This window comes from Panthera onca, chromosome X, assembly GCF_046562875.1.
Source record: "Panthera onca isolate mPanOnc1 chromosome X, mPanOnc1 haplotype 2, whole genome shotgun sequence".
NCBI lineage: Eukaryota > Metazoa > Chordata > Mammalia > Carnivora > Felidae > Panthera > Panthera onca.
In genome coordinates this window covers 117,179,686-117,251,592 of record NC_138357.1, presented here as the reverse complement: position 1 = coordinate 117,251,592, position 71,907 = coordinate 117,179,686, and the positions used below count along the sequence as shown (strand labels likewise).

The 71,907-nt window shown below is 42.4% G+C and overlaps 2 protein-coding genes across 3 annotated transcripts; both read left to right on the top strand.

Moving 5' to 3' along the window:
• Nucleotides 1-21,814: 21,814 nt before the first annotated feature.
• GRPR (gastrin releasing peptide receptor) lies at nt 21,815-59,030 on the top strand. 2 transcript variants are annotated; one of them, XM_081793859.1, is made up of 4 exons: nt 21,815-22,635; nt 49,524-49,875; nt 51,470-51,849; nt 54,190-59,030. In XM_081793859.1, exons 1-4 carry the CDS (start codon nt 22,223-22,225, stop codon nt 54,191-54,193), a joined length of 1,149 nt encoding a protein of 382 aa, XP_081649985.1. In that variant the 5' UTR covers nt 21,815-22,222; the 3' UTR covers nt 54,194-59,030. The 2 variants fall into 2 exon arrangements, with proteins under 2 accessions (XP_081649985.1, XP_081649984.1); XM_081793858.1 differs by having other exon boundaries at nt 51,470-59,030.
• A 7,719-nt stretch (nt 59,031-66,749) lies between these two features.
• Nucleotides 66,750-70,617, top strand: MAGEB17 (MAGE family member B17). The gene is made up of 2 exons (XM_081793826.1): nt 66,750-67,098; nt 69,165-70,617. The coding sequence occupies exon 2, from the start codon at nt 69,221-69,223 to the stop codon at nt 70,226-70,228; it is 1,008 nt and encodes a 335-aa protein (XP_081649952.1). The 5' UTR covers nt 66,750-67,098; nt 69,165-69,220; the 3' UTR covers nt 70,229-70,617.
• Nucleotides 70,618-71,907: the final 1,290 nt, after the last annotated feature.

Sequence of the window (71,907 nt, the reverse complement as noted above, 5' to 3'; positions counted from 1 at the left end):
ACCATCTTTGACTCTTCTCTAGGTGATAGAGCAACTTCTTCTTCCTTCAGCCAAGTGTGTTTATGCAAATCAGTTTATAGATATATAAATTCACCAGACATATCTGAGCCACAGTTAAGGCCTAAAATAAGATTGTTTTCATATATTTTCTTTGAAGAATGAGCTCTCAGATTAGCATAAAAAATATTGTTGCCCAAAATGGAATTCAGCAAAGGTGTGAGTCAGTCATTTCCATTAGGAAAAGGAAATTAATGATAAATAGCTGATTTTAGTGACATGCTTTGTAGTTCTCTTCCCCCTTAGAGATTATTACTTGACATTTTTAAATGGTTTCTAAAATGCAATTTATAGAAAACTTCTTAGTTTCACAGGGCATAGCTAAGTTGAATTGGAACATGGCAAACCCATTTAATTTTGCTGAAAATGCATTTAGAAACTGAGTCTTTCTGCTAAATGCTTGTGCATAGTCCCAAAGGTCATTTTTTCTCTGTTGAGATAAACTCTCAACGTGGCCCTAACGATGTAGATGAAATGGGGATTTAAATCTCAGTTTTCCATTTCAGTTGAGATCTGTACCTTGTTTCCCTTTGACTAGAAAGACAAAATGGAAAGCCCATATTAGCAAATGCTTTCCTCCTTAGGTACCGCTTTGCCATGAGGGATCTGGCTTAGCCCTTTTCAAACATTTTAAACACTTCTGAGACTCATCTGTCTCAATGCTGTACTTTTATGCTGAACTCTCTTGAAAATTACTATCTTCTGTATATATTCACCAACCAAAGAGATAAAAGCAAAAAAAAATTTTCTTTTCTAAATATAAAATCATACTCTATTAAGTATGGTTTTACAAACTGTGCATGCCTCCCAGGTATTGTGATTCACCCATGTGGAAAAGCACTCCCCTTCCTCAGTCATTTTTTAAGCCCTGTCCCAGACTACCACTGAAGCGGTCACTGTCTGTGCCTCACCCATGTCTAGTTGGGTCTAAGCATTTTAGTGGATGGATCTGATTTCTAGCTGACAAGATCTCATCTCTTTTCCTGAGAACTGTCTCTGGCCACTGCAGCCCTCTCTAACAAATTCACAAGGCAGGCCAAGAAATTATCACCCCTCCAGCTCCCCTAGCAGTCTTCAAGCAATGTCACATGGGAATTGGTGTGTAAATAACACAGCTCCCTTGCCCCTCCAGTAGGATAATTCTGAGCCATGTGTTCTACACTGGCTCCCAGACTTCCCAGTGTGATTGAGCTCGTCACCCACGGTGGAAAGTTGCTTGGTAGTGTACCCTTTATTCATTCCTTCCCTTCCCTGACACACTTCTCCACTCACCTGCCAGAACTTGCTTAATTATCTCACAAATAAATTATGTGCACTAAAATTCACGTCTCAGGGCCTGCTCCTGGGGAAATTAAACCAATCAAGTAAGATCAAGAAACACATTACATCCTGATAACAGCATCGAGTAGGATAGTCTGGACACTGGGAGTACAAAGATATATATGATATGGTCCCTACTCTTATGTTGCTTAGAGTCAAGTTGGGGAAAGATTTGATATATATTAATAGAGATGTTATATAGGGTCTAGGGACAGTTTCATTACTTTTCAGCTCTGTGACCTCAGTTTTGCCATCTGAAAAATGGGGCATTGTGAGGATTAAATGAAACAGTATATATAAAATGCCTAGGATGGTACCTGTCAAATGGTAATGATTAAATATTGAATTCCTAAGTCATGCACTGAGGTACCCTGGCACACTGCAGTAAATTCACGAGAGTACAGCAGGATATTTTGTCTATTTGTTTCCAAGTTTATTGAGGATTCATTGACAAATATAATTGTATATATTTAAAGTGCACAATGTGATGATTTGATATACATATACATTGTAGCATGATTACCAAGATCGAGAGAACAGATTCATCACCTCACATAGTTAACTCTTTCACGTATGCTTGTGTGTGAGTGGTGAGAATGCCTTATATCTCTTTTCCACAACTTTCAAGTATACAATACCATTTATTAACTGTGGCCACCATGCTGTACATTAGATCCTCCGAACTTACTCATCTTATAACTGGAAGTTTGTACCCTTTGACCAACATCTCTCCATTTGCCCCTTTCCTCGGCCCCTGACAACCACCACTCTATTATGTTTCTATGAAATTAGCCTCTTTTTTTTTTTTTTTTTTGGTTCTACATATAAGTGATACAGTATTTGTCTTTCACTGTCTGCCTTATTTCACTTAGCATAATGCCTCCCAGTTTCATCCATGTTGTCACAAATAGCAGGCTTTCCTTCTGTTTGATGGCTGAATAATACTTTCAAGTGTGTGTGTGTGTGTGTGTGTGTGTGTGTGTGTGTGTAGTATGTGTATACATTATATATAACCACATTTTGTTTATCCATTTATCTGCAAAAGGACTTTTAGATTGTTTCCAGAGCTTGACTGTTGTGAATGATGCTGCAGTGAACATGTGACTGCAGATATCTCTTTGAGATACTGATTTCTTTTCCATTGGATATATACCCAACAGTGAGATTAGTAGGATATTTTAAATTTTTGAGGGAAACTCAGGGCTGTGCAACATCTTTTGGACACTATGCAAACTAGTACGTTGAGTTAGTTCACAGTTTCAACATTAGATCTGGTGACATCACTGTTGAAAACATGATGTCTTTGCAAACCTGGGTGTTCAACAGTTGTTGTGGTAAAAACCAAATAAATACCAAGTGAAAATCAATGTAGAGGGTGGTGATAGCCAATCCAATTTCAAAGTCTGAGAAATTGTACAGTGCCCAGCAGGTGCACATATCCCATTTGGAAGTAATTGTGGTTACTTAAGACTGAAATTTTCAAAAAATTATTTATATGCATTATTTTTTTCCAAACAGCTGCTAAATTGTTAGGATACAAGTATTTAATAAGTTATTTGGACTTAACTACTTAACAAATGGAATTGTTAGGTGTTTCTTTTGGCCTAGAAATCCCATGAAAAAATTACAGAGACACAGAGTACTGTGAACTGAAAATATTTTGGAACGTCCAGTGTATTATATTTTAGCTATTTAAATACCTAATTGAAAACTGAAGTGAATTAAAAATATTTGGCACATGTAACTCTAACTGTATCAGTCTACTACTTAAAAATCTCAGTGTCTTTGCATGCTTACCAAGAAAACACCAAATTTCTCAGACCATTATTGTAGACCTCCCATGTTCCCCACCCCCCAATGTACCTTTTAGGTTTAATCTTCCATCAGTATCCTCTGGCTAAACCAAAATATTCATCATTCCTGGAGTTATGACTTGCCCTCTCTACTACCTTCTTTGCCCAAAATGCACTCTCTTTTCTGCTTATGGTATTCTGCCAATTATTCAAGAATCTTCAAACCCAAAATAAATTCTGTCTCTTCCACTGAAGAAATTCATCTTTCTCTTCTGTCAGATATAATTTCTCATGCTTAGAACATCTATAGTCATATTATACAGCTCTTGGGAACATTTATTTCATATTCCCTCTTATTTTCTTTTCTCCCTATTAAATGGAAAGTTCCCATATGGTAAGGACCATTTATTCCATGTGTTTCTATGCACTGTAATATTACTACCTCTCAAGGTATCATTGGAATGTATTGGTGAATGGAAGGATGGATGCATGGGTAGATAAATGGCTGGATAATAAACTGATGATGGATAAAAATATCGATGCATAGATGGAGGATGGTGACTAGTAGATGGGTAGATGAACAGGTAGACAGATGAATGACTGGATATGTGAATACATGTTACAGCAGTTTGAAAATCCATTTTTCCTAGTATTTTAGTCCCTCATAGCCATAAATTACTGAGGGATTATAGTCAATTAACAATCCTTTTACCATTCCATGCCTTATTAGAACTCTAACATCTCTTCTCATCATATCATGAATTAGAATAAATCTCTCCTACTCACCAATAAGATTTACTTCTCCCAGTCGGATTTACACATCTCCCAGTCAGTTCCTTTATCAAATCATTTGATTTGTCTGTCCAAAAAATAAGTATATAGATTATACATATAATTTTTATTATATATAATGTATTTTGTATTATAGCCACATAAAGGCAGGGTGATTATAGAGAAAAATCAAGTCTCCCCCTAAAATGTGGGAATTAGCTAATTTCATACAAATATGGTTCAAGAGACTATAATGGCGTGGACGATAAATATCAAACACAAAATTTGACAATGATCTTGGGAAAGGGAACCACTGCTTATTGAGCCTCACTATGTGTCATTTCATTCTCACAACTATCTTGTGAATTAGAGGTTATTATTCCTATTTTCTAAATGATAAAATAGAAATATAGGGAAGTTGTGAATCTAGCGCAATGTCACACATTTTACATATGGGGGAAACAGTTTTGAGAGTTGCACAGTTATTACCAATTTAACATGGCTTAGACCCATGCTTCTGACCCCTCGCCATGTCGGGGTGCATACATGGATACCCAACAGTGAGAACTAGGAAGAAAGCTTTAAACAGAGAAAAATTGGTATAGATTTGTCCTCTATTCCCCAGTCTGTACACCCTAATAACATCGACAGCTTGAACCCAGGAGCCGTAACAATTATAGTTTTCCACTTTGCATTTCAGAGAATCAAGGAGTAGAAAGGGGAGCAAACTGAGGAGAGAGGAAAATGAAGAGAATGGAAGACAAGAGGGTCCTGGGAAATCTGCAGAATTAATGTTACCAATGGCAGAAGCAAAGAATCATTCCCTGTGACCTTTCCCCCACCAGGCCTGTTGAGTATATTGATCAGACTTTATTCCATGGCCTCAGCTCAAAAGTTAAAGTGGATCTTGAAGGCACTTAACAGCTGGAGGTTCTCGGCTAACCATACTCCTTGTAGCTGAACAACACATCTGAGAAGTTCATTTCCATGGATACCATGGTTCTTCTGATGAAATGTCTCCTAGGAAAATGTCATGGTTGGGAAATGGAAGAAGAGAAATAGGTAAGCTCATAGGAGACCTGATTTCTGACTGAACCCCAGTCAACATTAGTTTACTGTGGCCATCTCTTAACCTCTCTGGGTCTCAGTTTTCTCAGCTAAAAAAGGGCGGGATTCTATTTTAAATCTAAGAAATATTTGATTCCAGGTAGCACGAATTCTCATCTGGAAATCCCATGGAACTAACATGGTTATTAAGAGCCTGGACTCTAAGGCAGATTGCCTGTGTTTGAAATCTGGTCGTAGCACTAATCTTGGGTGAATTATGAAAATCCCTCTGGGCTTTGGTTTCCTCCTCTTTAAAATGGGACTAATAATAGTACATACCTACCTAATAGGAGTGAAAATCAAGAGAAGGAAGCATTTAGAATAGTGCCTGGCACATAGTGACTACTCAGCAAATGCTAGTTATAACTCCCATCCCCTAGCTGCACATGTACCCACATACAAAATCCTCGTAAAAGGACCCGAAGCTTAGGGACGCCTGGGTGGTTCAGTTGGTTGAGTGTCTGACTTCGGCTCAGGTCATGGTCTCATGGTTGATGGGTTCGAGCCCTGCATCGGGCTCTGTGCTGACAGCTCAGAGCCTGGAGCCTGTTTCAGATTCTGTGTCTCCCTCTCTCTGACTCTCCCCAGCTCGCACTCTGTCTCTCTCCGTCTCAAAAATAAAATAAACATTAAAAAAAAAAAAAAGGACCCAAAGCTTAGAGTGAGAATTTAAGGAGCAAATGGTTCCAGGTTAGGCCCAGCAGCAGCTGTGTCCAAGGAAGAACTTTAACCCTGCTTTTTGTATATCTTTGTTTCTGAGAAAGGATAGAAAGCATTTTTCTCCCAGAGTACAGTTGGTGTTGCTTCTGGATTGCCTAGTAACAAAAGCTTCTCCTCATTCGTTCTCTGATCTGATTGTTTTCACCTCAGTGATTTTTTTTAATTGAAGGTTTTTAAAAATTGTTAATTGAGTTCTGCTCCTCTAACCATCTGAAGTCACTGAATCTCAAAGAAAATGCTTCAGAAGCCCGTAAACGTCATCATCTGCTACAACCTGCTCAGAGTTATTAAATTTCTATTCTTTTATTTTTTGGATGCATGACAAACAGGCTTTCTTTGCTGTGGCCATAATGAGGTATCACCAGTAAGTCAGCCTCACAACCTGGCGGGGGGGGAGGGGGGGGAGCGGGGAATCTGGCCAATCTTTTATCAAAGGTGAGTCCCCATATTTTTAGGCCTTTGATTAACGAAAGAGAATGTGCTTCGGAAATTGAGTCCCATGATCCAGACCCCAAAGAGCAAGTCTATTGTCCATCATAATCATCGAACGTGGAGTTTACAAGTGAATGAATAGTAGTGCATGTTTGGATGACTGGAGTGAGGTCTTTCTAATCCCAATAGAACAGTGGAGCTGTTCCTTTTGAAAGGTGGCATCCCCCCTGTTGGCAAAGGGATGCAGAAGTGGAATTAGGACAGGAAGGAGGATGTGTGAGGAGGAAATAGAAAACAACACATCAAGCCTTGCTCTGAGCCTACAAGTAGCCTCTTTGCCATGATCAGAAATGGGGAATGTTTGTTGTTGTTAAGAGTCAAATAGAAGGCACCTGACTGGCTCAGTCAGTAGAGCTTGTGACTCTGGATCTCAGGGTTATTAGTTTGAGCCACACATTGAGTATAGAGCTTACTTAAAAATACAACCTTTAAAAAGAGAAAGAGAGTCACCAGGAAGCATGACAGTGCTTTCAGCAAAATGGTGCATAATTTGCTTTCTGTTTCCATGAAGATGTTTCATCTTGCTTATTGAAAGAGGAAGCACAGTTGAGGTCCTGATATTAAAGAAATGTGACTGTAGACATGAGACAGGAACTGAGCATCCTGTTTGTTTCCCTAGAGGCAAAAAATTAAAAACCCCAAAACAGAAAAACAAAATACAGGATGCCATTGCTGAGGAAGAAATAGAAACCATAGCTGCTGGACACCGTGTTTTTTCCCCTTCATGTTTCAGCTCCCTAATTATTTATCCCTGGTTTCTACTGAGTGGTGTTTCAGCACACTTTTCCCCCTTCCTATCTGTCCTTTCACCTCCCAGGAGAACTCTGAGGTCTCTTTGGTTCTATCCTTTGTCCCCCCAAATGCATGCAGTCTTGTGAAGTACCCAGTTACCAGAACACACTTCCTAGCCATGTAAGTTCAGGCAAACTGTTCCCCCTCCTTGTTTCCTCATCTGTAAAAAGGATGTAAACAGCCCTATATCATAGGGTGGTTGTAAGCACTTCTTGGGGGCACACACACATAAGGCATCTTAATGACTATTAGCTCTTTCTATTAGATATCCCCTGTCCTCACTCCCTGATGAATGAAATCTGGAATCATTCATTAAGCAGCAATTTAGAGGAAAAGGAAGGGAAAACTGGAACAGAACAGAACAGAAAATTGAGTGCTGGTAGTAGTTTTCAAGCAGGGGGGACATGGGAGTGTTTAGCTGTCACTGAAGTATGAGAAAGCCCTCTGTAGAATTTTTGCATAACGGTGTAGAGCAATCATTTGAGCCTATATATGTCATATAAGAAAAGAGGGATATAGGCAAAGCCATTTCTAGGTTCTCTGAGCCCATGATAGAGAGCCCTGTTTAACACACCTCGTCTTAGAATTTGGATGAAACATTGATCTCACTCTTTTGGCTTCTGTAGGACACAAGCAGAATTTAAAATACACTAATACAGCTTCAGGGAGGAATGGTAAAGGATGAGACAGAGAGGATAGTAAACAAAGCAAATCGGTCCATCTCCCCACCACATCTAAGAGACATTCTCCTAGGCTGACAATCCACTGAAATCAATTCCAACCCAAATCATGCGTGCCCCTTGGCACTTCAATCTTGGGCCTCCAGATTGATGCAGAACAGAAAAAAGGCATATGTGAATGGCCAGAATCATGCTGCCAGCCTCCCAGGAAGCTCCAGTTTGTGCCACACAACCGAGGCCTTAAAGATACGTGCAGAGTTACTTGCTTGGCATCACGAATCCTGTTAATACTAGATTCAATTGTACACATTGTACAAGCTTTTAATAGTGGAAGATTTAAGACATACAAAATAGACACATGCAAAAGATGAACAGCCACATACCCTTTCTCTGTCTTCTGCAATTATCAGCTCAGGACCGATTCTGTTCCATTTTTACCCCTACCCACTTCTCCACATTCCATAGGATTTTGAAGCAAATCCTGGCTATCATATCGTTTCATCAACTTATTTCAGTAATTTTCTCTGAAACAGAATTTGGCAAACTCTGGCCCATGGATCGGCCTCCTGTTTTATCAATAAGGTTTATTGGAATGCAGCCATGCCCACTGATTTGCCTATTGTCCACTGCCTGCTTTCCCAGAGACCCGATGGGCCATGAAGCCTAAAATATTTACTATTTGGCTCTTTAAGAAAAAGTTTGATGACCCCCCCCCCCCACCCTCCCACTCTAAAACATAAAGACTTTCGGGAGAGCCAGGGTGGCTCAGTCGGTTGAGCGGCCGACTTCAGCTCAGGTCATGATCTCGCAGTCCGTGAGTTCAAGACCTGCGTCAGGCTCTGTGCTGACAGCTCAGAGCCTGGAGCCTGTTTTGGATTCTGCGTCTCCCTCTCTCTGACCCTCCCCCGTTCATGCTCTCTCTCTGTCTCAAAAATAAATAAACGTTAAAAAAATTTTTTTAAATATAAAGACTTCCAAAAACATAACTAGGATACTGTTATCACACCTCAAATAGTAATAGTAATTTACAACACAGTGACTTAAAATTATTTAGAACTTTATACCTTTTGAGATGCCTTCATATTTGCTATCTCATTTGAATCTGCAACAACTCTGTAAGATAAAGATGGCAAACTTTAATGTCATTTAACCTTTTATATATGAAGAAAAATGTAAGCATAGAGAATTTTAAAGTGATCTCATCGAGGGGCACCTGGGTGGCTCAGTCAATTAAGCATCTAACTCGGTTTCGGCTCAGGTCATGATCTCACGGCTTCGTGGGTTCAAGCCCCACATCGGGCTCTGAGCTGGCAGTATGGAGCCTGCTTGGGATTCTCCCTCTCTCCCTCTCTCTGCCTCCCCCCCAATCACGCTGTCTCTGTCTCTCTCTCAAAATAAATAAATAAGCTTTAAAAAAGTGATTTCATCGAAGGCAGGCAGCTAATAAGCAGTTTGAAGAGGATTCTGCCTCTGATACATTGGAGTAGACACAAGGGGAAGTGTGATTTGTACAATACGTGAATGATAAATCCCCTGTGTATTTCTCAGTTGTTCTATTTGAGCAAGCATATACTTGAAGAACCTGCTGTGGAATATATATTTCAGACGTGACTTGGAGTTAATTTAAGGTGAACCTCCTTCCAGCAGTAGAAATAACAGAGTTTTTATGCCGAGTGTGAGTTCCCATGGAACCACTCTGAGTTTGAAGTGCTCCAGTGGCGTCTGGAGAAAAATCTACAGGTAATACTGTTTCCTAGCATCTTCCTTAGAGAAGAACATGGTGTATTATTTTACAGGCCAAAGAAAAAGGGCGAAATGTGAGGTGTGGAAATCCACTTTCGTTACACGAGCACCCAGCGTCTGGGGGTGCTTCTCAGCTTCTTCTGTCCCATAAAACTAGCTGGAAACAAAATAAAAGCCAGACTTTCTCATGAGAAACCTGATGCTGTATTTATTGATTTGCCCGTGAGATAATACTCCACCTTTGGGAAGAAAATCCAAGAGAGCGTATAATAGTGGAAAATAGTCACAGAAAAGTCCAATTATACTTCAAATTATTTTCCATTTTCACATGACCTGAAACTCTCTATATAATCAAAGGTCATCACTCAAGCACTGTCCAGATTATTTAAAATGAAAGCTGGTTTATGTTTATAAACTCACTTTATTTAAGAAATCAAAAATGTTGTCCTAGTTAGGCAATTAGGTCCTTAAGAGTAGGGACCATTACACTGCCTAGAACTGGGTCTGGCACCTAATGTAAGTGCTGTTGAATGACTACACAATGTCAACATCATTACATTATGAGCACTTCTGCTCATACTTCTGGTCGTTAAAAGGAACCTATTCCCCCAAATAATAACTTTACGATGGAGACTCCTGGTAGATACCACCTTAACCAAGCAATCAAGGTTAACATCACCACTGATAAATCATGTGGATATCATATAGCCTGTGGTAGGCCAAATAATGGCCCCCAGTGATATCTAGGTCTTGATCCCTGGATCCTGTGACGATGTTCTATGGCAAACCTTATGTGACAAAAGGGACTTTGCAGTTGCAATTGAGATGGGGAAATTATCCTGGATTACCTGGGTGAGGCCAGTGTAATCATAAAAGTCCTTATAAGAGGAAGGCAGAGAGAGGTTTGACTATGGAAGAAGACAAGGCAATGTGATGACAGAAGCAGAGATTGGAGTGCTGTAGCCGACTGCCAAGGAATGCTGGGAGCCTCCAGAAGCTGGAAAAAGCAAGGAACAATTCTCCCTGGAGCTTCCCAAAGGAACCAGACCTGTCGACTTTGATTTTAGCCCTGTAAGACTCATTTCAGACTCCTGGCCTTCAGAATCATAAGAGAATAAATTTCTGTCATTTTAAGCCACTAAATTCATGGTAATTTATTACAGCAGCAACTAAGACATACTCTTAGATATGATGCGATGAGAAGAGCACCTCACCTACGTAAGTTTCTCTCCCCTGCCTTATAATGAAAAGACATCGGACAAACCAGAATGGAGGGATGCTCTATAAAATGCCTGACTAGTACCCTTCAAAAGTGTCAAGGTCATGAAAAACAGGAAAGTCTGAGAAACTGTCACAGATAAGAGGAAACTAAGGGATCATAATGACTGAATGGAGTGTGGTATCTTGGACTGGAGCCTGGAACAGAGAATGACAGTAATGAAAGACTGGTGATATCTGAATAAAGTCTGTAGTTCAAATAGTAGAATTGTATCCATGCTAATTGTCTTCATTTTATAGATGCTGACAATAGAGGAAGCTAGGGGAAGGGTATATGAGAACTGTTTTTTTTTAATATTTTTTTAAGTTTATTTATTTATTATTGAGAGAGAGAGAACATGAGCTGGGGAGAGGCAGAGAGAGAGAGACAGAATTCGAATCAGGCTCCAAGTTCTGAGCTGTCAGCACAGAGCCTGATGCAGGGCTCAAACCCACAGACCCACAGACCACGAGACCATGACCTGAGCCAAAGTCAGACACTCAACCGACCGAGCCACCCAGGTGTCCCATGAGAACTCTTTGTACTATTGCTGCAAATGTCTGTAAACCTAAAGTTATTTCAGAATAAAATGTTTAAAAAGGAATCCATCCCAGTAACATTTATCATGTCAGATCTGCTATTGGAGGGATAGTACAGGGATGTGTTTTAAGGAGTCTAGGGTTATGCTGATTGGATTCTCCTGAAAGAAAGGAAGAAATAACAGGAAAGAGAGATGACTGAGGGTAGCACAAAGCTGCCACTCTCCATTGCATTAGGTGCCACTGGGTGGTACTAATACCTCAGGTTTTCCTGGAGCACAGGCAAGGGGAAAGTGCCCCTGTATTTTACGGAGGGAGAGTTAATGACACAGAACAGTTCAGTGGCATATAATGTTCATTGAATTAACTTGACTTGCCCAAGCTCACTGAGCAAATAGGAAATGGAATATAAACTGTCTGATTTCCAGGTATATGGTGGCTAGATAAGAAAGTACAGTTCATTTACAACATTTAAAAAATACATATATTTTATCCAGATAAGAAGCTTTGGTGTTACCAAATAACAAATGGATTTTAGTCTCCATAACTTTTTTAGATTTGACCATAATTTCTTTTTCCCTCATACCCTGTCTGACCACTCAAGGTTCAATTCAGGTTTATAGCACTTGCCTTTTCTGGTATTTCTTTTCTGTTTTATTTTGTCTTTTTGGTGGTTTTCTTTTCTCACCTTCTCTATCCATTCTGCTTACCAGGTGTTTCCTATTGCTACATAACAAATTACCATGAAACAGTGGATTAAAATGAAAAAAATTATTAATTCACTGTCTGCATAGGTCAGGAATTTGGGTGTGGCTTGACTGGGCGGTTCTGGCTCAGTGTCTCATGAGGTTGCAATCAAGATGTCGGCCAGGGCTGCAGTCATCTGAAGGCTCGACTGAGGCTGGAGGATCCACTTCCAAGAGAGTACACTCACCTAGCCCTAGACAGGAGGCCTCAGTTCCTCACCATATGCACCTATCCATAGGGCCACTTGACACATCCTCACGACATGGTGGCTTCCTTCAGAGCAAGTGATTAAAAGAGAGTGAACAGAGGAAGCTGCAACATCCTTTGTCATCTAATTTTGGAAGTTACACACTATGACTGCTGTTTCCTTCTGTTTCCTAGAAGCTAGTCACTAAGTACAGCTCACACTCAAGGGGAGGGAAATTGATCTTCACCTCTTGAGGGAAAGAGTACCAAGAACCAAGGATATATTTTCAAACCACCACACCAGGTATTGCCTTGGCTCTGAGTTGGAGTTTGATATTCTCTGCTAGGCTTTCTCTGGGTAACTGTGTTTCCTTCTGCAGCTTTGTGTGGCTCAAAATGAAATTTGACTCCTTTCAGTAGACTCCCCCCATCTCCTAGGTTTCCAAGCCCCATGAAAAGTCACAGAATGCTAAGAAAAGAGAAGGGAACTTGAAATGATCCCAACCTTTCAGGATCTGGATATAGTCATCTGTCTCTCTGGTCCTTGCTGCAGCACTAAAATGTGACATCTCTGATTCTTCTCAAGCAAGGGTTGCTGCAGCCTTCATCAGCTTCTCAGTGGTGCTGCCACTGCGTAACATTGAAGTTGTGTTCAGTACCCACTGACTTTCACCATGTGACCTTGTCCTTGAAGCCTAAGTTCACTTGATTCTTGGCAAGTCTTTTTCTATACACTTGTACTATTTGGCATTCAGCGTGTTAGTTCTCAGGAAATCCTCTTAATTATTTAACTCTTTGACTTCAACCTTCAGCTCTCATTTCTGTTGACGTCCTTACTTTCCCTTGTTCAAATAGTGAATTCAGTATACCTAAAACCAGATTCAGCATTTCTCTCCACAGTGGCTTCTCCCTGACCCTTGCTCTTTATTCCCAGAGTCACAAGACTAAAAAGAAAAATTCACCATCTTGGGCTTCTCCATTGCCTATATTCCCTGTATTTGTGATGAGATTCTTGCCCCTGTATTGTGGCAAAAAGAGCTTATCTGCCATGAAGTCTGGGACAGTTCCTAGCCATCCTCAGTGATATCAGAAAGCCTCAATTCAGTGGTTCTTCATTCAGCTTCAGATTGGTCTAATTGCTGGTTCCATTCTGAACTTGAGATTCCAGTTTCCTATCTGTTACCACCTCCTGCCCTGATTTCTTAACCTTTTCTGCCAGATCTCCCTAACACCTTCTCAGACTATTATAATGTGCACGTGAATCCCTTGGGTTCTTGTTAAAATTTAGATTATGATTCATGAGGTCTGGAGTGGTGCCTGAGATTCTGTATTTCTTTTTTTTTTATTTTTTAATATTTATTTTTAAGAGAGACAGAGAGAGAGAGCACAAGCAGGAGAACGGCAGAGAGAGAGGGAAACACAGAATCCAAAGCAGGCTTCAGGCTCTGGGCTGTCAGCAGAGAGCCTGATGTGGGGCTCAAACTCACCAGCCATGAGATCATGACCTGAGCTGAAGTCGGACACTTAACCGACTGAGCCACCCAGGTGCCCCTGAGATTCTGTATTTCTAACAAACTCTTGGGTGATACTCATGCTGCTGGCTCAAGGACCACACTTGGTAGCAAGGGCTCATGGCAAAAATCTCCTGAATGTGCTTCCTCACTCACCTTCTCCCTCCACAAAGTGGAAAACACAAGTGTTGTCATGTTGCCAACCTTTCTGGATCTCACACTACCAGCATCATTGGTCCCCAGCATAGGAGAGTGTTCAGATCCCCTGGAGACCTCATACTGACTCTTAATTTTTCCCCCTGGAGATTCTTACTCAGTAGGTCTAGGGTAGGGGCTCAGAATCTCTATTTTTTGAGAAGTGCCCCAGGTAGTCCTGATGAGGACCAGTGTCTTATAGGCTAAAGTCCAATCTGCAGCCTTAAATACAAAGTCTTCCCCAACAGATCCAGCTCCTTTATTTCTCATTTATTACTCCCCTCCAAACCTTTGTTCCAGGCAGGCTGTCTCTTAAAAAGACTCAAAGCATTCCCTTCTCTTTACTCTGACTCACCTACAAATTCTACCCACTCTATAATTACTTTATCTTGTCTGTGTATGTTCATTGTCACTCCACCAAGAATACCAGCTACTGGAAGACAAAGTGCCATGCACATAGCTGGTAGGAAGACTTTGTCTCCACTCTCTTTAGCCCTGTCAAGTCCATCCATCCTCCCGAATTCTACCAAGTCACTACTCCTACTCCCACTTGACATAGTCAAGTCCCATGGGAAACCCACTTTTCTGGAAGAATGGAAAATATGACTCTCTTGACTTAAATGGAAGTGACACCCTGCCCTGACACATACAAAGGATGCTGAGTCACACTCCAATTCTATCTGGAAACAAGTGTCTGAGGACAGGGACTTTGTATTATATTTGTTCTGTGTCCTTTTCCTAAGTCAAAAGCATCTCATGTTTGCCATTAAATGAAATGCTAAGTAAATGTCTGAGTATGTTTGGTAATCTGCCAGAAGGTGACACATAATGGTAGGGATGGAAAGAGTCATTATGGATAATTAGTTGAAATGACATAAAAATTCTCTAATTAGCTTTTTAAAAATCCTTGCTCCCAGAGAATATTATGTGTTGAACCTCAATATATCTTTACTCCTATAATATCATTAGAACAGCCTGTAGTGCCATGGAACACATAAGACTACCATCAGCCATGCGAAATTGTATCTATCAACATCAGCTTAACTTATATGGGAAGAAACACTAACAGCTCAGTTGGAATCAAGAAGTGAGGCTAACTCAGCACCCAGGGGTGTCTAAAGAAAGAAAGAGAAACAACACCCAGGAGTCCTCCTTGTGAACCAAAAATATGTTCTCTGTACCAAACTTATCAAGAATATACAATTTATCATGTTGCCACCCAAACTTGCCTCTAGCTCATTCCCCAGCCCCTCTCTTCTGATCCAGGAGACATTTCTGGACCTAAAGCTGTCTCCTGCTCATTGCCGTGCTCCTTCTTTTATACCTTTATTCTAGGCACATTGTAATTTCTTTGTTCAAAAGACCCTGCCACACACTCACTCCACCTTTAAGATCAGATGTCACCTCCGGAGGAAAGGTAGTTGCTTCATTCTAGGGAGGGAATGGGGTCTAAATGGATGCGACTTTTTTTTTTTTTTTTAAGAAGGCAGAGTTTATTTCTATTTAAACAATACTCAAGCAATTTTCAGAAGGTAAAAGACCCCAAAGATAAGGTTTAGTATAATATTATAGTCAGGCACTGACTGTTGCTGCCTGTTTAGAAATCTTCAGGACAACTCTGAGCACTAAGGTCTGACTAATTCTCCCAGTCAAAAAGTGGTGAATTCCTCTGAATTTTGGCATAGTTCATACAAGGCTATCCCTCCAGTAATGATGACCAAAACCAATGCCAAAAGTAATCATTGGCATTGAGAGAAAGAAAGGTAAAGGATGAGAAAAGAAACCCACCATAGCAATTTCAAGAAGAAACGTTATTTTTTATAGTATAATTTATTGTCAAATTGGCTTCCATAAAACACCCAGTGCTCATCCCAACAGGTGCCCTCCTCAATGCCCATCTCCCATTTCCTCATCTTCCCCATCCCCCATCAACCCTCAGTTTGTTCTCAGTACCCAAAAGTCTCTTATGGTTTGCCTCCCTCCCTCTCTGTAACTTATTTTCCCCCTTCCCCTCCCCCATGGTCTTCTGTTAAGTTTCTCAAGATCCACATATGAGTGAAAACATATGGTATCTTTCTCTGCCTGACTTATTTCATTTAGCATAATAGCCTCTAGTTCTATCCACATTGCTGCAAATGGCCAGGTTTCATTCTCTCTGATTGCCAAGTAGTATTCCATTGTATATATAAACCACATTTTCTTTATCCATTTATCAGTTGATGGACATTTAGACTCTTCCCATAATTTGGCTATTGTTGAAAGTGCTGATCTAAACATTGGGGTACAAGTGCCCCTATGCATTAGCACTCCTGTATCCCTTGGGTAAATTCCTAGCAGTGCTATTGCTGGGTCATAGGGTAGTTCTATTTTCATTTTTTGAGGAACCTCCATACTATTTTCCAAGGTGGCTGCAGCAGTTTGCATTCCCACCAACAATGCAAAAGAGCCCCCTTTCTCTGCGTCTTTGCCAACATCTGTTGTTGTCTGAGTTGTTAATTTTAGCCATTCTGACAGGTGTGAGGCGGTATCTCATTGTGATTTTGGTTTGTATTTCCCTGATGATGAGTGACATTGAGCATCTTTTCATGTGTCAGTTGGCCATCTGGATGTCTTCTTTGGAAAAGTGTCTATTCATGTCTTCTGCCCATTTCTTCACTGGATTATTTGTTTTTTGGGTGTGGAGTTTGGTGAGCTCTTTATAGATTTTGGATACTAGCCCTTTGTCCGATGTGTCATTTGCAAATATCTTTTCCCATTCCATCGGTTGCCTTTTAGTTTTGTTGATTGTTTCCTTTGCAGTGCAGAAGCTTTTTATCTTGATGAGATCCCAATAGTTCATTCTTGCTTTTAATTCCCTTGCCTTTGGAGATGTGTTGAGTAAGAAATTGCTGCGGCTGAGGTCAGAGAGGTTTTTTCCTGCTTTGTCCTCTAGGGTTTTGATGGTTTCCTGTCTCACATTCAAGTCCTTTATCCATTTTGAGTTTGTTTTTGTAAATGGTGTAAGAAAGTGGTCTAGTTTCAATCTTCTGCGTGTTGCTGTCCAGTTCTCCCAGCACCATTTGTTAAAGAGACTGTCTTTCTTCCATTGGATATTCTTTCATGCTTTGTCAAAGATTAGTTGACCATACTTCTGTGGGTTTAATTCTGGGGTTTCTATTCTATTCCATTGGTCTATGTGTCTGTTTTTGTGCCAATACCATGCTGTCTTGATGATGACAGCTTTGTAGTAGAGGCTAAAGTCTGGGATTGTGATGCCTCCTGCTTTGGTCTTCTTCTTCAAAATTACTTTGGCTATTCAGGGCCTTTTGTGGTTCCATACAAATTTTAGGGTTGCTTATTCTAGCTTCAAGAAGAATGCTGGTGCAATTCTGATTGGGATTGCATTGAATGTGTAGATTGCTTTGGGTAATATTGACATTTTAACAATATTTATTCTTCCAATCCATGAGCATGGAATGTTTTTCCATTTCTTTGTGTCTTCTTCAATTTCCTTCATAAGCTTTCTATAGTTTTTCAGCATACAGATCTTTGACATCTTTGGTTAGGTTTATTCCTAGGTATTTTATGATTCTTGGTGCAATTGTGAATAGGATCAGTTTATTTCTCTTTCTGTCGCTTCATTATTGGTGTATAAAAATACAACCGATTTGTGTACATTGATTTTGTACTGCAACTTTGTTGAATTCATGTATCAGTTCTAGCAGGCTTTTGGTGGAGTCTGTCGGGTCTTCCATGTAGAGTATAATGTTGTCTGTGAAAAGTGAAAGTTTGACTTCATCTTTACCAATTTTGATGCCTTTTATTTCATTTTGCTGTCTTATTGCTGATGCTGGGACTTCCAACACTATGTTGAACAACAGCGGTGAGAGTGAACATCTCTGTCGTGTTCCTGATCTCAGGGAGAAAGCTCTCAGTTTTTCCCCATTGAGGATGATATTAGCTGTGGGCTTTTCATAAATGGCTTTTATGATGTTTAAGTATGTTCCTTCTATCCCGACTTTCTTGAGGGTTTTTATTAAGAAAGGATGCTGAATTTTGCGAAATGCTTTTTCTGCATCGATTGACAGGATCATATGGTTCTTATCTTTTCTTTTATTAATGTGATGTATCACATTGATTGATTTGTGAATGTTGAACCTGCCCTGAAGCCCAGGAATGAATCCCACTTGATCGCGGTGAATAATTTTTATATGCTGTTGAATTCGATTTGCTAGTATCTTATTGAGGATTTTTGCATCCATATTCATCAGGGTTATTGGCCTATAGTTCTCTTTTTTTTTTTTGCTGGGTGTCTGTCTGGTTTGGAAATCAAAGTAATGCTGGCTTCATAGAATGAGTCCGAAAGTTTTCCTTCCATTTCTATTTTTTGGAACAGCTTGAGAAGGATAGATATTAACTCTGCTTTAAATGTCTGGTAGAATTCCCCAGGGAAGCCATCTGGTCCTGGACTCTTATTTGTTGGGAGATTTTTGATAACTGATTCAATTTCTTCACTAGTTATGGGTCTGCTCAAATTTTCTATTTCTTCCCATTTGAGTTTTGGTAGTGTGTGGGTGGTTAGGAATTTGTCCATTTCTTCCAGGTTTTCCAGTTTGTTGGCATACAATTTTTCATAGTATTCCCTGATAATTGCTTGTATTTCTGAGAGATTGGTTGTAATAAATCCATTTTCATTCATTTTTTTATCTATTTGGGTCCTCTCTCTTTTCTTTTTAAGAAGCCTGGCTAGAGGTTTATCAATTTTGTTTATTTTTTCAAAAATCCAACTCTTGGTTTCATTGATCTGTTCTACTGGGTTTTTTTATTCTATATTGTTTATTTCTGCTCTGATCTTTATTATTTCTCTTCTTGTGCTGGGTTTGGGGTGTCTTTGCTGTTCTGCTTCTAGTTCCTTTAGGTATGCTGCTAGATTTTGTACTTGGGATGTTTCTTGTTTCTTAATATAGGCCTGGATTACAATATATTTTCCTCTCAGGACTGCCTTTGCTGCATCCCAAAGGGTTTGGATTATTGTATTTTCATTTTCATTTGTTTCCATATATTTTTAAATTTCTTCTCTAATTGCCTGGTTGACCCATTCATTTTTTAGTAGGATGTTCTTTAACCTCCATGCTTTTGGAGGTTTTCCAGACTTTTTCCTGTGGTTGATTTCAAGCTTCATAGCATTGTGATCTGAAAGTGTGCGTGGTATGATCTCAGTTCTTTTATATTTATCAAGGGCTGTTCTGTGACCCAGTATGTGATCTGTCTTGGAGAATGTTCCATGTGCACTCAAGAAGAAAGTATATTCTGCTGCTTTGGGATGCAGAGTTCTAAACATATCTGTCAAATCCATCTGGTCCAATGTATCATTCAGGGCCCTTGTTTCTTTATTCATTCTCTGTCTAGATGATCTGTCCATTGTTGTAAGTGGAGTATTAAGGTCCCCTGCAGTTACCACATTCTTGTCAATAAGATTGCTTATGTTTGTGATTAATTGTTTTATATATTTGGGTGCTCCTGAATTCAGTGCATAGACATTTATAATTGTTAGCTCTTCCTGATGGATAGACCCTGTAATTGTTATATAATGCTCTTCATCATCTCTTGTTACAGCCTTTAATTTAAAGTCTAGTTTGTCTAATATAAGTATGGCCACTCCAGCTTTCTTTTGACTTCCAGTAGCATGATAGATAGTTCTCCATCCCCTCACTTTCAATCTGAAGGTGTCCTCAGGTCTAAAATGAGTCTCTTGTTGACAGCAAATAGACAGGTATTGTTTTTTTATCCATTCTGATACCCTATGTCTTTTGATTGGCGCATTCAGTCCATTTACATCCAGTGTTATTATTGAAAGATATGGGTTTAGAGTCATTGTGATGTCTGTAGGTTTCATGCTTGTAGTGGTGTCTCTGGTACTTTGTGGTCCTTGCAACATTTCACTCACAGAGTCCCCCTTTGGATCTCTTGTAGGGCTGGTTTAGTGGTGATGAATTCCAAGAAGAAAAATGATTAATCAGGATAAAACAAACAGAAGCATTTGCAGAATATATATGAAAACCCTTCTTGCATTATTCTTTGAAACCAGGTGCTCTGACTATGAGCTAGAGTACCTGGGATCGTGAAGGATCTTGTAATAACATGTATCTTCATATTCTTTTTCTCAGGCTCTTGCACAATGCCTGAAAACTGGCAGATGTATGATCAATGTCTTTCAAGTAAATGGAAGGGTTGCTGATTCACCTGTATGAATAGGACCTTTTGCCAGTTGATCCAAGGTCGATCACTCTTCTGACTTTATTGGGCTTTTCCAAAGGAAAACCACAACAATCATCTCTCTCAATCACCACAGTAATAACAGTTATAGTACTAGCAGCTGGTATTAATTGAGCACTTACTGTGTGCCAAATACTATGGAATCTTAACATGGATAATTTCAGTTAACTTCACAAATTATCCCCACTTTACAGATTAGGAACTTGAAGTTTAAGACACCCAGTAACTTGCCTACATAACTTGTTAAAGCATTACCTGAGGGCGCCAAAATGGAAGCACAGAAACCATATACTACATAAGGTATACTGCTAGCAACTTAAATCAACACCACTAGGCTCATGGTCATTGACTCATTACTGGTGACACTGATGTCCACCGAGTAGCTCTTCCTACTCCAGGCACGCAGCAGCAGATTCCGACTGCTGGCTGAGAGGAACGCCAGCCCTTTGGATTGTGGAGGAGCATGGCAGGCATCTCAATGTTGTCACCTGCCCCTGGAAGTCACCATGACAACGTGCTTGGAGTCTTTCTTGGTGCACTCCGGCCTGGTGTTAAGTGCAAGCTTCTTTACTCCTTATGGATCCCAAAAAACCAAACCTTCAACGACAGTGCCTGTTGGTAACTGGCTTCCTGTAATGTACCTGGAGAGCAGGCTCCACCTAAGTCTTAAAGATAAACCCTTGTGATGGATTTGTAAGTTGTTGGCTAAAGGTCTAAACTCAAATCTAGTTGTACCTCCTCAGTAAAGCCTTTTCTGGCCCCCCACCAAGTCTCAGTTATTTCTTTCCAGTCCCCAATTCCTTGGTACTCTATCTGTAAGTCCTTTTCTGTTAATTTCCTACTCAGGACTTAAGAGGAAAGTTGCTATTAAACATGGCAAGCATTCAAATAAAAAAAACTTCAAATAACTGCATCAAAATGCCAGTTCATGTAATTTTTAGATCCAATGATCTGGAAAAGGCTACTGATATTTAAGAATGCAGCTGGCTCCTGATCTTATTTCCCCCTGGTAAAGGGAACAATAACGGCTTGCGAAAGCTATGGGAAAGGGCGCGTGTGTATTCTGCTTCTGCTTTTCCCAGATGTCAGTTACTAAAGGTTTAAGGCACAAATCCTATGCCGACTGTTCCTCAGTGGCAGTCCCCATTCAAAGAGGCATTGGGAAGGCTGGTGGGACAGCTCACACGGGGACATCCTGTGCATCTGTGTGCATTTAATTCAGATACCGACCTCATTTTATAGCAACCCTAACATGTCATTCTAATGTATTGGTAAAGATGAGAAAATGGGATGTGAGTTTTATCTAGATTCACGGGCATGGATAGTATCAGCAAGACTTGCGGGGCCCTGCAGAGGGCTAGCAATGCTTATTAAATAACTGCCGTAGGTGCTGTATCATAAATGAGAAGCCAAGGGTGTCCGTTAAAGTCTGCAGGTGGATTCTCATCTGGGGAGCACAGGCTACTGGGCAGTGATTGAAGTGTCCAGCAGGGGGCTGGCATTCTCTGTCTGTACTTAGCCCTGGTTCCTCTTCAGAGCCTCAGCTCAGCAGAGCTGCTGTTTGCTGGTTAAGTCAGTGACGTGCACAGCATCCTGCCTATAGGATTTGAGGCTTTCTCTGTGCAGTTTTTTTTCTACCCACTTTAAACCTTCAGGTTCTAAATATCAGGAAAGATAGGAAATGCCGTATGAAAATAGCCGGCCAAAAGTTCTTTGTAAACTGCAGCCAGGGAGACTCAGACTAGAATGGAGGTAGAAAGGGTTGGTACAGAGTGGGTTTAATTCTGAGCCCTTTCTGGCCGAATTTTTGTTGTTGTTTTGTTGTTAACTTACTGAATAGAGACATGTAGTACATTGGTCAAGTGAAGACCACGGCAGCACCAGCGTCAAAATAGTGCCAGACAGTTCTGAATGCTATAGTGTATATGTACTCTATTTTTATTAAAGAAGATAAAGAGCCCAGCATAGATTTTTATCCTCATCTTCACCCAACTGCAAAATCAAAGTTAAGCAACAGCATCTAAGAGCACTTTTCAGGTGGGAAAGAATCTAGAGGATGGCTCTAAGTGATTGTTTGCTTTTGAACTTGGAAGTGGACCACTTCTTGCACTGCAACATCTCCAGTCACAGTGCAGATGTCCCCATGAACGACGACTGGTTCCACCCGGGGATCCTGTATGTCATCCCTGCAATCTATGGGGTCATCATTCTGATAGGCCTCATCGGCAACATCACGCTGATCAAGATCTTCTGTACTGTGAAGGCCATGCGAAATGTGCCGAACCTGTTCATCTCCAGTCTGGCGTTGGGAGATCTGCTCCTCTTGGTAACATGTGCTCCCGTGGATGCCAGCAGGTACCTGGCCGACAGATGGCTGTTTGGCAGGATTGGCTGCAAGCTGATCCCCTTTATACAGCTCACCTCGGTGGGGGTGTCTGTCTTCACCCTCACGGCTCTCTCGGCGGACAGGTAAGTTCCGGAGGAAAGTCACATTCTCTCTGAGGGTGATAGATGCCTTGGTAAATGAGCCACCACCCTGGGGCAGACAGAGCTGCTTGCACAAAGGGAAGTTCTACTCACACTCCGATTCCCTCCCAGGAATGTTTTTCTTCTGGAGATTACTTCTTGAGTTTGACATACTGGTTTAAGAAAGAAAAGTGAGTGAGTGGTGGGACAGAAGGGGACAAATGAGAAAAAAAATATTCTGAGCATAAGATTGACGTTCATTTTCAGGAGACAAATCGATTTAGTGTTGCTTTTTCCTAATTTCTCCCTCCTTGCAAAATTAATTGAGTGGTGAGAAGAAAAAAAAAAAAGTCACACCTAATAGAGTTTACACCCGAGGCAAATGTTTCTTAGAAACAATTCAACGTCATCAGAGAACAGAAAAGTCTCACTGAATTTCTTCCTCAAAATAGGCTTTCAGAAATAAACAAGAGGAGAAAATAAGCAGCATTTCCTTGAAATTTATTTTCCTCAGACTATTTAACTTTTCTCACAGCTGATTTTGTATTTGGCTCTCTTTGTAAGCAGAGAGCTGGTTTTTCTAAGTATCTCTTTAGTGAAATAAGCATGATGTGGATTTTTTTTCTCCTTGAGAAAGCTCCATTCAAGTCTGATTTTGAATTTTAATATCTTTAGTGATGTACTTCCATATACGGTGCCTTTGGGTTTTTTTTTTTCAGTGGGGGGAGGGAGTCCAGTGTTTTATTCTGGGAAATACTCATATCTGTGAACTGCATTTCTTGTGTGCACATGTTGCTTTCAAATTCACATGTATTCATTCTTAAAGATTCATCATCAGTCTTTGAACATTTACCGAGCATCTATTCTGTAAACAACTCTTGCTTGAATGAACCAGTCAGGAAATATCTGCAGGTTGTTCACACGTGTGGCTGCATATATCTTACATACCTCTGAGATCTAGAAATCGGACCCAGTGATGGATAGACTCCAGAAACATCATGGAGCATATGGTCAAATGAAGAAAAACCGGAACATTGAGCCAGAGCTTATACATTTTTATTTTAAAATCCACAGGATGATATGGTGTTAAAGATACACATGGATTTGAGAGTGTACCAGGAAAGACAGAGAAGCAGCTCTTGAAAGTTTATACTCTGAAGAGAATGTCCTACATTTTAATACATACGATAGTGGATTCTCATTTTGTAGAGGAACAAACAGTCCCCAGGTGATCTGGCTTTGTCAAGTAATGGACAAATAAAGATAGTGTTATCAGTATTTGTAGACATGTGTTTAGACTTAGCTGCCTGAAGTACACTGTTCATTTTCAAAGGTGGAAAAATAACAGCCCAGAGACAAGGTTTGCACATCGGACTGGCCAGACAGGGTTTCTCCGTTCCCGCAGCTCACGTCCAGCTTGCTCTAACCTGAGCGTTTGCCCACCAGGTGCTAATGGCCACAGGCAGTTTCACACGTTGATCCAGGGGCAGGCAAACTCCCCAGCCGGCAGAAGGTCTGTCTGTGGCTCATGACCAATGGCCCAGGGCACCTCGGGATGAGGGCCATTTTCTTGACGGGAAGAGGAGATTTTGCATTCTGGGTTGGTGGGTGCGGAGGTGTTGGGGGGGGTGGGCAGGGAGAAAAGTGAGGGCGTGGAATGTACAAATGCAGCTGCAGAGAGCTTTCCAAGCAGACCATCGGCAGAAAGACTCTTTCAAAAGCCGGTTTGCACCCTTTGGCAGCTCTAGTGTGCTCTCAGCAACTTTATAGTTACTGTGTGTCCAAGTTCGGAAATTTCCAATTTCCAAGTTCAGAAATTACTATAAGCTTCCGTGTAACTAACTTTTTGTGCTTTGGTAAAGGCTTGAGAAAGCTGATGGCTCACCTGAATCACAGGTACTGCATCTAACCAATTTCAACAAGAATAAGTATTGAGCTAGTTAAATAATATAAAACTATACTTGTCTATCTCGTTTTAAAAAGCTATTGGAGTCTTATAATAACGTCATGAGGTTGGCAGGGCAAACACACACACACAATCTCTATTGTTTCTCAACAAGGTATGATCTATATACAGTAAAGTGAACAAGTGTATAGATCAGTGTATTTGCACTGTCTTCATAGCAACGTAACCACCACCCGGCTGGAGATATAGAATATCTGGCACCCCAGGAGTTTCTTTTCTGTCTCTTTCCAGTTAATACCCACCCCCAGAGAGAGGCAATCACTATTCTGAGTTCAGTTAACATAGATTATTTTTGCCAGTTCGTTAATCTCATATAAATAGAATCATACTTCTTATGCTTCTCATGTCTGTGAGAGTCATCTGTGTTGGTGCACATAGCAATGGTTTGTTCTTTTTAATTCTTGTGTGGTATTCCACCATATGAATATATCTCGGTTTGTGTATCCATTCTAATACTGATGGACATTGGGTTGTTTCCAGTTGGGGGCTGCTGATAGCCTACTCTGGATATTCTTATTCATGCCTTTTGGGGTACATGTGTGTTTCTTTCTCTTGGGTCTCAGCCTGGGAATGGAGTCACTGGATCACTGGTGGCATATATTTAGTAAATATCATCAAAGAGTTTTCTAAAGTGCTAGTCTGTATTTGACAGGTTGGTAAAAGGATGAACCGGAGGACCCTCCACACTGGGTGATCATCACCAATCATTGGGGAGCTCAAAAAACATACAGCTTCTTGGCTGCTACCCTAAATCTACTGAATCAGGGTTTCTGAGGTGTGAATGGGCATAGTGATAATCATCCGTTCCCACCCCCTGTAGGCTCACCAGCAGTGCCAGCACTCGTTCCAATCTCCCTTCTACAGTCCTCCCTTCCCCCAGGCAAACTGGAATCTTTGTTAATATGAAAGGAATAACAGTTTTCTGGAAAAGTTGATACTGCTGCCACTGTGTCAAAGGGAGACTTCAAGGCAGTCCCAGAAACCAGAATTCTGGGTTTCACACAGCTGACCATTTGCAGATTTGCATTCAGGCCCCTTTACTTTTGGTCCCTGCCCTACCTCTCCTTTCATGGTTTTTTCCCCTTACACATGCACCCAGTGGTTAAACTGACGAGTTCCTGGCTCTGCTTCCTTGTTTATGCTTTTGTGCACATTCTCCAGAATGCTTTCTCCTTTCCTACATAGAAGATTCTACTCCCCGTGTGATGTATGGGCTGGGAATGGGTGTCAACAGTCCTGCCTTTTAGGCTTTTTGCTGCCATTACTGCCCATTTCAGGGAGTCGGACCAAGTCACTAACACTCTGACCTTAGTTGAATCATCTGTAAAGTAATAGAGTTGAGCTAGATTATTTCTAAGGTCTCTCCAAAGTTTTTCAATTCTGTCATATTGCCTATCATTTGGAATTTGGCAAGCTTCCCCCTTAAAGCCCTAAGTGGGACCATTCTAGCCCGAAGTTCCTGACCCTACTCTAAACACAAAGTTCATTATCTGAGACATGAACTATCTTGTGACTTCTTTCATCTTCCTCTTTTGAAGTATTTCACTCATTTGTCTTTTTTTAGCCTCTTATATATTCATTGCTTTAACTTTTCAAGTAGATTATTAAGGATGCTGAGGGCAGAGATTTCTTACACATCCTTATATCTTCCACAGTACCTCACATGGTTCTTTGCACCAAATGTATGATCAGTAACTATTGGTTAATTAAAATTATGGTTAATTAATGCACACTTTTCTTCTCATTCTTATTATTCTTGTCTTTTGGAATTCATCTGAAAGCATACTCCTTAAAATGTTTAAAAACACGGTCACCGGCTTCTTACCTCTTCCTCTCTACTAAGCTGTCATTGTTTGAGTAAATGAGAGAAAAACCTTTCTTTCTGATTCTATAAATAGATTTGGGGGATGAAGAGATGGGTGGATGGATGGACAGATGAACAGACAGGTGAATGGCTGAGTGGATGGGCAGATGGATGGACAGTGGTTGGATGGATGGATGTATTTTTCTGCATACTGCTCTTTCCTATCAGATGCCCATTTCTGTACTAGGCACTTCAGTATTATGTACATGGAATTTAAGACCTGAATTGGACCCTCAACAGGAGAAGGATGAGGAGAGTTCGTGTTTTCTTTTCCAGTAAATGTAAAGTTTAAAGCTATATTTAATGTTGACAGCATATAATGCCCACGTTATATTGTGCCTGCTTCAGTATTATTTTTCAGTGCTATTTCTGCTAGAATGGAGCTGGCAGAATGAATCCTAAGAGTAGATGTATACAGGAGTTCCAGTGTAATTGTGATCCTTCTTTGATTCCATGGAAAAGACCATTCATAAGTTTTCCCCTCCCTTGTGATTTGGAATGTGGGAAGAAACAGGAAAGTGTTGCATTTATGCAAACGTCTTGAAGTACAGATTCTTCGCGTTCATTGCAAGGAATTTATGAGATAATGTAGTTTTCAACCTTTCCTGATATCTCAAGTCACATGGTCGAACATGTTAGCCACTAATCACAGTGGTTATTTAAATTTAAATCTAATTTAAATAAAACTAAAAATTCAGCTCCCTAGTCACACCAGCCACATGTGAAAGGCCCAGTAGCCACATGTGACTCTACTGGACAGTGCAGATACAGAACATTTCCATCACTGCAGAAAGTTCTCTTGGAAAGAAGAGAGTTTGCTCTATGTCTTGGGGTCCAAATCTCCTTTCCAAGATCCATGCTAGCTGATCTCTCTCATTGAGAGTATCAGGGATTCCTCAGATGGGCAATTATCAAATGCCTCCTAGCTAGCTTACTAGCTCCTCTAGTAAGAGGACACTAGCCACAGCTTGGGTGATGTTTGAGCAGCAACAAGTAGAAGTCATCTTGAAGTTCAAACCCTTGTTTGACAGAGACCGAAAGATGGAATTTGGCCTTGTCACAACAGGTTCAGAGTACAGTCAGACTATAATCCTGGCTTTCCTCGTTCTAAGTCCCAGTTCCTTCGGGGAAAATGGAACCTTTTCTTCAGAAACCATCAAAACACAGAGTCTGATTCCATTTCCCTTCCCTGGACAGCGGGAGCTACTGATCTCAAACCCTACTATTCTGAGGGAAGATAACCTGAGTGACTCCACGGTGGTGCCCTTCTAAGGGGATCCAAATGCTCCACTAATGTTCTAGAGGCCCAGCCTCACGGATTCCAGGGAGATTGGCCTTTTTTTGCACAAGAGAAGAAAATTTAATTTCTTGCAAAGCATCTTTTCCAGAAAGTCCCTCTGTTGGAGGGGTTTACATGAGCCAGCAGTCCATAACTTCTCCACAGTATGACTTTTCTGAAGCATACACTGCCTCTCTGGAAAGGAGACTCAACTTGTGTGTTCCCACAGTGACAGATCTGTGGCGGCTCCTGGCAGACTCTGGAGTGCCCAGAGGGCAGATGCAAGGCTCTTTCAACTGGAGTGCTGCGGATAGAAGGGCAAAAAAGAATTTTGACCTTGTCTCTTACATGTTATCTTTTAAAGTGTTAGACTTTTATGTGATTAATTAAGTATTATTTCTGGCAACTTAATATGAATGGAGGCAAAAAAAAAAAAAAAAAAAAGCACAAACTTGATCATGAAACATACTGCATAGCCTGAAAGGGCTTCCTGGTGAGGTTTTTTGAACTGTACTTGTCAATAACATCCTTTGAAAATAGACTAAATTAGCATTTTTGCACTTGTAAATCCCCCTGGTATGTAGGGTTTGCATAAATTCTCTCTTAATTAAAACACATGTTTTGCAGAATAAAAGAAAAAAATTTCTCCATTCCTCTCTTTCTACCTCCCCATAATGGAACAAGGGATTTTGTTTACTACAGTCAGCTTTGAAATTCTGCTGATTAGTATCTGATATTTGCTGCTACTTGAAAAGATCTGATTTGCCTAGGACCTCTAAGAGGCTGCTGGTTCATTTTACACATTAAACATCAGTTTCTATAAGAGGTCTTCATTGGTCACTCAGTCTAAAGGAATGACCAATGCTATTCCATCATCCAGTTTCTTTTTTGGGGTTGACTGAGGTGTAACTCACAAACAGTAAACTTTTAGGTGTACATTTCTCTGAATTTTGACAAACTTACACACCACCAGCACTACAGTCTAGATGTAGAACATTTCCATCACACCCAGATACTCTCCTGTATCTGTGTGGTCTACCCCCTTCCTTCCTCCACCCTCAGCTCCTGGAAATGACTGATCTTTTCCAAAATATCATATAAATGATATTATACAGTGTATAGTTGTTTAAGTCTGGCTTCTTGCAACTCATGTTGTTGCATGTATCAGTAGCTCATTCCTTTTTTTTTTAAGTTTATTTATTTATTTTGAGAGAGAGAGCAGGAGAGAAAGAGAGAGAGAGAGAGAGAGAGAGAGAGAGAATCCCAAGTAGGCTCTGTGATGTCAGTGTAGAGGCTGACATGGGGCTTGAACCCATGAACTGTGAGATCATGACCTAAGCTGAAACCAAGAGACACTCAACAGACTGGGCCACCCAGGCACCCCCATTCCTTTTTATTGCTGAGGTAGTATTAAACTGCATGGATATACCACAGTTTGTTTATCCCTTCTTCAGTCAATGGGCATTAGGATTGTTTTCAGTTTTGGGTGATTATGAATTGAGGTATGTCTTCATTTCTCTTAGGTAAATATCATCCAGTATTATTTTCTTGAGAATTATTCTGTTCATTTATTTGCTTACTGGTTTATTGTCTATCTTCTACCACTAGAAATATAACCCCCCACACAAAATGGGAGGCTATCTCATTCACTGGCATATTCTCTGATACTAAAACAGTCCCTAACCTGTAGTAGATGCTTGATAAGTGTTTGTTGAATACCTGAGTGGATGGAAAATGAAGGAAGGAATAAAGAAATGAATGAATTCTGGTAGGTCTTACTCAGAGAACCAGAAATGCTGGATTATGGTTTGTGAATCATGTTCATTCCCTTTGATGGTTAACAAATGGCTGCAGTAGAATGGTTATTCTAACTCTAGATGACTGTACTTGTCAATAACATCCTTTGAAAATAGACTAAATTAGCATTTTTGCACTTGTAAATCCGCCTGGTATGTAGGGTTTGCATAAATTCTCTCTTAATTAAAACACATGTTTTGCAGAATAAAAGAAAAAAATTTCTCCATTCCTCCTGGTATGTAGAGTGTGCATATTTCAGCTCCATAACTCATTACTGGTTATGTCATCTATGTTTAGATTATTATAAAATGTTTAAAACTATTTGAGAAAGCCAGTATCAAATTTCTTTCCTATATGGGCCCTACAATTTCACAGTATTTAAAGACCTTATCCAGGTTTTATGGGAACTGTTTGGAGGACGGTTTTTAAGAAAAAACAAGTAAAATTATGAACAAAAAGTTAAGTAGAGCAGTGAATGTTTGAAAATATTTAGAAACATGTTAGATTTGGAAATCACAGTGTTACAAATTTAAATAAGTTGATAAACTCAACAAACATCACAAAATCCAGAAAACATAATATCTCTTAATTAACTGCCTGATACATGTCCATCACACTTCTTTTCTCAGATATTTTGATTTCGTCCTCATTTGTCTCCTTTTAAAATGACAATGGTTTGGTGATATTCTTTCCTTTTTTTTTTTTAAGTCTATTTATCTATTTTGAGAGAGAGAGAGCATGCATGCATGAGCAGGGGAATGGCAGAGAGAGAGAGGGAGAGAATCCCAAGCAGGCCCCATGTTGTCAGCACAGAGCTCCACCTGGGGCTCAATCCCACGAACCGTGAGATCATCACCTGAGCTGAAACCAACGAGTTGGACACTTAACTGACTGATCCACCCAGGCGCCCCAGTGATAATCTTTTCTATAGAGAAATTAGAAAAACAAGTCAGACTTGTCACATGGTTGATTAAAATTGACTTTTTTAAAAAAATTTTTTGTAATGTTTTTATTTTATTTTTGAGAGAGAGAGAGAGCACTAGCTGTGTAAGGGCAGAGAGAGAGGGAGACACAGAATCCGAAGCAGGCTCCAGGCTCTGAGCCATCAGCACAGAGCCCGATGCGGGGCTCAAACTCACAGACTGCGAGATCATGACCTGAGCCGAAGTCGGATGCTCAACCGACTGCGCCACCCAGGCGCCCTGTAAAATTGACTTACTATTAATGAGAGGTTAGAAAAGTTTCTGGGTGCCTCGGTGGCTCAGTCAGTTGAGCATCTGACTCTTGATTTTGGCTCAGGTCATGATCTCATGGTTTGTGGGTTTAAGCCCCACAGTGGGCTCTGCGCTGACCCTGCGGAGCCTGCTCGGGATTCTTGCTCTCCTTCTCTCTCTGCCCCTCGCCCCTTTTCTCAAAATAAATAAGCAAACATTAAAAAAAGATAAAAGTTTATTTCAGCTCCATAACTCATTACTGGTTATGTCATGTATGTTTAGATTATTATAAAATGTTTAAAACTATTTGAGAAAGCCAGTATCAAATTTCTTTCCTATATGGGCCATACAGTTTCACAGTATTTAAAGTTTTGTGCCTTGAGTAATCTTATATACTCATTTAATTGATGATCCCCATTAACCTATTTGCCATGGATGCCTTTGTATTATGTTTTAAATTTTCTTCATCCATGTTGGTATTTTGTGGGTATGCATAACATGTGTGACTTTAAACAAATGTCTTTGCTCTTTGTAATTTGGCTACAGGTTTCTGTTCTATGAACACAGACACTCTGATAAATTTGACTTTGCTGATGTATCAGGATTTAAATCTACCATGTTATTTGTTTTTTATTGGTCTCACCTGTTTCATTATCCTTTTTCCCTTCTTGCCTTCTTTTAAATTAATGAAATATTTTAATTATTCTACCCCTCCCCATAAGTTGAATTATATAAACTCTTCTTAGCATTCTTTTAGGAGCTACCCTAGTTTACAACATGTATCCTTGACTTATTCGAATTTGCTATAAATTAGTACTTTCCCACTTCCTGGAGAATTCAAGGATCGCAACCCAGGGACACTTTATTTTAATTCCCTCCTGCCTTTTTTTGGGGGGGGGGGGGGAGGGACTATTTCTATTTTATATTTTAATTCTCTTTGTATTTTAAAACCCACAACTCATTATGTTTACTGTTTTACATACTTTTTGTTAGTTTTTTTACATTTACTCATATTTATCTTTAAATTTAAATTTATTCCTATATTTACCTTTTCTGTTGCTATTTCTTCCTGCACCTCTGTGACTTCATCTGAGATCATTTTACTTCGGTCCAAAGAATGCCTTTCAATGTTTCACTCAGTGTTAAGTCTAATGGGGATACATTTTCTATTTTTGTGTGTGAAAATGCCTTTATTTGATGTAATCTGGGGAGGATATTTTCACTGGGCATAGAATTCTAAGCCGGCAGTTCTCTTTCACACTTTGAAGTTGCCATTTATTGTATTCTGATTTCTACTGTGATGACAGATATCAGTTTTGTTGTTGCTTTTCAAAATTATTGATTTTTCTTTGACTGATTTTAAGATTTTTTCCCATATCTTTGGTTTTCAGCAGCATTGCTGTGATGCACTTAAGTGGTTTTCTTTGTATTTTTCCTGCTTGAGATTCATAGCTTTACTTAAATCTGTGGCTTGAAGTTTTAGCCAGTTTTGTAAAGTTCTCAACCATTACAACTTCAAATATTGCTTCTGTCTCATTCTCTTTTTCCTCTCCTTTTTTATGCTGTCTTCATATAAATAGGATATTGTAGGTTAACTTCAAGCTTTTCAAGTTTTCTTCCTCCTTTGGTTGTTTTTGCTTTTATTGAGGCAGAAAATTTCATACTAGGGTCAGGCCTCAGTTACTGGGAACTATTTTAGTCACATTTTCGTCTCACCGTCTCACCATGTCCCATAAATTTCCTTCTCCTTTTTCCTTATTTGCCAGCCTTTTTTCTCACTGTACTTCAGTCTGGCCATTTTCAGCTCACAAATCCTCTCTTCAGCTGTGTCTAGTCTGCTTCTGAAGCTTCCACTTAATTATTAACTTCAGTTTGGGTATATTGCAATTCTAGAATTTCCATTTTAATTTCTTGAATTAGTCCCAGTATATTTTGAAATCCCTCTCTGGTAACTCTATAAGCCTGTTTCTATTATTGATTTTCTTCTCCTGTGTTTTGGCCATCTTGTTTTGCCTCCTGGTATATGAGGCAATTTTGTTTGACTACCTGATTTTGTATATAATGAATTGTAAATAATTTGAGGCTCTGGATGTTATTATCATCCAGAAAAGATTAGCTCTTGCTTCTTGCAGGCAGTTAGGTGGCAGTATACCTGACCCAACTGGGGACCGTGCAGATTGGAGGCTGAGCTTTGGTCTTTGTGAGAATTGGTTCATCCCTCCTCCTGGGGTCTACCCCTTTGGGAATCTGAACTGAAAGCCTGGGGTGTTTACCTGGCCTCCTCTCCTTGGTGGCCCTTGTACTCCATTTATTGACCTCCTTCCTTCTAAAACTGCTGGAAGCTCCACTCAGCTTTATGTCTCTGCTGCTGATTGAAACTTAACAAATGCTTTAAGGGGAAAATGATGCTGAACAATAGCTTCATTCCTTTACCCTCCTCTCCAGGATTTTGGCCCCTTGAATCCTTACTGCTTTGGTATTTCTCTGATGTTTTCAAAGAGATTTTCTAACTTTTATGTCAGGAGAGTTGCTCAGCAACAAGCTAGTCTGCTGTTATCAGAGGTGGAAAATCCCATACCACCTCTCTTAAAGACCTGGTCTGCTGCCCTCACAACTCTCCATATCCCAGTTTCTCTAAAGAAGAGTACAGAACTTCCTAGCCAGACCTGTAGGATCAGCATTCATAGCCTCAAATTAACTCAGCAATTTAGATTCAGAGAAGTGAGCTCTGGCTAACTTCAAAGTGAGTAAGTGAGGAGTCTCAGCTGAGGCCTGCAGCAGTGGGCCCTGCCAAATATTGTAGGGACATCAAAGCCTCTGGGATCTTTCAACCAAGCCAGGACTCTTAGCCCCAATATGCGGGAGCTAGAGCCAACATTTAGTTATGCAGTGATTGAGAACAGCTAAAATTTCGTGGGAAGGCAAGAGCCAAAATGTTCCTAGGTACATTTCTTTAAACTTCACTTCTTTATTACTTTTTCTTTTTCTTTCTTTTCTTCTTTTCTTCTTCTTCTTTTTTTTTTTTTTTTTGGTATTGTACACAGACCAATTGGTCAGTGGTAATAGGAAAGAAGTAGGGAGAAAATGCGAAGTGCAGCACATAAAGACATTTATTTCCAGTGTGAGAAGAACTTATTGTGACAATAATAATATGTCCATGTGACTCACTTATTTCTTTATGTTGTGTACATATAAATAGAATAACTACAGGTTAACTTCAAGCTTTTCACGATTTCTTTTTTTCCCATTGGTGCTGTTCTTTGTTTGTTTTGTGTTGTTTTGTTTGATTATCAGGCAGTTTCATACCAGGGTCAGGCCTCTGTTATGAGAAATACGTTAAACACACAAAAAACAATACAAAATTGATGTAAAAACAAAATTACAGTTGTTTCTCCATGAGAGCATATGGGAAACACTTATTTCTTTCTAAAGAAATAGCAGTCAAAACAGATTTTTAAGAATTTCATTATTTTCTTTTCCCTTTCCACGTTAAATGATTGGCAACACCACAGGAGAACAGAAAAATCAGAATTTGGCATCTTTTCTTTCCTAGCTTGTCAGCAGAGGTGAAATTGAAGGTTAAAATGATGGTTTGAGGAAAACATGTCATATGGGATGAAGAGAAGTGTAGTAAATATTTAGTTTTAAGCATCCTTTACTGGTGCTTTAAAAAGACCTGAGACTCTGAAGTGCTATAGTCAAGTATAACTAACTTGGGGATCCAGAGACCCAGGTTCTAGTCTTGGTTCTCAGCTAACCAACCATGGGACCTCTGTGGGCACTAGTTTCCTCTTCCATATGTGAAGGAAATGGGACTTGATGACTCCTAAGTTTTCTATTCCATAATTATACAGAAAACAGCTTCGTCCTTAAACATGTACTCATATGTCTGACCATGATAAAAGCACTTCATAGACTGGCCCAGCATCGTCTATTCTGAGAGTGCCTCACAAAGGGGAATGTAATATGTAAATATCATTCTATTGTTCTTTGAGGGCTTTACCTGGGTATAGCCTGCTTCCCCAACCAGAATTTTAAATCCTTAATGGTCACGGACTTTTATATCCATAGTGTCAGGCAGAGCCTGAGATACTAAATTCGTACTTACCTTGCTGATAAGGTCACTAAGCATCCTAAACAATGAGTGTTTGATACTGGAAAACCAACAGCAAAGGTCAGTGGCCTATTGTCTTCATTATCACAAGTTAATAAGCCTAACAGGCAGAGTGCCATGCGAAATGGAAGACAGGCTCTCTCCTCCATTTAAAGAAGGAACCAACAATTTTGGTATGAACAGGCAAGAGAACAACAGAATGTTGTTCACACATTCAGTGCACATAGGCCAGGTGCCGGTAAACATTTTTTGTCAAGGGCCAGATAATATTTTCAGCTTTGTGGGCCATAAGGTCTCTGTTGGAACCACTCAACCGGACATTATAGCATGAAAGCAGCCATAGGTATTATGTAAGTAAATGGGCATAGCTGTGTTCCAGTAAAAACCTATTTATTGACACTGAAATTTGAATTTCATGTACTTTTCACATGTCACAAAATGTGATTCTTCTTTCTTTTTCAAGTTTATTTATTTATTTTGAGAGAGAGAGAGAGAGACAGAGAGAGAGCAGGTGGTGGAGGGGCAGAGAGAGAGGGGCAGAGACAATCTCAAGCAGGCTCCACACAAGTAGCACAGATGTGGGGCTCAAAATCACCAACTGTGAGATCCTGACCTGAGCCGAAACCAAGAGTGGGATGCTCAACCAACTGAGCTACTCAGGCACTCCTGATTTTTCTTTAGATTTTTACCCCAACCATTTAAAATATAAAAACTAGGGCGCCTGGGTGGCTCAGTCAGTTAAGTGTCCAAATCTTGGTTTCAGCTCGGGTCAGGATCTCACAGTTCATGAGATCAAGCCCTGCACTGGGCTCTGCACTGACAGGGCAGAGCCTGCTTGGGGTTCTCTCTCTCTCTCTCTCTCTCTCTCTCTGTCTCTCTCTCTCCCCCTCTCTCTGCTCCTCCCCTGCTCACGTGCTCTCTTGCTCTATCAAAATAAATAAATAAACTTTATAAATAAAATGTAAAAAGTATGCTTAGCTCATGGACCATATGAAAACAAGCAAGCAGAGGGACAGATGTGGCCAGTAGATCCTTAGTTTGCTGTCCCTGACGTAGAAGTGTGTGGGTGTTTGCTGAGGCAGTCACTCAGCAGTGGGTGTTTGCTATTTTTTTTTACTTGAGTAGAGTTAGCACACAATGTTACCTTAGTTTCAGGTGTACAGCTTACTGATTTGACAAGTCTATACACTATGCTGTGTTCACCACAAGTACAGCTACCTTCTGTCCCATTATGTCACTATTACAATATCAAAGTAGGACCTAGGGGAATCCATGACCCCTGTCCAGTCAGCCAGGACAGATTTCCAAGGGGATTTAATCAAGACAATATAATAAGAATCAGACAGCTGTGTGGTGCTTTAAAGTATGAGGCATTGTCATATCATGCACATTTGCTTTCAGATCAAAAATTGAGAGTCAAACCAACCACATATCTTTAAGATATGTGTCTTTTCCAGTGTGCCCTGGGTCCTCTGTGATACTAACAGTTGTGTAAATGAAGAAAATGAGAGTTTAAAATCAAGGCTGAGCTGGATTCCAGCTCACATGGATAGTGGGCATGGGGGCAGAGGCTTCCTGCTGCTCACGGGGGAGTAAAGATGTGACCAGGCTCTGCTCTTCTCCCTACCTCCTCCGAATGTTTCACCCTCGCGCCTGGTGCTGCCTCCTCTAAGGTCTTTTCATGTAAGCAAGTGACTTCATGTTAAGCAAGTCCCTTTAAAAGTATTCAAAAGGGGAATTGTGCTCAGGGAGAATCAGCTCCTCAGTACCTCCAGCAACTCTTCTGGGCTTGAAATGGTTAGAGAAATAGGAAGTGTTTGGGCCATAAGAGATCTCTTGGGAAAAGGCTGTTAGCATTTTTCTACTAAAATGTTTAACTGAAAAAAGTCATTCAAATGAACTGTCTAGACCACCTTCCTTGATGATATCTTTGCTGACTCAAAGCAAACTTTTTCAGTTGATTCTTAAGATGCCCCCAAAGTTGCATGGTGACAAACTTACAAATTTTTCTTCCCTCCTTCCGTCCCTCCCCCCTCCTTTTGCCTTCCTTCCTTCTGCTTGTTGTGGAAAAATATACATAACATAAAATTTACTACTTTGATCATTTTGAAGTGTACAGTTCTGTGACATTAAGTACATTCACATGGTAGTGTGACCTTCACCACCATCCATCCCCAGAATTTGTTTCATCTTCCCAATCTGGAACTCCCTACCTATTAAACAGCAACTGTCCTCCCTCCCTCCCTCCCTCCCTTCCTTCTTTCTTTCATTGTATTTTTTTCTCTTTCTTTTATTGTTAATTTTTGAAGGTCACATTTAGTGGAGCACTATTCATAGTGAAGACAAATTCAAAAGCATTGAATTTGAAAAGATGTCTGAGGGGCACCTGGGTGGCTCAGTCAGTAAGCTTCTGACTTCAGCTCAGGTCATGATCTCACGGTTTGTGAGTTCGAGCCCTGCATTGGACTCTGCACTGACAGCTCAGAGCCTGGAGTCTAATTTGGATTCTGTGTCTCCCTCTCTCTCTGCCCTTCCCCCACTCACACTCTGTCTCTCTCTCAAAATAAACATTAAAAAAAAAATTTGGAAAGATGTCTGAGTTTGAGCCCTGGCTCTTCTAATTGTCAACTGTGTGACTTTGGGCAAATCACTCTATAGGTCTCAGTTTTCTGATCTGTAAAATGGGGATAAGGGTATTTACTTTTAAGATATCATATAGGACTATTGTAACTTTTGAAATGGTGAAATGAAATAATGTGTTGACTTCTTTTTGAAATGTTAGAATTCCTAGTCAAAAGAGTGAATGTAATTAGCATGACTGTTATTTAAAGTTCATAAGGTTGCTGAGAGGATGTTGTTGAAATCTCAACCAGTTGATAATCAGTGGACAGTCCTTTCTTTTCATGAAATGCAGTAGCCTTTCATTTAGATAGTGCTTCTGGTTTTCAAAGTGCTTTTCAAACACCTCATTTAGCCCCTCCTTACAGCGAGCAAGGTTGATATCATTAGTTCCATTTCACAGATGAAGTAAACAGAGATCTGAAAATCTCATAGTTTAAGATCTGGACTCAGGACCTCTGTTCAAACCCTGGCTCTGTCACTTGGTAGCTATGTCGCCTCGGGTGACTTACTTCACTTTTTGTGCCTCAGTTTCTCCACCTGTAAGTAGAGGATGACAGCAGTAGTACCTACTTCCTTACACTGATATAAGAGATTCAGAAAGTTAATCCACGATAAGTGTTCAGAGCTATACCCCGAACATAGTGCTGTACAAGTTTTTCTTAAATAAAAATAAATAACATAAAAGTAAAGAAAAGGAAACTGAGACAGCACGCTATGCAAAAATAGCTAATTATCGAAGTGGATGTAGAATGCAGGGCTCCCAGTCTCCATCCCGTCCCTCTGTCTCTCTGTGGTGGGCTCCTTCACCACACGGGTATAACTCTCTAACACTGCCAGGATCAACCTTCTGGGCCAGGGGACCCAATAAGCTACAAAGCTGAGTCAACATTTCACCATGTACAAAGCCTCTCACAAAAGGTTATTTAAATATTGTGCTGTTAAATTTTTATAATTAGACACAATGACTCATGTGCCATGATGGTATTTTTGAGCTTTAATAATTCTTATTTAAAAAAAAAAAGAGGGGTGCCTGGGTGGCTCGGGTGGTTGAGTGTCTGACTCTTCATTTCGGCTCAGATCATGATCTCATAGTTCCTGAATTTGAGCCCCACATCAGGCTCTGTGCTGTTAGCTTGGGATCTTCTCTTCCTCTCTCTGTTCCTTCCCCACTTGTGCTCTCTCTCTCTCTTTCTCAAAATAAATAAACTTAATACAAAATTTTTTTCATTAAAAATTTTTAATTTTTTAAATTCTATTTTTATCTCCAATAATTTGAAGTATATTTAAAAACTAATAATGTCCCTGATATTTCATTTTTTTGTATATGTGTTTGAGAAACTGACAGGACTGGGAGAAAAATTTACACATTCGGTCACTATTGGTGGCGTACCCATATCCCTCGCACTCCCTGGAGGTCACTCACACTGCTGGGTTGGCTGTTTCTCTCTGAGTGAGAGTGATATCTGGCCATGGGAAGGTTTGGGGCAGGGGGAGCACTCCAGAGTTAACACTAGAAGACCATCCTCAACCAGAGAGGGATGGGAATCAATGGGAAACACCTCAGCTTCCTCACGCCTTGGTGGCACAGTTCTGGAATGTGCTCACCAGTCTCTCAAGGGGTCCCCAGCAGGCCTGTGCTCCAGTTGCCCGGAGTGGTACTCATTGGCTTCCATTCCCTCCCTGTCCCACTTCCCTATTCCCTCCCTGTCCCACTTCCCTATTCCCTCCCTGTGCTTCCTGGGATCCCCTCCCAAACAAACTACTTGCGCCTAAATCCCCGTCTCGGGGTCTGTTTGGGGGTGAATGACAATTTAGGAAGACAATTTATTACCCCGAGTCTACTTTACCTTCTACCCTAGAGCATGGGTGATTTTTCTCTGGCTTTGTGATTTTTCCCCACTCTCTGCTCTCTTTTGTGTTACTCAGTAGAGTAAATGCAGGTTATGTCTAACTGCAGCTTGCAAGTGAGATTTATAAACATTCTTCAAACTTTTTGGCTCATAAATTGCTGAAAAAGTCTAACAAGTTATAAATATATGTTCTTCCATCCATAACATTTTTGAGGAATGGCCTCCGAACAACTTGTGCCAGGATGTTTGCACACCTACTGAAATCTAACTGGGTTACTGCTCCTTGGTCAGTTTAAACATATCCACTGGCAACTGTAAGATTTCATCCTGCTTCCACCCCTTCTGACGGATTCCCTTACAGGATTAGCCCTGAGCTTCGGAATTGGTCATCCTGCTGAAACCCGCTTTGGGCCCAAGGGTCAATAGTTGCCCAACTGCTTCTGCCAGAGAAGTCCAATAATTGTCTGCTTCTCTCTTTCATTTTATACTTCAGCTTCTCCATCCCCCATATGCCAACAGTACCTGCCCTTCTGAACCTTTCCCACCACAGCGCCTCTTCCCCAGATTGTAGAGCTTCCCTGATGCCGTTTTCAGCTTGGTTCCAAAGTCTCCTTCGGATGGCCTCTTTAGGCCCTGAGGTCTCTGAATTTATGAGAGAGCTCGGACCTCACTCTAGGCGCAGGCCACAGGGAATGTCAGGGTGTGTATACGGCAGTGAAAGAGTCCCGAGATACAGTGTAACAGACTCAAGAAAGGACTTTTGTGCCTGCCTGGAAACACGGTGCTTTCACCATGGACGGAGTAGGTAGGGAACAGACATTCTAATCATTTATTTGCTTTTCTCCCTTAATTTCAATGCCAGCAAAAAGGAGAAGAATTTGCTACCCAAAAATGTGCCTCTTTGGCATGAGGATTATTTTAGGCAGATTATTTAAGAAACAGCAGGCACAGGACAAGCTCTGAAAACCCTAATCAAAGTTATCCTTTTGGTAAGAGACATTTCCATTTATAAGGGAAATCTCCATCTGTAAGGGTGTCTCTGTCTTTGTACCAGGGAGAGGATGACTCTAAATCTCTAGGAGCTCCTATCTCCTATGGAGAAGGCCAAGATTTAGATCTGCATGACAATCTTACTCTTGTTTACTATACTTTTCCTGGTTAACCTCCCATACCTGTCCCCCCATCTTCTTTTGCCTTTAACTGGAAATGGTATTTAAGATGGAGGCTTGGGTCATTTGGGGGAGTTACTCCATTTTCCTGGGCCTCTCCCATGGGTATAGGAAGTATATAGGATATTAAACTTCTATTTGTTTTTCTCCTATTAAATTGTCTTTTGTTATGGGGGAGTGGGTGGGTCTTGGCCAAGAACCTAGAACAGCAGAGAGAAAATCGTTTTTCCTCCTCTACACCAGAAAGCCCAGGCTGCCTGGTCAACCACAGGATCATCATGATAGGAAGAAGCCTCCGTGGGCTCAAATCTTGTCTCCAATGCTTGGCACTAATGGCCTTAGAAAAGTTACTTTGCCTCAGTTTCTTCATCTGTAAAAGAACAATAATATTAGTACCTACTATAGAGAATTGTTATGAAGATAAAACAGTGATAATTTAAACAAAGCTCATAACATAGTTACCTGATCCGTAGTAAGTCTCCCACAAGTTTTAGCTACTGTTGTTGTTAACAGAATCAATCTAATTGAAACCCAGGTACACAATACTCTTCCTCTTCAATCTGTTGCAAGAAAGAACTTCCCACATGGTAGTTGCAAAGTAAGCCTTTGAAGAAGTAAATAGAAGTGTGGCTGCCTGCAGCCCTTGCCCCTCCAGTGGCTCCTCCATCTGCTAGAGGAATAAACAAAACTTGTTTATTGGAATAAACAAAAGAGATCCTTCTTTCTACAATCAGAGGTCGGACTTTCCATGCGGGGAAAGTGGTCGCATTGACGTCAAGCCAAACTACAGAGGGAATGACTGCTATGCACGCCCCTCCCCAAAGCAGGGTTTGGTCTCAGGGAAACCATATGTGCCTACAGGGAAAGAACACAATAGAGGGGGAATTGCAGTTCACAAACTTCAGGACTTTACTCAGAGATGGACCTGCGTGGATCCACGATCTGTGTCTTGATCTTTCTCTGAAGAAAATGAGAAAAAGAAAAAGTATGACTGCACTTTGTAATATGGATCATGACCCTCTGCCTTCACCTGAGTTTAAAGCTCGCTTCCTCCCAGGGCAAGGAGAGAAGTCTCATCTGCTGACTCTTAGAAAACTCCCTGAAACATTTGCTAAATTTTCCGGAAAGTATCTTATTGGATAACGGACCACAAAGTGGGGTTCATGCCCTCTAGGAGAGGTGCAACCTGATCTAACAGGTAAGGAGGAAAGCATCAAAACTTATATTTATATTGATTTTTTATTTAAAAGAAAATATGAACTAAATATTGGTAATATGTAGTGTCCAAACTGAGGCTCACTCTCTCCCCGAGTCCACATCAGAGGATCCCTTATCACGTGCAGCTCGGGTGGCAGGAGAACAGGTCCCACCATATAGAAGGCTCAACAATGGCACCCTATTCTTCCCTGCACTTTCAGGTTTCGGAGAGGTTTGGCAGATTGCTGTGTATTTTGTTTTGTTTTTTGTTTTGTTTTGTTTTTTTGTATGATCTAGTTTTAATTAAACTAACCTCCCCAAATGGACAAGTGACCTAAAAATATTCCTACAGAACAAAACAGAGCAAAACAAAACCCCACAGATTATAGATGATACTAAAATTGCAAGCCCAAGAGAACAATATGAATATAACAAAAAAGACAATTCCCTCATTCCTAGTATAGGCACTAATCAGACATGACACATTCAGTCATATTATAATTATAATAAAGTTTTTCTGATGACAAAAGGGTTTATAGTCAATAAAATATATAACACGTTGTTTTAAAATTGTTATTTTACTCTTTTATCTTTTTTAAAATTCTGTATTTTAGCATGTTTTCTCCCTTGTTTATGAACTTCTGTATAATACCCACCCACATTCAACAATTAGCATTCCCTAGACATTGTTCTTGCTCTCCAGTGTGAGACATACACATATTTGTTTGTTTTGTTTTATTTTGTTGGATTCTGGAAAGTAAGGTACAAATATCCTGACCTTTCACTCCTATTTCGGTGTGTTTCCTAAGAACACGGACACTCTTCTGCACAACTCCAATTCCATTATCACACCTACTGAAATTAACAATAATTCATTAATAGAATCTAATATGTAATCATATTTCCCACATTTTCCAAAAAAATGTAATTTATTACCTTTTTTAAAAAAATCCAGGATCAAATTACGGTATATACATTGCATTGGGTTGTTATATTTTGTTTTTCTGGTGTCGCTGAGATATAATTGACACATAACATTGTATAAGTTTAAGAGGCATAACATAATAATTTGCTGTATGTATATATTGTGAAAAGGATTACTTATTATACCTCTTTAATCTCCTTTGAGGTATAACAATAACTCCCCTATATTCTTCTAAAAAATGATGTGGACTGTTTTGATGACTCTAAGCCAGTTATCTTGTAGAATGTGCCAGAATTGGATTTGTCTGTTTCTTCATATATAGATTCAGATTAAAAATTTGGAGCAAGACAACTGCATTGGCAATGTTGTGTTTATCCCATTGCATTATATCAGGAGGCACATGATCTCAGATGGTCCCATTATTGGTGATGCTAAATTAAATCAGGGCCAAATTATGAATTTCATGGGCCCTTGGTATTTTTACCTTTATAGGACCCTTTCTCCGCAAAAAAAAATATTAAGAATTCTATTTTATAATTATTTCAGCATAAAGATAAATATAATCCAAGATGCATTGTATTCATTTTTTTCGTCTGGTTTTTAAAAGAAATTAAAACACTTTTCTAAACTCCTACAAGTATCATGGGCCCTAGACCTTGTGCCTACTTGGACTATCAGAGAAGCTCACTCTGGATTTGACCACTTGGTTAAAGGGGTGACTTTTGGAGCTCCCCAACATAAAGGTACATTTTCCTCTTTGCGGGTAGATAGTAGTCTATAGGGAGACTCTTTGAGACTATGTGAACATCCTATTCCCCTAAAACCTCTTCCTCAGCAGTTTAATCACTTTTGCCAGAATCATTGAAGGTTGTGGTTATGATCTTCTTTTAAGGGATGAGAATATTGAAGTGCAAAGAGCCCATGATTTGTCCAAGACCGTAAATCTAGTTGGTAGAATCACCATTAGGAAGCGCTGCTCCCAAGTCCACATTAGAGCCCAGAGAAGACTGGAGTATATTAAGAAGGAGTGAAAAGAGCATTGGAGTTATTTGGCCTGGAGAGAAGAACAGGAAAGAATAACTGTAATCTGTTACACACTTAAAGATAATGGCTGGATGAGCACCAAGGATCAGCAAGTTCTCCATTTGCACAAATGCTCAAAGAGAGAGAAGATTCCATGACTCTGGATTATAGTCATTTTACAAGTCAGCTAATAATTGCCTCACATTTCTTCAGAAAAGTCCCTGGTGTTATTCTCAGGAGAAAATAGAACCAATGTTTAATACTCTTGTCAAATCTGATTAGGTATTAGGATTCCAATTTAAATGCTGACGATGTGCCAATTACCTAGAGACCGTTTAATTACTTTAGTTTTCTCTTCACCTCAGTCCGCCACAGGTAGTGTGCCATCAGGAGAGTTGAAAATAGTGTTGTTCAACAACTCCTCCAGACCTCAATAGGTAATTACAAATGAAGGCTGAAATGCTGGGTCCCTAAAAATAAACAAAGTGCCCGTATTTGAATAAAAGACATACTTTTCTGTGGGCAAAGGTTTCCAACCTGGATGTGGGAGCTGGCTACTTCTACTTGCCAAAAATCTCTTTGAGACATTAATCTCATTCCACAGAATGTTTCTGACCTTTCCAATGTTTGCATAGGAAAAATGGTGCACAGATGTTTTCAGGAGTGGGAAGCAATTGTCTTGAGGCCCATGGTGTCAGGAGTGAATCTGTCAGTCTGTGGAAGAATGAATTTTACTAAGTATGTAAAGGTGAATCTACTCTCATTTTTGAGAAGTTGGAAATAAGAGACACACCTGCAAGACACATATTATTATCAATTAATTAGCAAGTATGCACTGAGCCTCTGCTTTGAAGTAAGTGGCATGCAGAACAAGGGACCTGGAACATTTTTAGTGACACAGAAGGAAGAGAAGAGAAAAAGATGTTCTAACCTCAGGACATTTATTAGAAAGTCAGGTAGAAAAGACATACCCACGGAAAGCTAGCAAACAATTCAAGATGGTGCATAGCAAGCATTATGTGAAAGGAATCAATAATCCTGTCATGAAGTTACACAGGTTAGGAGAAAGAACAGGAATCATGGAAGCCTAGATTGGGCAGCAAAATCTTTATCAAGATGATACTTATCGACTGGAATTTGAAAGGACAGGATTCAGATGTATGGAGACTCCGGGATTGGGCAGAAAGAAAGGAGGAAGGCAGGAAAGCAGTGGAGACTTTAGGAACAGACCATGGACTAGTCTATCTCTTGGGTACAATTAAAGTTGACAGCTCATTCTCTCAGAGGGCAGCAAGTAGGGGGTGATGTATGCGAAACGATACTGGAAATAAATCTGATGATAACTTTATTTTTTTTTTTAATTTTTGTTTATGTTTATTCATCTTTGAAAGACAGAGACAGAGCACAAGCAGGGGTGGGATGGAGAGAGAGGGGGACAAAGATTCTGAAACAGGCTCCAGGCTCTGAGCTGTCAGCACAGAGCCCGACGTGGGGCTCGAACTCACAAACCGCGAGATCATGACCTGAGCCTAAGTCGGACGCTCAACCGACTGAGCCACCCAGGTGCCCCTGATGATAACTTTAAATGTCCGTCATGTCTAACTGTTCTAGATAAGGCTCTTTTGTTGACAAAGAACAGAAGCCACTCAGACTAACTCAGGTGAAAAGGGAATGGGAGAATTTTAAGATTGTAACAGGAGACCCCTCGTACATTCCAAAGCAGTTCATGTGCCAGAAACCAAGGACCCTCTGTTTGACTTAGGGCCGCATCATCTCAGCTTCTGCTTTCATGTCTGGCTCTTTCTTTCTCTTTCTCTCAGTCTACCTATGCTGCTCGTTCATCTTGCACTCGTGAAAATATGCCCAATCCCTTCCCTGGCATCAAAATCTTTTATTTCCAGCATCTGTTATTGACTACATGACTACATCCTCTCATTTTTTTCAGTTTAAATGCTCAAGAGAAAGAGAGGCTCTTTAGTAGCTGGACAGGCAGTTCACTGGCTCCTTTAGATTAAGTAGCCACCCCAGTCCAACCAGCCATCACTCCTAAACAAGAACCACCCCCCCCCCCCGTGGTGTTTCCTGTCTAAACCAGAAGAAGAAGTAGACTGATATGTTCCATGTTCTAGAAAACCATTAGACTTCCAGGGAACATTTGGTGTGTTCCAGACGCATTAGGGAAATTTCTGCTGTTTCTCTGCTTCTAAGAAGGATTTACCCAAAGCTTTCTTCTAAAAGAGCTGTGACACCCTGAAAGGAGTTGGTCCTCAATTGAATGCTGATTCCACCACCTCTAACAGTGAACTTCGGTTTGTCCCCTGTAGAATGAGGATAATAGCACCTGTCTGTTGTCTGGAATATAAGTGAGATAATGTAGATGGTATTCTCTGCTTGGCACATAGCAAGAGCTTAGTAAATGGGATTTCTTTAATTACTGTGATAATTTATGAATATTCTAAAACCGAAAATTGTTTGCGGTGCATCTTTACTTATTTAAAAAAAATTGTTTTTAGGTTTATTTATTTATTTTGAGAGAGACAGAGACAGTGTGAATCAGAGAGGGGCAGAGAGAGAGGGAGACCGAGAATCCCAAGCAGGCTCCAGGCTCCGTGCTGCCCGCACAGAGCCCTACGCAGGGCTTGAGCTCACAAAACCATGAGATCATGACCTGAGCTGAAACCAACTAAGCCACCCAGGCGCCCTTTACTTATTTTTCCCCCTGATAATGATTTATTTTTTCTACCTGGATACAAGAACTGTTTTTATAACCTTGAAGTTTATAAATTTGCCACAGTATATCTCAGTGTGGAGCTTTCTTTTTTTTTTTTTTTTAATATAATTTATTGTCAAATTGGCTAACATACAGCATATACAGTGTGCTCCTGGTTTTGGGGGTAGATTCCTGTGATTCATCGCTTACATACAACACCCAGTGCTCATTGCAACAAGTGCCCTCCTCAATGCCCATCACCCATTTTCCCCTCTCCCCCACCCCCCATCAGCCCTCAGTTTATTCTATGTATTTAAGAGTCTCTTATGGTTTGCCTCCCTCCCTCTCTGTAACTATTTTTTCCCCTTCCCTTCCCCCATGGTCTTCTGTTAAGTCCCTTTACTTGTTTTTTAATTGTACAAGCGAAATATGAACGTATCTGAATATTTAAAAGCAATTCCTCGACATTATAGTATTTCACTGCAAATATACTCATGGTAAATATTTTAAGGCATGTTTTTAATAAATACAGTCTTTTTAAAACCACAGAACTGCAATGCCATTATTGCACCCAGTATATTAAAAATAACTCCTTAATATCACCAGTACTAAATCTGAATGATTTTCTGATTTGATTTTCCTCAATAGTCTCAAAAATATCTTTTTATGGTTGTTTGGTTTGAATCAAAATCTAAAAGGAGTCTACACTTTGCACTGAATTGATATGTATGACACATCTCAGTAGGTCTATAACCATTTTCCCTCCTTTTTTAAAAACTTTTTTCTCCCTCCTTTTTTATGCCATATATTTGTTGAAAAAAAAAAATGGAGTCATTCCTACAGAATTTTCCAATTCAGGATTGGACTGTATCTTCATGGCATCATTTAGCAGATTCTTTTATCTTCATATTTCCTGAAAACTGGTACATAGATCTAGAAGCTTATTTAGATTTAGATTCAAACTATTTTTCTGGCAAAACTATAAAAGTAATGCTTTTATACTATATTTTATGTTTAAAAGTTATGAATTTGAAATAGCAGCTCAATAGTTCCCATGGCATTTTGTACTTAGGAGTACAAGATTCTCAAGAGGGAAGGAGGTAAGCCATTCACTCTGTTTTCTGCCTCATGCAGGAGTGAATCAGCTTCACTTCACTTCACTTGGAGTAACTTAGATTACTACTTTATCTCTAATTGATTTATTAGAGATATCTTTGGCTAGAGATGTTCATGTACCTTTAAAGATATAAATTCCTTACCTACATACTAGGAATAAAAATGCTTGAGATGAACAGTAACTAGAGAAAGTGCCAGAAGAAAACTGAACTTCCTTTGAAGTTTTTATGGTAGTGTGTTGTTTACAATGAACTAATTTATGGATGGAAAAGCAAACCCAGGTACACTAAAGTGGGGCTATAGTATTGTTCTAGAATGCTGGGGATGTCCATTAAGTAAGAGCCCTCTCTTTTCTACCTGAGCTGGGAAGAGAGAGCTAGATAAAGAAATAGAGAATGATAAAAATAATTGCTTCTATGCCGGATAAAGCTGTTTGGAGATTGTGACTTAGGTCCACAGCAATAATGAACTTGCAAACACCTGATCTCCTATATTACAGGTGCCATTTCCCTAGTCAGGGGCAATTAGACAACCATGGGCCTCTCTGAGCCCAGAGTACATGCCAGGTTCTTTTTCTCAAACTCACCTCTTAATAACTCACTCCCCTTTCCCTGGAGGGAGGCAGAAAGTGAATGAGGAATCAGGGTGCAGCAAAGAGTGGTAACCCAACGGGAGCTTAATCAACATGGAAGCAAGTGGAAATAAGTGTTCCCCCATCACCGAAGTCTATCATATAATAGAGTATCAGTGGTAGAACCAGTTTTAACACAGCATTTTCAGCAATGAACACCCTCACATTTAGTTGGTCCCAATTCACATCAACTTCCACACTATAGCAGCTCATGTGCTAGGTGTGTTGTATGGGGAGTTGTGGCAGATATTGGGTTGCTCTGCTCAGACCTCCCTTGAACAAAAGATTCACTACTCAGCTGCAGGGACAGTAGTTATCTGCTAGCCTGTGGCTGTCAGTCCCTTCAGGGTCCACTTCAGCTTTCAAGCTATGGTCATGCTCTTCGTGGACAGTTCCCATCCAGTGACTATACCAGAGAGTAACTGAGGTCACACTCCTTTTGGGTGGCCCCAGCCCATGACTAGGCAAGGTGATGATACAAGGGCCTGGCAATTTCTACCCAAGACAGGACTGCACTGGACAATCTTTGGTACCATTAGGCTGGCATAGGGTGACCAGCTGTCACGGTTTGCTGGGACTGAGAGATTTCCTAGGATGTAGGATGTTCAATGCTAAAGCTGGGAAATTTCCAGACAAATTAGGATGGTTGGTCACTTTCACTGGTGTAGACCTTGTCAGGTCTGCATTGGGGTCTGACAGCTACCCTCCATCTAATCTTGCTTCCTTCCCTTTTGCCTTTCACAGGTAAGACTCCCCACTAAACCTCTTATCCTTCTGGTTTCCTCTCAATGTCTGCTTCCCAGAGCATTCAGCCCAAGTCCGGGGCACATATAGCACAGAAACCAGGAGGAACCTAAATACTGCAAGAGGGCAGGGGAAAGATTAATTTGACACTTACAGGGATGCTTCTGGTATAACATTTTCAGTGGGCTATTTGTTCTGCACCCTTTGAAAAAGAGAAGAGGCATGTGTAAATACTCAATGACTTCAGGTTCCCTGAACTGCACTCGAATACTCAAAATGAAGGCTTTGCCAAAAAAGGACTCAAACTCCTTGTCCCTGTGTCCTTCTTTAAACATGCCTGCTATTAATTTCTGTGAGTTAAGAAGAAAAATGAAAGGAGTTTCAGCTTTTCTGAGAAGTGTTCTTAAAATCAAGAGAGATTGTGGGTGAAGAAACAAGAACGCATCCTTCAGAGTCAGGACTAGGATAAGGAAAGCAATGTGCTCAGGGTATAACATTTAGGGAGGCACTCACTGTCATGGTAGTATGAGTTCAGAGTCAGCACTTGCATGAACCTGAGCGTGAGCGCTTCCTTAAATATTGCACCCAGTTGCCTGGCTTGCCCCATCCTTGGGGCATCCATAATAATGTTAGCCAACTTACACAGAACATTCCATCTTTCCTGCCCCAGGTACAAAGCCATCGTCCGGCCGATGGATATCCAGGCCTCTCATGCTCTGATGAAGATCTGCCTCAAAGCTGCATTGATCTGGGTTATCTCCATGCTTCTGGCAATCCCGGAGGCTGTGTTTTCTGATCTACATCCCTTTCATGAGGAAAGCACCAACCAGACCTTCATTAGCTGTGCTCCGTACCCACATTCTAATGAGCTGCACCCCAAAATTCACTCCATGGCTTCCTTCCTGGTCTTCTACATCATCCCACTGTCGATTATCTCTGTCTACTACTACTTCATTGCTAAAAATCTGATCCAGAGCGCTTACAATCTGCCTGTGGAAGGGAATATACATGTCAAGAAGCAGGTGGGTGCTGAGGATTGATTTGTTTCCTCCTTAGGGATCTGATCCCTTTTGGACTCCACTGACAAGCACACCTGATTCTGCAATTAGAGGAGGTGGGTGATCTGTGGCCAGATGGTAAATGGAAACTCCTAGCCACAGAAGCCCAGGTTTTCAGGTGGTTTTTATAATCTTGTTCTCTTATTAAAGACCTAAGCTAGGGAGGTATTGAGAATCTGGAAGATTTGAAGTATGGGTTTCCTTTTGAGGAATATCTGAAGAAGTGTTGTTGGTAACAAAATAAAGTGTTGAGGCCCATAGAGATGTGACTTCTTTAAATTCCAATCACGTTGTTTGGATAGGAAGAGTGTCACCACATGGGGACAAAGCAGAGGGAGCGGGGGGAAAAAGGAGCTGGTTGAAGAAAAAGAAGTCGTTGGACTAAGATAGGCTCACATTGATTTGGGTTCTTATCCAGACTTCATGACTTAACTCACTTACTTTCTCTGAGCCTCAGTTCCCTTACCCATGATACAGGGTGATAACCCACATATTGTAAGGCTGGAAGATTAAAAGACAGAGCATATATATGACCTAGAGTGCCCAGAATGCAGAATGCCCTCCACATGTGTTAGATTCCCTTCCCTGTCCCCCATAATCCTACAGAATTTCAGATTTGAGGTATGAATAGTAGAAACCAGGGACTCTGGCTTTATCCTCTTTGTCAGTTCTTGCTTTCTAGTCCAAATGTAGATCTTGTGGCATTTATGATGCAAAAGCAGAAAGACTCCCCATCCATTTAAATGTACCGCTGACTCGGTGGCTTCACCCTTTAAAGTGTTGTTGTTTTTTGCCTCAATTATGAGGAGAGAGTGGCAGTTCTCAGTGAAACTGTCTCCATATTTGAAAGGCCTCTCAATAGTGAACATCCATTGTACCTCTAGTTCTTTAACGAGAACGACGTTTCCCCTTGCAGTGGTACCAGAGGGTGTTGGGGGCAAACGATCCTCAGCCCACTTTGTCTAAGAACCTCCCTATATTAGTATAGCCCAGAAATAAGTTGAGACTAAAAATAATAATAGTAGGAAGTTATTTTGATTTGGCCAATGAGGAAGAACAAAGCTGGTTGCTCTTTTGAGCATCAGGGGGAATAAGAAATTATTAACTGTGGAGCCCAGAAAGACATGAAGTCATATGGCCGATAAACGGCACCAGAGCTCTCTGGAGGAAAAAGAGGTCACTTACTAGAATTTCATTGAGCAATCCATTCAAGCATGTAATCAACTTTGTTTAAAGATCTGTTCTCAGTGGCACGTTCTAACTATATTCTACCTCATGGATTTCTGCTTCCTGGCTTTTTCATGTCTGTGTTTCTGACTCCCCCCTCCCCACACACACCCTTTTTCCATCTGTTTCTGTTGCTTCTCTCCCATTTTATTGGATTCTCTCTTGTCCCCTTTCTCCCACTGAACCCTTTTTCTGTGGCTTTGTGAGCTCAACTACTCCCACAATTCTTTTTCCCTGTTTTTTTCTTTTCTCTGTCTGAATCTTTGTCGCTCTGCATCCATCCAACACTGTCCCTTGGTCCCTCTGGCTCTGTGCGTGACTCTCTCCTTAGATCGAATCCCGGAAGCGCCTCGCCAAGACAGTGCTGGTGTTTGTGGGCCTCTTTGCCTTCTGCTGGCTCCCCAACCACATCATCTACCTGTACCGCTCCTACCACTACTCAGAGGTGGACACCTCCATGCTCCACTTCATCACAAGCATCTGTGCCCGCCTCCTGGCCTTCACCAACTCCTGTGTGAACCCTTTTGCCCTCTACCTGCTGAGCAAGAGTTTCAGGAAACAATTCAACACCCAGCTCCTCTGTTGCCGCCCTGGCCTGTTGACCCGCTCTCACAGCACCGGCAGAAGTACCACCTGCATGACCTCCTTCAAGAGTACCAACCCCTCTGTGGCCACCTTTAGCCTCATCAACGGAAACATCTGTCATGAAGGGTATGTTTAGGCTGATCCTTGACCCTGTCCTCCTAGGGGCCCCTAGTTGTGCTTTATGGCTAGGAAAGAACCCTCACACCTGTTGTTGTCTCTGTACCCTCCAAAGACCCTTTGGAAGGCTCATGACTGGTAGAGGCAGGTTGCAGAGAGGCCCAAATGGATTGCTTTTACGTTTGAAAGGCCCGTCAAGATTTGTATTTTCCATTTCAACTTGTGAATGCTTCTTCTGATGTAGAGCAAACTTTCCGTATTTTAGAAAAGGGAACAAATAAGAAAGTATTATTTTAAGCATCAAGCCCTGATATACAGTTATGGCCAATTAAGTCACAGAAACTACATGAACAAATAGATTTATACAGCAGAAAAATTACACGTTAAATGTCCACTTTGTGAAAGACTTCACCTTGTCATTTCTTTAAGCAGAAACTAGTGCTTTAAAAATATAATTTGAGTGATTTTTCAGGAACGTTTATGATCACAAACCAAGGAACTGTTTTTTTACACTTGTAACCTGAAAGTCAACCCTATGAAAAATTCCCATGTATGATGGACCATCCCCAAATTGATAACACTGGAAGCCAGTTTAGGACGAATCCCTGAGTGTTGATTATTTTTAAAAGATGTTACTGGGGACACAGGAGAAACACTCGACACATCATTTTAAGGCAAAAACACAGCCAGACACATAGACACGTATACAAAGATCCACGTGAGGCTGTGAATTGGTATCTCGTGCTCTGAATTCTAACTCAATGGAGATTCTTTTTGCTGTTACCCCATTTCAATCATCCATGGTACACTCCTACCATAGAAGAGAAATCCTTTTGGGGGAAAACTGATCTTGCTCGCAATTCATCATTTATAAGTGCATAACGTATAGTATTTATTTTTGGTATACAGGTTTTCAACCAAACATATTTACTTAGATTTGGCTCTTTGCTCCAGTGAAGCAGTTAGTTCATATGAAAGAAAAAAAAAAAAAAAAGATCACACCTGAGTGGAAAGAGAAACATGTTTACATTTAACATATGCTTACCTAAAGTCTGTGAGAGGAGATGAATAAAATTTCAGTAATATATATTTGTTTGAATATGCATAAATAATTTGCAGGGGGCTTAGCGTTAAGAATGGATTATAAAACAGCCCCAGGTTCATTAACTTTCTATGTAAGAGGAGTATTTATGAAACAGCCCACGTGCAGAAAAGAACTGGACTGAAATATTTTTATTTTCCTGAGTAAAGAGACTTGACTATCCTACTTTAGAAGCCCTGAATCAAGTTTTTCTTGACTCTATGATAGGCCAATTCTGCTGGACTGCAAACATGTTAACTCACTTTCAGATAAATCCAAATTCCGCAAATGTGCCGTAATATGTATCCCTTACATCTGAAGACGATCTTCATTCCGGTTTTCTCTGTCCAAGCGAGAAAGAACCGTTGGCTCTCTTTCCCACACGGCATGTACTGAAAGATTTTCATCTCTTGTTACAAGGAAGTGCTCACCGTCTGCAGAGCTTGAGAAGTTAGGACCCAGACAGTTGTGAACATCTGTGTTTACAGTTGTATTAGCTGGAGTGAGACCTCTTCACTTCCTTCCGTGAGCCGCATGCCCTTCTGTACTGTTCCCACCTGCTCTCCTGGGAGCCCATAATGACACTGGACAGTTTGAAGAGCAAGTGTAGCAGAAAGAACGAAGATTTTTAGCCGGTCATCCCAGCTTAGTCTCTAGCTATGTAAGCTTGGCTATCAACCCTTCTCTAGACTCATTTTCTCATCTCTAGAATGAGAGGACAGTGCTAAGATCCCTCTCTTGCTGAAATCCTCTGAGTCCTGTCATTGCTTCCAGTTTGGTTTCTAAAGCATTTGTACAGCCAGCCTGCTCACAGGTGCCCCACTTCTGTTACCTTTGTAACAACTCGTCTGGGGAAGTCCTTCAACCAACATCCTACACTCATGTTCATGTTAGTGGAATGGAAGGAGACAGACTAGTCTATTGCTTTCAGGGGCTCCCCGGAATAATTCGTATGAATGGTGTCCCATTAGCTTGTTATGCTGTGGGATTAAAGCTGAAAAACACATAAGAAAACATATTGCTCAATCTCCTCATTATACGAAGGGTACTTTCCCTACTCACCTCTGACCTCCATGCACCTGTTATCTCCAACTACTGCTCCACAACTTTACCCTTGGGTTTCTTCAAAACTCTTGAGTGTAAGTGACTTCATACCTCGTTAGGGGCTACATTGTGTAGCATTCTGGGTGTGACCTGTTCAAGCATCTCTGAACTACCTGCCTTCAAAGACATTTTGGGAGTAGGACTCATCTTAATGTCTCCTTCAGGTAACATTATGGCATGGATTTCAGGAGACTGAAATCTAGGTCCAGCTGTGTGTCCTGAGGCAAATCTTGTCACCTCTTTGAGACTTCTAAACAGAAGGGCTGTGGAAGGCGTGTGCCAGCCAACGGCCCAGGACTGGTAAAACTGGGAATCAACGGATGGACGGACGCAAACCTGCTTATTGGGACGGACTTACCCGGGCCCTTCTCCAGGGAAGCCAACTTCTTCTTCCACCTCAAGACCCTAAAATTCCGGTGAGAGAGACCCAAGCCCCCATGTGGTATCACCTCTCTGCTAGGGCAGAGTGTGGCAGGGGCTGGAGCTAAGACATTTCACGCCTGGCTTCCAAAGATAATCACGTTTAGCGCTTATGTCTTTGGTGAGGGGGGAAAAAATCAATTTTTTCTGTGGAAAACCATCTGTGTTTATTCAATTGACAGACACTACCTTTCAATCTATCTTAAATTGAGCCTCCCTGAGGCAGGCAGCTCAACAGTGATAGATTAAGCAATAAACAAGGCAGCCTGCCCACCATCGGCCGCCGCTGGCAGGGAGGGCGCAGCTGCTGTTAGGAGCGATATTCCACAGCAAGATGATCCTCCCTGCTTGGCGCAGGCGAGGCCCCTCCCTGTCGGTGATGATTCCCCATAAATGTGGATGGCTAAACCCCTTCTTCTGGCTGCCCTCACCACCCCCCCCTCCACTGACCCTGGCCTTCTGCCTCATTAACAAGCCCTCTTGTTTCCCTCTTTGCCACACAAACAATTTGGTTTCATCTTGAAGAATGGAGAAGTGGGGAAGGATGGTAAATACACAGTTTAGAGGCTGCTTCAGATGAACCCGAGCTCAGCTTGTTATGAAAAGCCTCACTGAACAGAAATAAATGAACTTGTCCAAAGGACACGTGCACATTGAAGTTGTAAAGTCTTTGTTTATGCCAAAAGTAGCAGTTGGTTGTTGGTTTCAGAGTCAATGCATGTACCAAATGTCTTCTGGTAAGAGAGATGAGCTTTGCTTGGGAACTATGAGTTGAATGACATCCTCAACCTGTGGACTGAAAGGTGGCTAAGTCACTTTCCTGAAAGCTAGATAGGAATGATCGCCCTGGAAACCTGACCACGTGAGAAGTGAGTGAATAGTACACACTTCTGTGGAGGTGAGATGCGAGAGAGGCCGACTTTCTGGACGTTTCCGCCCTTCACATCCAGGCCCCGAAGCAGCTGTTGTTAGAGAGTGCAATTGCTAACCCTGGCTTGCTGGGAGGAATGGGGCACATTTTGCACATTTGTCTAATGTTTGGCTGTGTTTTCATAAAATAGATGAACAGCTGAAAACAAGACATTATTCTATTCACTCTCCTGGGTCCAGGCTTTGTGTGAGCTATTCAAAGAAACCAAGCCCTAGTTTATCCTGTATGTGATGGTCATTCCTCTCAGCACCCACCTTGACAAACCTCCGGCAGCCCTCCACCCCCAACACAAACACAACAACTTTAATATCCAGCAACCTCTTACCATAATTTTGGCCTTCAAAGACACCCTTCCTTTAGGTAGGGGCCAAGCGTGAACTCCAGCTCAATATATCCAGAGCAATCAACAAATCACAGACTGAGAACAGACTTTTCTTTTGTGAGACGTTAGAAATGCACTCAGTGGAATTTATCTAACTTTTTAAAAAGTTTAACAGCCCCTGGGTTCAAATATTATGTGTCCACGATTAATTTAAAAAAATAATTTGCATTTACCTAGTGTTCGTGGTCTATAAAGCATTTTTATACTCACTGCCTCGTCTAATCTGAGCCGCCCCTGCTGGCCAAAGAGCTGCTTAGCCTCCTTTACTATGGAAATTAGTAAATGACATTTATTGGTGACCATGTGCGATTAAATTAAAAGACCCATGGAACTATGAAGCTGAAGCATGAAACTACAGCTATTGGACCATACTTGACCTACAAAAAGGTGATTTCATATGGTTCAGTGAACTCTGATTTCATTTATACTCCTGGACGTTCCCAGTTTACGGGATAGTCTGTGCCTGCAAAGTGAGTCTGTTTAACTTGGCCCAAGGCAGGGGATGATGCCATTGTTGGTTGCACCAGGGAGGCATATTAGCCAGAACAGCATTCCATGTCACACGGAAGTGGAAGCCTAAGAAGGGACGGGATCATGGGGAGCAAAACCACAAGTCATAGATCACACATTTGTGTGAAACCTTAGTGGAGTTCTATGACTCTAGAAGTGCTGGAAGGGGGCACCTGGGTCGCTCAGTCAGTTAAGCGTCCGACTTTTGATTTCAGCTCAGGTCATGATCTCATGGTTTGGGAGTTTGAACCCCGTGTCGGGCCCCGCGCTGACGGTGTGGCACCTACTTGGGGTTCTGTCTCTCCCAATCTCTCTGCCCTTCCCCCTCAAAATAAACTTTAAAAAATGTTATTAGAAGTGCTGGAAAGGAAGGTGCTCGATTTCACCAAGCAGCAATGGTGTGCCAAATTCAGTGCTGCGCACATTTCTATTCTTCCTCACAAGCACCTTGAAGAGTGTTCGGATGATGAAGCTGAAGCTCAGGGAGATCACTTCACCATCCCAAGGTCACACGCCGCAGTTGAATGGCAGAGTATTAATGTGGACCTGGATCCCTCTTAAGACAATCCTCCGGCAGCCCTCCACCCCCAACACAAACACAACAACTTTAATACCCAGCAATCTCTTACCATAACTTTGGCCTTCGAAGACACCCTTTCTTTAGGTAGGGGCCAAGCATGAATTCCAGCTCGATGTATCCCATTCCACTGCTCAGCATTGCTTCCCAAATCCAGCCCCATGTGAGAAATTAAGTTCACAGTGACTGATAGATAATCCCATTCCCTACTCTAGCTTTTGTCCAAAGGCCTGAACCACTGATGAAGTCGAGGACTGTACACCAAGGGCATGGAAGATGTTTCTAAGCACCTAAGTTAAGGACTCACTGCAGGCAGAGGCTGAAATGTAGCACAGAGTAGGTGGACAAGGAAGTCCCTTAGTTCACTTGCCCCCAGAGACAAAATTCGGTGGCAAATGGAAGCCCCGGGAAGAATTTCCCACCTAGTTCTGTGACCGAGTAGAGACAACCCTTGGCGAAGGGCCATATACAGAGGATCCAAGTGAGAACAGTCAATCCAGGCACCTTTCTTTGAAGTGGGATTAGTTGGAGAACAGGTATCAGGAAGGGGTGGAACCCCTCCCCCATCACCCCGTCTTCCCCCCTCCCCCCAAAAAACCAGTAAGACATGATAGCAGATGGTTTCCCTGAGCCTGGAGACCCAGGCTACGTGACTAGCCTTTAACAGAAGAATGTCTCCTGGACTAAAATCCGAGTTCAGGTATGGACTTAGTGCCCTGTTACAAACCCAGAAACCACTGTCTGCCCATTCAGAGCTCACATTCTGGAAGATAAGATTATTTCTCTTTTGTTCCCTAAATTTAAAATTCATTCCCAGAGCCATAGAATGACATGGAAGGACTCACATAATTTTATGGTCTTTCAAAAGGATCATTTTAATGGGACAGTAAAACTTCACACATTCAACACCTCATTAATTCCCAGACGAGTTTGAAAATTTTGGTATAACTCGAGATTTCAGTGTGCAAGGTACACATATAATTTGGGACTGTTTTGAATCCAAATTTTTCATCAATTTGCTTCAGTTTTAGCTAGTGCTATTGACATATTGATATTGATAATGAATAACATTAGGAAAGTAAAATTGATTTAAAAACAATTTTTTCCCCTCTGTAATCTGGCCTTGACTGATCCAAACATAACCTTTCTTGCATCCAAGTTGGCAGAGTTTGGGGTAATAAAATTTGTTGAAAGGGTTGATTCGGTGAGTTGTAAAAATACATGGCACAAACTTCTTTATGTCATTTTCTGTTTTGTTTTAAATATTAGACTTATATTTTGTAAATTATAATTGTACTTGTTACTATTAACTGTAAATATTTATTGCATCAAAAATGTGCTCTGTGTTAAAGAAGTGAGAACAAATTCCAGGTGTGATACTTAGTATAAATAATGTCATGGCTTGGCTTTGCCTAGACTCCTTAGACTAATGAATTATTTATAAGAAATTCACAATATTAATATGAATGATTCAGGTCCTTTTAAATGTGCAAACTGTGTGACCATGTAAAATTCTGTGAAGTGTGCTCATTGATTGTATTCTTATTTTTCAAGAAATGTTTCCAATGCTTCTATTACATTGTACATGGTCTGCGTGACATTAACTCAAAGCCAGTATAGTAAGCTGAATATTTAAGTCATAGAATGTAAGAAATGTGTTTTATTTCTTAATACAATAAAGCATAATTTATGAAATGGACACATGCATGTAGTCACCGTTCAGTAAAAAGAAAGCTGTTGCATGGATGTAGTCTATGGCCATATGCCCCACAGTTCTTCGATTCTGGAACCGTCTGTGTCAGAATCACCCAGGCTGCTTGTTGCAAAATGCAGGTTCTCCAATTTCCAATTGACTCAGAACATCTGGGGATTTGGCCTAAAAATCTGCATTTTAAAACAAGCTCCCCACGTGATTCCTCAGAACACAGGGGTTTCGTTTCATTAAACTTTTAAAAGATGTATTTAACTTTTGAATAAGGAAGCTTTTCCCATGAGTCAAAATCGAAAGCATAAGAAAGGCATTCAGGGGCGCCTGGGTGGCTCAGTCGGTTAAGCTACCCATTCTTGATTCTTGATTTCGGCTCAAGTCATGATCCCACGGTTCGTGGGATCAAGCCCGGCGTCCATCTCTGTGCTGACAGCGTGGAGCCTGCTTAGGATTCTCTCCCTCTCTCTCTGGACCGGCCCTGATCATGTGCATGTGCTCGCTCTCGCTCTCTCTCTTAAAATAAATAAACTTAAAAAAAAAAAAAAAGGCATTCAGAGAAAAGTCACTATACTACCTCAGAGTTCTCAGCATCCATCACCACTCCCTCCAGTGAGTGACCATCACTGTTAGATTCTTACATGTACATGCTTCTGGACATTTCTTATGCGCTGGCAAATAAATACGAATGTGTGTTTTCCTGCAGTCCACCAGCATTTTAGAGACATGGTAGCATATTATATGCATTGTTTTGCCCCTTGCTTGCTTCACTATACGCTATATCTTGGAAGATCTGTCCATATCATTATAAAAAATTCTTCTTCACTCTTTCTTATACCTGCATAGTACTTTGTTTATTCAGTCCCCCACTGATGAACATTTAGGTGGTTTCCAGTGTTTTGCTATTATGAATCATGTTGCAATGAATAACATATATAATCTCATACATGAGCAAGTGTTGCTGTTGGAAAACATCTTAAATGTGGAATTGCAGACCATATACTTTTATAATTTGACAGCTATTGCCAGTTGTTCTCTTTAGGGCTTAAATACCAAAGTTTGAGAGTTTCTGCTTTCTGGGGTAACCCTAGCCATCAGAGACCAGGAAAGCACCGAAGAAATAACACATTTGGTCACAAACAGGAGCCGTCTAAGCTCCCTGCACTCCAGGTGAGAAGAGGCAACCAAGCATGCCTTTCAGATACAGTGAACAAATTCTTTGAGAGGCACACAGACAGCCATGCCAAGGAGGCCCCAGAGTGTGGAGTTGTATATGAGCACTACCATGGGGTTACCTTGGGAGAAGGTTCTCTGGTCTCAGTATATCTCACCACGTCCCCTGCCATGCACCCCAGCCCTGTGATGTATGGCATGTAGAGCCCACCATTAGACTGCAAATGCTCTCTCAAAGTGTCAATGCTTTAAATAGCTAAAAGTGGTGATTCCTAATTGTGCATCTCTAGTTCTCCTGGATTAGATGGGAAGATGAGCAGACTAAAATCTCTGAGACACCCAGGGTATAAAAATCCAATTGACATGGAAGGTTGGTCTGTGTTAATTGCTGAGAGCTCTACCCAAAGCCCGGGTGAATTTACCTATCAGAAACTCTAAACCTTGGGGTGCCTGGGTGGCTCAGTCAGTTGATCGTCTGACTTTGGCTCAGGTCATGATCTCACAGTTTGTGGGTTCAAGCCCGCATCAGGCTCTATGCTGACTGCTTGCTCAGAGCCTGGAGCCTGCTTCAGATTCTGTCTCCTTCTCTCTCTACCCCTCCCCCACTCACACTTTGTCTCACTCTGTTTCTCAAAAATAAATAAAATGTAAAAAAAAAAAAATGTAAAAAAAAACAAACTCTAAACTCTTTGCAAGCATGCTGCCTACCACATCAGAAAAAGAAGTTTCATTGATACGTAGATTGTAATATTGAGAATTTAATAATCTCCTTTGAGTCTTGGATTATTGAAGTTGAAAGATACCCCAGAGAATGCCCAGACACAACCCCACATCTCACAAATGAGGAAGTTAAAGGAAAGTGTTGTGATTTGGGTTTCCACATGGTCGTGAGACATTAGAAAATGAAAACAATTGGCTTGGAGATGATGTGGATGAGGAGAGGTTCAGCAGAGCCTTTTGCTAGAGGGCAGGTAAATCTGTGCAGGGACATCTTGTAACACATCAGGCAGAGAACCTTCCTGTTCACCGGGTGCAACACTGATAAACATTGGCTTCTGATACAAGAGACAATGGGTAACATCTTACCAAGAAGATGACACAAAAGCAGGCATCTCTTGAATATGGACTGGACTGTGTTCAATATTATAAAAGTGAATTTTAAAGGCACACCTCCCCCTACTTCCCAGAACTGAGATCAGTGAAGTCAAGCATTTTGCTCCAGGTCACCTGTCAACTTTGACGCATACTCAGTGTGTTTCTCAGGGTCCCTTCCCACCTCCTACAAGGAGCCCAGCTCCTCAATGCCTCTCAGAGGGACCGGACTAGCTCTGACTCACCAAAGTGCTATTTGCTAGAACAGCCTATGTTCGTGGGTTCACTCTTGGGGAGCTTTCCAGGATATTACTACTTAAAGTATGGTCTGTGGACCAGCAATGTTGACATCACCTGGTCAAAAGTGCAGGGTCTTGGGCCCTGCCTTAGACCTTCTGCATTAGAATCTTAACAGATCCCCAAGGGAATCCTATGATACTAAATTTGTGACCACTGACAGAGGACGCCATTTACTGTGAAGAAATCCATAGTGGGCCTGATACACATTTCCCCCGACCTTCTTGCTTGAGAGTCTTGGAATCTCTTTTCTCATGTGGCCTATGTTTACCACCTTGGTCACTGGGACCTAAATTCTGTCTATACAGAGTGGCCAGATACCCCAGTGTCCCGTCTCTGCTCTCCAGGGACTGGGAGTAGATGAGTTCATGACATCAGTCTTGCGGGCCTAGAATCATCGTAGAACTCACCACACAGTTGATTATTTTTCCTTTCTTGTGGCACACTCGTGAGCTCAACCAACAGTGGCTGTTATCTGTTGTACTTACATTATGCCTTGCCCAGAAAGACTAATTTTACCTGACAGTAATTAATGGGACACACCATGCTCCCCAAATTCCTATGAATTTGTCCAAAAAAACCTTTTGTTTTTTTTTGTCCAAACTGTTGGACAAAACTTTCTTAAACTTCTGCCAAAAAAAAAAAAAAAAATGCTGTCTGCTTGTCACTTAGTGATTTTTTTTAAAAAAACCCGAAAACTATATGCCCATTAACCCACCTCAAAGAAGGTACTGGGTTTCTGATTAGATGTTCTAATTTTTTGTAAGTCAGAAGAGTGTACCTACCCTCTCAGAAGCAGAATCCAGACTTCAGGCAAAAACTTCTTTGCTCGATTTAAAGCCGGAAGGTGTGCTTTGCTTAGATTAATGAAAAAGGCTGGGGCGCCCGGGAGGCTCAGTCGGTTAAGCGTCCGACTTTGGCTCAGGTCATGATCTCACGGTTTGTGGGTTCAAGCCCTGCACTGGGCTCTGTGCTGACAGTGGGGAACCTGCTTGGGATTCTCTCTCTCTTCCTTTCTCTCTCTCTCTTTCTCAAAATAAATAAGTAAACTTAAAACAAACAAACAAACAAAGGAAAACATCTCACAAGCCAAGGGTGAAAACCTCTTAGGTCCTACCTGAATTCTGTGAAGAGAGCAAAGGGGCATCAACTCCCCCCCCGGTCTCTAGCTCCCATGGGGTCTTGAAATTTCTGCTTTGTTGCGCATTTTAAGAGAACACAGAAAAGAGGTCATTCCAAATTGTGCAGGTGCCTAATAATAAAAGCCAGACCCACTTAGATGCTAACTGGTTCTTTATCTTCAAAACCAAAATTGCTATCTCCCAATATGCTTCACCTCTTTGTGTGTCCCCTTTGCCTTCGAAGGGTGGTCAAAATTCTCCCATTTGTCTAAACTCAAAACCTTACCGTCACCTCTGGCTCCATCCTTTCAGCATCACCCACATCCAGCTGGACCTCAGCGTCTGCAAGTGTCCCTCGAAAATGTTTCAGGTACGGGCGCCCTGCTGGGCTCAGTCGGTTAAGCATCCGATTCTTGATTTCTGCGCGGGTCATGATCTCACGGGTCGTGGTGAAGTCAGGCTCAGGTCATGACCTCAGAGCCTTCTTGAGATTCTCTCTCTCGAAATAAATAAATAAATAAACTTTAAAATAAAGTAAAATGTTTCAGGTATGAGAATCCATCTCCCAAAGGCAATGTTTGCCCAGTGAAACACGACTTTCTCCCCCACAGGAAATCAGCGGCGGGCCTGAGGACCCAAGTGTCGCCCTGCAGCCTCAGCTTCTCCTCCAGGGCCCCGTAATTCTCCATGATCCAGAAACTAAAGCGTTAAGCCTCCAGAGCAGAGGCCTCCTGGGCCAGATAGCGGACCCCATTCTGACGGTTGCCGCCCACGTCGGGCCCAAGTTGTTACCATTTCCGTCGTCACCGCTGCATCTGCCGAGCCACGCGTCACTGCCCTAGATGAGACATGCTCCTTGTGTCGCTAAACTCCTACAAATAGTCCCTAACAGGCTCTTATTTTTAGTTATTCCTCACATTTCCTTTAGATTATGCTTCCCTGTGTACCCGTCTGAGCGTGTTGCTCTCATGCCCACATTCTCTTACTGGTTTTTTTTTCCTATGACAAAACCCAATTTTCCCAGCCTGGATGTCAACTCCCTACTTCCTAAGCTTATGTCCCACTGACTGCCCCTTCCCCCTGCACCTAGACAGATTGTCCATTCACACCTTGCTCCTAAGTTTCCCCGACACCTTTTGGGCTCAGTGCTTCTTACCCTGAGCTGTCCTTAGAAACACCTGGGGAGCTTTAAAATCTCCTGATGGCCAGGCCCGGCCACAGAACAACCGAGTCAGAATCTCTGAGAGGGGAGAACCGGGCATCCCTATCCGAAGCTCTCCAAGTGACTGCAATGAGCTGACGAGGTTGAAGGCCACCTCACCTGAAATGTCCTCTTGTACGTCGGCTGGCCTGAACCCTACCCAACCCTCACAGTTCAGCTCCAGTGTCCTCTCTCCATGAAGCCGTCCTGCTCTCCTGTGCTCAAGCAGCACTTTCTGCACGGGTCCTAGCTTTTCTCATAAACTGCCTTGAAATATATTAATTGTGTGAGTACTAGACTCTCCCACTAGATCAGGGATTGACAAACACTTTCTGTAAAGGGCCAGGTAGTAAGTATTTTAGGCATTGTGGGACAGACAGTCTGTGTCAAGACTACCCAACTGTTGTTGTAGCATAAAAGCAGCCACAGATAACACGTAAGTGAATAAACGTGGCTGTGTTTTAACAAATCTGCATTTGCAGAACCTGACGGTGGGCTAGATTTGGCCTGAGAGCTGGAGTTGCTGATGTCCCAGCATGAGACTAATAGAGCACTTTAGGGGCAAAGATTTTTTTTTTTTTTTAAGAGAGAGAGAGAGAGAGAGAGAGAGAGAGAGAGAATCTTAAGCAGGCTCCACACTCAGTGCAGAGCCCAGCACAGGGCTCCATCCCACGACCCCGGGATCATGATCTGAGCTAAAATCAAAGGTTGGACACTCAACCGACTGAGCCACCAGGTGCCCCAGGGGCAAGGATCTTTCAGTCTCTCTCTCTCTCTCTTTCTCTATTTCTTTCCCTCTCTCTGTCCCCCTCTCTCTCCAGCCCTAGTGTCTATCCCAGTGCTTGAATCAGTGACAGAAACCCACAAAACTCCCTTCGTGAGGGTCAATGCAGTCAGACTCTCACAACCAAGCATAGGGCATGGGTAAAGCAAAGTGAAGCGGGAAGAGTCAGAATTTGTCAATCCTAACTTTTAGGCAAAGACATGAACATTTTACCTTACTTATCATTCCCAGCAGAACTGTCGAACAGTCTCCATTTGCGGCACAGAGTCACTCATGAACGGTGACCACGCATTCCTATGCAGGGACTAACTCTCCAGCTGCACAGATCCCCTTCTACCCTGCCGTAGGCTGGGGAGCACCTTGAGAAGGTGAATGAGGTGCAAGCATCGGAGCAGAGGCCAGTGTCTGTAAGAGGCAGCTCTCTAAATTTGCAAACCCACGCTGTACGACGCTGATTAGCATCACCAACCAATGTTGACATAATTCACCATTACTGCAAAATTATGCCCGCTCCAGACATTAGTGAAAGGTACCAGGGCTCCTTGGCCTGTAACCACAGAAAGGTGAGCCTTCAAGTGGCCCTTCATGTACGTCACGGTGGGCGGTCAAATTTGTTTCAAGGTGTCTTAGTCCATTCGGGCTACTGTAACAAAAATACTGTTGACTGGGTAGCTTACAAACAACAAAAATCTATTCCTCCAACAAATAAATAAATAAATAAGCAAGCAAATAAATAAATAAATAAATATAAATGTTAAAAAAAAAAAAAATCTATTCCTCCCAGTTCTAAAAGCTCAGAAGTCCAAGATCCAGGTGCCAGCAGATTCGGTGTTTGTTGAGAGCGCACTTCCTGCTTCAGAGATGGTGCCTTCTTGCTGTGTCTCACACGGTGGAATAGGCAAGAGAGCTTTCCTGGGGTGCTTTTCCGAGAGGACTAATCCTACTCGGGAGGACTCCACCCTCATGACCTAATCACCTCCCCAAGGCCCCTCCTCCTTAATACCATCACCCTGGAGGGCTAAGATTACAGCATATGAATTGGGGGCGGGCGAGACGCAAACATTCAGTCCACGGCATAGGGGCTCATTTTCATTACGAAATATGTGGGTTAAAGGCACATAGAGACAAAACAACTTTCTCATGCACAGTCCCCAAGTCTGGCTCGTTAAAAAGAAAACCATCCCCACGGTCTCCCACTCATCCCAGCCTGTTATCTCCTAATTCACGGTCTTCTCCCTACTCCAAACTGTATCTCCGGCAGTAAGAAGAAAGGCTGTGTACAAACTCCCGGATTGGAATACACTGCCAGAGCAATAAGAATAATAAAATAAATGAAGAGTATGAATAAAGAAAGCAAAGAGATAATATTTGGCAATCCCATGCTCATTTACAAATGCAGTGTCACATCACCTCCGAAGAACAGGGGCTCAAAATCCTGAGGCTCTGCCCCTTCCCTGTAGAAAGTTAACAGAACTGAAGTCACCTAAGAGACTAAGTCTGGTGACTGCACACCACCTGTCCTACGCCTCTCATCTCGAGTTACAGCTTCCTTGTGTCCATAACTATGGGGCAAAGAACCGTTTTCTGTAAAACTTATAGTCGGGAAACTGCTCGAGAGTTTGAAGGGATGTGGCATTTCCCAGGAAGCCTGTAATCAAGGAGACAGGAGCTGAAACGAGGATCCCTATGTAGGAGGACTGGGGAGATCAACATTCCAGAATATAGACAGATTGACTTATGGCTGCTCAAAGACCTATAGGGTTGGAGGCAGGCCTGTGAGGTGAAGTATCCCAGTTACCCTTCAGGGCTGTCAGGAACATGAGAGCCTTGGTCTAAGAAGGGCGACCTCAGGTAGTAGAGGGAGGAATGTGAGCCTCTAACAGGCTTCAAGGGGAGGACCCAGCCAGAACAGTGGGGTCCCGTCGAGTCCTGACCTGTCAGTCGTTGGAGGTGGGGAGCTGGCTCCCCTTGACTTCTAATTCTGTAGTCCCAGGAGAAAAGGGCCTCGATCTGAGGGGGGCAGTCCCAGGATTAGCCAGGGGTCAAAGTGATGACATTTAGGGAGGAATCAGGGAATTACCCACACTCTAACGGAGGAGACACCACAGACCCCCCTTCCCCACCCCACCCCACCCCCCGACTCCCGCAACCTGGGAGGCCCAGACTGAGGCAGAGTTGTCAGGCTGAGGAGCCCCCTCATTCCTGCCTGCAGGGTCCTGGAAAGAGGAAGACCTTGATCTAGCGGGATTGGGTCCCAATCCTACAGAGCGAGGAGACCCGGGAACTAGCAGGAGCCAAGGTGAGGACCTAGGATAAGAGAGAATCCCGGCCAGCAGAGAGGGTCACACATTCCCAGCGCCCTGTTCTTAATCGTGGGAAGCCAACCGCTCAGCTCAGGAGCTCCTCACTTCTGTCCGGGTCTCTCTTTCGGGAGGCCCTGGGAGAAAGGGAGCAGTGCCAATTACAGAGGAAGGGGTTCGGGTCCTAACTGGAGCTCAGGTGAGGACCCGGAATCCTAGCGAGGACCCCTCCCCAAAAGAGGAGGTGCCCAGAGGCCCCGCCCCTGCTGCCCGGCCTGGCAGCCCGTGGCAGGGGTAGTTCGACGTGGAGCACTCCGACTCCCCCCTCCTAGGGACTCAGGGAGCATCCGAGATTGGCGGACTCGAGTGGATAGAGGGAGGAGTCACCGGCTCGGATTGAGATCTTTGGGTTGCCGTAGATCCTCCCCTGCTGACAGCCCTCAGAACCCCCTAACAGCGTTGGCCGTTTGTGGCTCACTCTGACTTCCGCCTTGGAAGTTTGGGAAGCGAGGGAGTTCGTCGGAGGGACAGGGCCTCGGATTAGTGGAGGGCGAAATTCCAGGCCTGCTCAGGTTTCAAGGTAAGGACTCTGAATGTGGACTGAGGCCACCACCACACCCAGCACCAAGGAAGCCCCACAGAGTGCTGCCCTAGCGTCGGCACCGGGAGCCCCGGCACACTTGGGTGTGGTCGGCACCATGGAGCGGAGGGCCTAGGCCTAAGTGGGGAAGCCACGGTTTTGCCACAGGAAGAAGCCTGGGCCCTAACTGGAGTCCCGGTGAGACCTTGAGTGCTTATGAGGGGACCTTCCCCTGAAAGGGGGTGAGGGTCCGACCGGATCTAGGAGAAGCAGGCAGGGATGGCCAAATGCCGTGGGCCTGAGTTTCCTGTCTAGCGACCGAAGGAGGTGAGGACTTGGCCGTGAGGCTGATGGACCCCGATCAGTAGAGGGAGGAGTCCCAGGTTTTGTTGCATGTCAGTGGGGTCCCAAACAGCCCTTCCCCCACTCTTAGCTCCCGAAGGCCCCATACAGCCTCAGACGTACCGAGGGTCCCTTGACTTCAGCCTTGTGGAACTTGGAAAGTGAGGACCTTGGCCCAAAGGGTGTGAATTTAAGTGGAGGATGGAGATCCTGAATATGGACTGACACAACTATCAGTTCTGGGAGGTTCCAGCAGACCTGCTTGAATTGTTCCAGGGAGAGGAGGGTGTTGTCTAGGGGAGTGGCCCCAATTCTGCAGCAAGAGGAGACCAAAGCCCTAACGGGAGTCCAGAGTGAGAACCCTGAGTGCTAAGGAGACGACTTCAGCCCAAAAGAGGGGGCAGACCAAAACTCTACCCATGCTCTCGGTTCCAGGAGGCTCTAGGTAGGTGCCCCCCATGTGGTTTGTCCTGGCTTCCCCTCCAGCGACTCAGAGTGTAGCAGGATTCTCGCACAGAGTCGTGACACCGAGGCTTTTCTTTCCAGGAAGCAACTTTATTCGTGCAGGCACCGCTCAGTTGGGTTCGTCCCAAAGAAATGAGCCCCGAACGCCACATGGCATAGTTTTTTTATATATTTTCTACTTCTTTGTCTCCCATATGTGGGAGCACACAAACATGCAGTGATTATGTGGTCTCATGTTACAAGGTCGTGAGGGATGTTGTCACGTACCCGTATAGCCAAGTTGCCTTGAGGTTTTTGTTTTGTTTTGTTTTGTTTTGTTTTTCTCTCCTTAGGGAGGGGACCCTACTACAAGAGAAGTGAGGACCTTGATCTGGGTCTGGTTGACTCAGTTCATTAGAATGAGGAGTCAGAAGTCCTACTCTGAGCCAAAATCAGAACCCTGGGTGAGGACTGAGCTAATGACCCAGTGGAGAACTGTGGGATCCCATAGGGTCCCCTCCTTGTTCTCAGGCTTTGTAGGCCCCCAGCAGCCTCGGTAGGATGTGGCTCACCCTGGCTTCTAACGCTGGGGTCCCATTTAAGCAAAGACCTTGGTGTAAAAGGTGTGGACTCAGGCCCACTGAAGGTGGAGGCCCAGGACCGGTCAGGTGGCAAGGTGAGGATACTGAGTGAGGAAATGGGGACCAGTTAACTCCCAGTGGTGACGGTTGCACCAAGCCTAACCCCTAGGAGGCCCAGGGCAGAGCTGACAGATTCAGACGGCCCCTCACTTCAGCTTGCAGGATTTCAGTAAATGAGGGCCTTGGTTTAAGGACTGGCTGCCCCAGTCCAGCAGAGAGAGGAGTCCCAAGCCCTACAGGGAGTGAAGGTAAAAATCCCGTGTGAGCACTGGGGGAAAACCACTTTAGAACAGAGGAGGCTGCGCGAAGTCTTCCCTGTGGTGTCAGCCTGGACGGCTGTGTGCAGCGCTGTCGGGGGGGATGACTCATTTCTTAGGTGGCAGGGAGCTGTATCAGACAGGAGCAGAGAAGCGAGGGTCTTGGATGCAGGCAGGACTAGCAGGCTGTGGCCTACGGCAGTTCTGACTTCCTCCAGCAGGTCCTCAGGGGACAGATTGAGAGAACAGAAGCCCTGCGGAGTCCTACAGCAGCGCCGTCAAGGACACCAATGGTGGGGGGGGGGGGGGGGGGGGCATTCTTAAAGCCACAATGACATCTCCCTGCTGAAGGGACTCACACCCTTTTATCCTCGTCCTCCAGGTGCCCACAGCACGGGCCTTCCAGTGACACTCGGCCCGCCATTCCTAGGCACGGTCATGCCTCGAGGTCAGAAGAGTAAGCTCCGTGCCCGTGAGAAACGCCAAAAGGCCCAAAGTGAGAGCCAGGGTCTCGCGGGAGCTCAGGCCACTGCAGCAGTGGTAGAGTCTCCCTCCTCCCCCTTGCCTGTTTCTGAGGGTGCTCCCCTGCGCCCCCCTGCAGCAGGTTCTCCCCAGAAGTCTCCCAGGGCCCGGTCCGCCAGCGGCCCTGCTGCAGCCATTTCGGGCTCCAGTTCTGATGAAGGTGCCAAGAGCCAAGGGGAGGAAAGCCCAGGTTTGTCCCACGCCCCGCCTTCCTCTGAAAGCGCTCTCAGAGATCATCTGAGCAAAGAGGCAGGCCTGTTGGTGCAATTTCTGCTGCACAAGTATAAAGTGAGAGAACCCATTACAAAAGCAGAAATGCTGCAGATTATCAGCGAAGAGCACCAGGAGCAATTCCCCGAGATCCTCCGGAAGACCACTGAGCGCATGGAGCTGGTCTTTGGCCTTGACCTGAAGGAGGTTGACCCCAGCGGTCAGTCTTATGCCTTTGTTAGGAAAGGGGATCTTCCCGTCGAAGGGCGTCTGAGCGATGGCGTGGGCTTTCCCAAGAATGGGCTCCTGATGCCCCTCTTGAGTGTGATCTTCATGAATGACAACCGTGCCACCGAGGAGGAGATGTGGGAATTCCTGAATGTGTTGGGGGTCTATGCTGGGAGGAGGCACCCGCTCTTTGGGGAGCCCAGGAAGCTCATCACCAGAGATCTGGTGCAGGAAAAGTACCTAGAGTACCGCCAGGTGCCCGACAGTGATCCTCCTCGCTATGAGTTCCTGTGGGGTCCGAGGGCCCACGCTGAAACCAGCAAGATGAAGGTCCTAGAGTTTTTGGCCAAAGCCAGCGATACTGTCCCCAGTGCCTTCCAGGCCCATTATGAGGAGGCTCTGCGAGATGAGGAAGAGAGAGCCCAGGCCAGAGCTGCGGCCACAGCTGCCGCCGGGGCCTCGTCCAGCAGCACTTCTCAGCCCTAGTGAAGTCCAAGACAGGGCCTTCACTTTGTAGTCGGGAAGTGCTGTCAACCTTAAAGCAGTGGGGAGTCAGGTGGAGCTGGAGACAGCAGAGTATAGTTCTTCTTTGTGTTCCTGTTGTTTAGAAATAGCATACAGATTTACCTCTTTGTTTCTTAGCTTTCCAGTGTGTTGTTTTTTAAAAAGTTGATGTAAGTTCAGAATGTATGTTTATGAATGACGTGGCTCGCATATGTATTGCTGGTCACCACGTTTGAGAGTAACGGTTTTGTATTTTGTAAGACAAATTGAAAACCCTTGCATCTTCTATTTTGATCCAGTACAAGAAACACATAGCACTGGAATAGGGAGTTTCAGTAAAATGGAAGAGAACCCCACAGTGAAACAGTTGAGGCAACAAGATAGTGAAATAAATAAAAAGTGGTTAATTCTTGTTTTTTCTTATTTCTTTCACTCTTTTGGTAAAACTAAAAGGTATATACCTGGATTTGCTTAGCTTTTCAAGAACGTGGGAGAAATCAAACTGTCGTAAATTAGAATTCTTGCTCACTATCCCTTTTGTTCACCAAGCATGAATGGAGCACCTGCTCTTTGGAAGGCTTCCTGTGAGTTCTAGGATGTGTACGCCAGGACCAAACCCTGCCAATGACATTTCAGAGTCGAAGAGAAGCTATCACATAAGGAACATGGTGAGATACATCCCTAATCCTGAAGGGCAGTGAACAGAAGGGAGAACAAGGGAGGAGATTCTACGTGGAAGCAGTCCGGGATACATACCCTGAGCCAAGGCAGGTTGGGAGCCTGGGAAGCTGCCGGTCCCTTTGTGGGAGGGAATGTTAAGTTTGGCTGCATGGAGGGTTAGCTGAAGCTGTTGAAATGGTGAGCGGGGACCAGAACCCCAGATGGTGGGTCTCTCAGCGGGCAGACTAGGTCGGCCATGGAAAATGGCTCCTAACAGTTCCTGAGGGATGTGGGGAACTAGAGACAAGTGCCCGCCCACCTGGGACGGGTGGAAGGACTGCTGTGCTGTTCCTGAGCAGGTGCACTAACCAGGTGTTTTGTGCACTCAGTGTCCAGAGAGTTTCTTAGAATAAGGGTGATTGTGGGGGGCATCTGGGTGGCTCAGTCAGTTAAGCATCCAAGTTCGGCTCAGGTCGTGATCTCACAGTTCGTGGGTTCGAGGCCCACATTGGGATCTGTGCTGATGGCTCAGAGCCTGGAGCCTGCTTCAGTTTCTGTGTCTCCCTCTCTCTCTGCCCCTCCCCAGCTCTCTCTCTCAAAAATGAATAAACATTTCTTAAAAATTAAAAAAAAAAAAAAAAAAAAGAATAAGCGTGATTGTCAGCCACTTTGCCCTGGCTGGGGTGGGTGGGGGGGTAGGCGTCAATCACTCCATTAAAAAGAAACCTAAATTAGGCATTCTTCTGTGTAATATGGAATATTCCAAATGAGGTCTAGATTTTTTGGTGGTGGTGAAATGAGTAAAAACAGAGATGGATCAGGGCACTTGGGCGGCTCAGTCACTCAAGGGCCCGAACCTTGATTTCGACTCAGGTCATGATTCCAGGGTTGTGGGATTGAGTCCCTCCGTGGCACCTACTTAGGATTCTCTTTCTCTCCCTCTGTCCCTCCCCTGCTCACCCTCCCTCTCTGTCTCTCTAAATAAAAAAAAATAGAGATGG

What these genes read in the sequence shown, in the direction of transcription:
- GRPR (XM_081793858.1), top strand. Translation starts at nt 22,223, where the DNA reads ATGGCTCTAAGTGATTGTTTGCTTTTGAACTTGGAAGTGGACCACTTC. An exon ending in ACGGCTCTCTCGGCGGACAG is followed by an intron (nt 22,636 to 49,523) that starts GTAAGTTCCGGA and finishes TTCCTGCCCCAG; the next exon opens with GTACAAAGCCATCGTCCGGC. An exon ending in ATATACATGTCAAGAAGCAG is followed by an intron (nt 49,876 to 51,469) that starts GTGGGTGCTGAG and finishes CTCTCTCCTTAG; the next exon opens with ATCGAATCCCGGAAGCGCCT.
- MAGEB17 (XM_081793826.1), top strand. Translation starts at nt 69,221, where the DNA reads ATGCCTCGAGGTCAGAAGAGTAAGCTCCGTGCCCGTGAGAAACGCCAA.